Consider the following 72,089-nt stretch of genomic DNA (forward strand, 5'->3'; position numbering starts at 1 on the left):
ATAGTTTAAACTTTAGTTCAAATCTTTATTGCCCAAGGTTAATAAACATTTGTTTCTTTTCTGTGTTCTTCTAATTTCTTATTCTCATTCCTTTATCACACCGAAAGGTGCTTTTTAGAATCTGAGTGTACTCTCCTTTGCCTATGTTCTGTCTTTGACTCTGTCTTTGTTTATCTCTGCAGTTGTTTCTCAGAGCTTGGTTCTGCCTGTCAACAATACAGGGACAATTTAGGCTCCTTTTGGACTCAGTTTCTGAAAATGGATTTCCCCACAGTGACTCAGCATAATGCTTCTTCAGTACCTATATTAAACCCCTCATCGTGCAGACTTCTCTATGTCAGCTCTTAGAATGTATTTCCCATAAATGTGCAGACTACAGAATGAGTAGATACTGATATAGGATTATGGAAGACCCAGTTGTATGTTCAGTCTGCTTTTATTTGTAGTAAGCTTTGCGCTAATCTATTCATACTCATAATACCAACTTTGCTAAAGTTCAAAAGAATATTAACCACTGAAAATGAAGTTTAAAAACATAAAGCAACATTTTTTAAAAAAAAACTTACATTTGCCTATCTGCTTTGTCTAATTTTTTCTTAGTTTTTGTTTTTTGATGTCTTCACTATATGTATATGTAGAGACGAAACATAAATGTAGAGATTACAATTTGCTCCATAATAATTGCAAGAATGGCCACCTTCCTTTATTCTTCTATGTAAACAGAAATCACTATTTGCCAAGATTAAAGAGACTCCTGCTATCCTTTGTTCTTTAGGGATTCCCCTTCTTCTCTCCACATAAGTCACGTAAGAGGACTTATGCCTCATGTGTTTATTGTTAAAGGAAAACCTCACTGGGAGGATGAACAAACAAAACTTGATGTTATTCCTTACTATTGCTGGAAATAGGGGAGAAAGCACAGACCAAGTCTAGATGCTTAGTTCCCCTGAAACAAGGGATAGGGGAGATTTTAGCAGCTAGAGTAGGGGTGGGGTCTTATATCATCTGTGTTTGTTAATTGGCTTTACCTTAAAAAAAGCAAACTTTCTCCTATCTTCGTGACAAGTAGTAGTCTTACAATCTGGAGCAGGACTCCTGATAAAGTTAGGCTCCCACCTTACGTATTAGATCATTCTTGCATAGCTATAAAGCAATGCCTGAGACAGAGTAATTAATAAAGAAAAGAGTTTTAATAGGTTCATAATTAGTTATGCTAGCTGTACAGGAAGCATGGCGCTGGCATCTGCTTGTCTTCTGGGGAAGCCTCAGGAAGCTTCTAATCATGGCAGAAGGCAAAGGGTGAGCAAGCATCTCACATGAAGAAAACTGGAGAAAGAGAGAAAAGGAGGTGTCCTACACTTCTAAACAGCCAGATCTGATGAGAACTCATTCACTATAGTGAGGACAGCACCAAGAGGATGACGCTAAACCATTCATATAATCCATGATCTAATCACTTCCCTCTCCAGAGACTGGGAGATAAGGGCATCATCAATCTTGATTATTATATTTAAAAAGGATGGCTCCAAGGTGTTTCAGAAAGACAGTCCTGGGTTGCAAAACTGGCAAAAGGTTTTTAAAAATTTACATCTCAAAGGGGCAGAAAAGGAATTTACAATGGCAAGTGCCTGAAGTAAATGCTCTAAGAAAAGGGAGGGAGAGACCTCTGGGGTTAGGGCAACTGGATTATGTAAGGGCAGGTGAGAGAGAGGGCGGGTTCCTAGAAGTAGGGAGAAGCCCCTCTGGGATGTAGTCAAGCTGAGGAGAACATGAAGGTTGTCCTGATTAGTAGCTATAAGAAACTGTTCTCTGTATACTTGCCCCTCTGCTGTTCTTTCAGCAGTCTTTTCTGCTGCTGGAAAAAATGGGGCCCTCCATCTCTGCTGTGGTCTAAATGTTTTTGTACCCCCAAAGTATATATGTTGAAATTAAATACCTAATGTATTGGTATTAAGAGATGGGATCTTTGGGAAGTGACCAGGTCATGAAGGTGGAGCCCTTGTAAATGAGGTTAGTGTCCTTATGAAAGAAGTCTGAAGTGGCATCCCAGCCCTTTCCACCATGTGAGCATGCACAGAAGGTGCCATCTAGGAGGAATAGACTCTCACAAGACACTGAATCTGCTGGTGCTTTTATCTTAGACTTCCCAGTCTCCAGAACTGTGAGCAATACATTTCTCACACTTATAAATTACCCAGTCTAAGGTATTTTGATATAACAGCACAAATGGACTGCTTTCTTTTCCCAGCATCCTGCCCTTTCTGAGAAAGTCCTGACTTCCTGGACATCTCAGAGGCTCAGAGGACTATTTCCCTGGCAATCATCCTCCAAGCCCATGCCAGATCCTACCAGAATTTTGAGTCACCCAGGACTGAACGGCTTATCTAACTTTGTGAAGGAGGAGAAAGAATTAATCTTTCATATTGGCTGATAAATGTAGAGTAACACATAAAGGGTATTACCAATGAATTCCTCAAAGGTTCCCTTGTTACAGAACTTAATGTATGTGTGACAGCTTGGAGGGCAAGTGCTTGTACTTACAATCTCCCTAGAGTTCACCAGACTCTCTAAAGAATGCATTTCTGAGAAGCAGCAGGAATTCTTAGCTTGTCCTGGCTTCTCCCTCCAGGTCACACTTCTGCTCCCTCCACAGTGAGTCACACACTTTCCTGATTTAGGCAGATTATGGTCACTTCATTTCCAGACTCCCCGGAATTCATCTGCTGGGTACAGACACTGGCTTTTCCTCTTAAGAGCAGCCTTAAAAAGCAAGAAGTGCCCAGGAACTCTTTCCAGTGCTGCTGTGGATAAAATATAACCCCGTCCCTGGAAGTTGCCATCTTGCATTGTCATTGCTGGGTTGTTTTCTCTCTTGTTCAGGAAGGCCATGCACTTGATCCACGGGGTGTTCACTGTCCTTTCTGGTCTTAGGCTTTTAAAGATTCTTTAGTTTAGATTTAATAATAAATCTCAATTCACATTAATTCATGTTTGTGTTCTTACCACACACAGACAGCAATAACAACCCCTACCAAGTCAACCAAACAACAAAAACAAGAAACACCCTTAAAAGAACACAAGGGAATTATAGGAGGTGATAAATATGTTCAGGAACATGGTTGTGGTGATGGTTTCATAGGTGCATGCTTATATCCAAACTCATTAAACAGAATACATAGAATATGTGCAACTTCTTATATATCAGTTATACATCATTAACACTTTAAAAACAATCAGACCATTCCCTTATCAAGCAGGTGGAGGGAGAAGAGGGATGAGTAACCTGGCTGTCAAGGAGCTATACAAAAAAACTACCTACATTGGAACCATCCAAAGGGAAGAAGTTGTTTTTCTGAAGACAGATTTTCACAGATTACATTCCTTTCTGGTTGAATCAAAACACTGTCATTATTTTTATGAAAACATCCATACCTTATTTTTAAGCAGAAAAACAAATTTAAAGCAGATAAAAAGCTCAAGCACAACATTTTTAAATTAAAATTTGAAGATGCTATTTTGGGTTGAAAGCAAGTGAAGAAATTTGCTTTTAAATTCTTTCCACCAGGCACAATCTAGTCAACATGTTTGTCCCTTTCACAGACTTCAAATTGCACAATATTTTTAGGGCTGCTGCTAAAAGGAGAAAGGACAAGTTTTTCCCACCAGTTAATGATAATTTTGATTACCTTGATCTCCTACATTCTGTGCTGTGCATGCTAAATATTTTTGTTATTGTTTAAGTTAATGGGCAGGAAAACGAAAGTCTATATCCAATATTCCGTGTATGCCCTAATGAAGGTGAATAGTTTCAATTAGTTTGATGGTAGAATAAAAAAATGTATTTTAAAAAGGGGAGGGACAGTGGGGTTGGGAAGGTGGGGAGAGATAGCATGGGGAGAAATGCCAGATATAGGTGAAGGGGAGGAAGGCAGCAAATCACACTGCCACGTGTGTACCTATGCAACAATTTTGCATGTTCTTCACATGTACCCCAAAACCTAAAATACGATAAAAAAATTATTTTAATTATAAAACACCGAATATCTGTTATACTTGTTAACTCAGTATCTCTATTTAATTGTAGGCTTAATTGCTGAATTTGTATGTCCCTTAGTTTGAAATGCAGGGACCAGACCTTGAAGTGTGTTAATTAATAGTAGAGCTCAACTAAACTTCTAATATATTTAATCTGGTGGTAATAATGGAGTCAGGGTGAAGGAGGGTGATACACCAAAATGTCTTTAATCGAAGTGGATTAGAAGGTGTTACTAGAGTTAGCAACTTTAGGTAACAGTTGATAATGGCCTTGGATTTCAGTCTGAAAATGTTGCTGGTCAGCATGATATCACAGGTCAGTATGGTGACACAAGACAGTGTTGTGGCCTTGTGACAGCTCTCCAGAAAGGCTAATCAGGTTCTCAACATAATTGTATTGAGGCAAGTACACATGAAAACAGTGTTGAAAAGAATAGCAGGGCCCTGGGTATCTGGAAATGCTGCAGCAGAGGCTGCAGGGGGCAGAAGGTGGAGTCTCAAACCCCTGGACAATTTGCATTTGCTGAAGATCAGCAAGGATGTTTTGATGTAAAGCTTCAATGGTATTTTTTTTTTTTTAAGTATATATGGTTGTGCCCTCAATGGTAATTTAAACAACATGTTTTGTGGGTCATCTTTTGATTAAAAAGTAGTATGTGTTTATTATTGGGTATGTGGAAAATACACAAAACATATTATTTTAATTTAAAAATTAAATCATAACTAAGGCCTGAAATACAGCAAGGTTTGGGGCTTTATGTTGAACTCTTTTTTTTCTTAGTTCTTTTCCATCTCCATATTACCTCTGGTATAAATTTCTCTATGCAGTGGTGGGGGTGAAACAACTCCCCAGCTGGAGAGAAGTCCACAGTCAGCATTGCAGGCTTAGCTTTTCTCCACAGCATGGGGCTTTTTCTCTGCCTTTTCTTTTTGCTTCACAGGGCCACTTCCAAACCATATTCTTTCTCTTTCTTGAAGCTCATAACTTCATGTTATGAGGCTTACCAGGCACCTTCCCTCCTTATAGCGATCTCTTTTAAACCAAGATCACTCCCCTGATTCTTGGAAGATTTAGTTCCTGTCTCACTGTCATTCTTCCAAATCCAAGCCTGTTCTTGGCGATTTCAATAGTCATGCAATATGTCCTTTTTGGCCTCCTCTCTTTTAAGAAGCGAATACTTTTCACTTCTCAGTATCTTATTCCCATAATTATACCGTAGAAACCTTGTCATTGCCTAGAGCTTTATCCCATACTATAATCATCCCCTCCGTTTTTCCCCATTCTATCCCTCTAATACCTCGATGTCAACAATTCTTAGCTCCACAGTGGGTGCTACAAGTCATTAAGCCTTTCACTGTTTCACCTTCCTTCATCCCTATCATGTCTTACTCCTCACTCAGCTAAAATTCCATCCATCTGTCCTTTAATTCATTTGTTCATTTCCTCAACAAATATCATTGCTTCATTAAGTAGCCATGTAGACCAAAGATGGAATGTGGAGGGGAAACTAGTGTAAAGAACAATGTCAATGAAAGACTAATATCAATACTCGGATTGAGCTTACATTCAACATAAACAGCTAACAAGATAAATAAGACAAGTAAGTGAAACTGATGCTCAGGTGGTGAGGCTAACAGGAAGACTAAAGCAGACACGTGGGATACCAGGTGGAGTGGATTTTCTATAAAGTGGCCAGGAAAGGCCTCAGCAGCATGTAACATTTGTATGACAACTTAAAGAAAGAAAAGTACAAGGACGGGGCCAGAGAGATATCAGGCAAGGGGAAGAATGAGTGCAACAGCCCTGAGCTGGGAACAGGCCTGGAGGCCAGTGTGTCTGCAGTGAACTGAGCAAGAGGGAGAAGGGAAGATTTGGAAGGGGTCATACTGGACATGGGGTAGGGTAGGGCTAAAAGTGATGCAGAGTCAAGTTTTATAATCAAGACTTTGAATTCCTACTCAGCTCCTTGCCTCCCTTTCTTCCCATCCTGCTTGACTCACCCCTGGCCCTGGTTAGATATAACTCTTTGTCTACACTCCATGCAATTGTGCAGCTAAACTCTACTAGAATAGTGTGTTCCTTCATAGTGACTGGGATCACTTTAACTTCATGATGACTCACCTCAAATGAGCTCTCACGTAGTCAATCACTCCCTTCCTCTCCCCACACAGCACCACATGCCACACCCACACAAACACACATATATACCACACACCACACATAAACATACTATCTACCACACACACACATGCAAACACATACACCAACCACACACAGACGTACTCACACCAATCAGTCCAATTCAGAGGCTAGGCAGTATCTTCTCTCTCCTTAGCCAAACATTTCTGCTCAAACAGAAAAAGGTGAATTCTGGGTCCAAGTGCATGTGGGCAAGTCGACATGGTGGCAGCTGCTTGTGGAGTTTTCTGTCTGATTTCTTCACTATATTCAGTCAACTAAAAGGCAAGGTTGTCATCGAGAACAAAAATGGGAAAGCAGAAGAGAGAGATGAGGAAGAACAGCACCAGAAGTTGCATTGCTCTGAGTTTTACAATCCCTATGAGCACAGTCATTTCTCTTTCCTCTTCTTCAGGAAAAGAGCATAATTGCTTACCAGAAAGCACCTAGCTTTAGAAATGGAATGTTCCTTAGCCCCACGGATAATATGGAAGAAAATAACCAGTTTCCATTGATTCAGGTTGATTCACTTCCTCAGTAAGAGACGGTGTGATGAGAGACTGTTCATGGAGGTTTTCTACAGATGGAAAAGTCTCTGGACTTTCGATCCAATCCGTACAGAATTTTAATCCTGGCCCTCTCACGTCAAACTGAGTAACCTAGGACAAATCTCATAACCCCTCTGAGACTCATTAATCTCATCTGAAAAATGGAGATAATCTTGGATTATTTTTCTAAGGACTAAGTGACTAACACATGTAAATATGCTACTATGGTTCGACGCACAGAGGAAACATGTAATAAATGGATCTTAGCAGGAACATATTCCCCTAAGTACATACACAGCATGACATTTGAAAAACATAAACTGAACTGTCTGTGTAATACAGTTTCTGCTTCAAGGTTCCATTTGCCTCATGGCAGAAAATGTAGCTTTTATCAATCTAGGGTACACATCAATTTGGGGAGCAACAGATTTCCCTATCCTCTTTCTCCCTGGAGTGATGGCTTAATCTGTTAGGCTTAGATAGGAGCATCACAGGGGAAGGAGACCCTGACCTGTCCACACTGGCAGGATATGAAATGCAACAGCTTCTAGCCTGGTCCACACACCACAGACATTTCTCCACACTAGCATCTGCTGGGGTCTCTGCCCACCTGCTCATTCTCCAGTCAGATGGTCCATCCTTTTCTTGTCTGAGGAATTCTTGAACCAAGAATCTAGATGTTTTCTTAGTGCTTCTTCCTTTCCCCATAAATCGATCACTACACCCACTCAACTGCCTTCAAAGCGATGCTGAAAATGCATCTACTTTTATACACTTCCCCTCGCGCCACCCTAATAATACAAGTCATTATCACCTCCTTGAATTTCTACAGCATCCTCCTGCTTGGCTGTGCTCATTTCATTATCCTTGTGTATCTTTCCTGTTCACCACTGTGCAGTCACAGTAATCTTTTAAAAAGCATAAATTAAGTATGTTATTCTCCTGCTTTAAAACCTCCCAATTTCATCTCATTTCATCTAGTATCTAATATTCTTTCTTTTCCTAGGGTAGATAGCCTTACCTGACCTGGATTCTGCATAAGCTCTTTGGCTTCATTAAGTATCAATCAACCTATCATGCACATTTGCTTTCTTGTTCTTAATACACTAAGCTTTTCCATAATGTATGCACGCCATCAGCAGTCTCTGAGTGGAAGGTTCTTACTTTGATCTTTCCGAAGCTGCACTTTCAGCCAACTTCTTCATTCAACTTTAGCCTAAATGCCACTTCAGAGAGGCTGTTATCCACTATCCATTCTAAGGTAGCTGCTCTCATCACCTTTCTATCATTTCTCAATATTTTACTACTCTGTACACATATTTTCTCATTGATTGATGTTCATCAGTTTAGTGTCAGTCTCACTATATAATGTATACAGCATATGATGTATGCTATAGTTTAGTGCAGGGACATTTTCAGTTTCATTATTAAATTTCCATCATCTAAATGGTGCTTCTGAGACTTAAATGTTTAATAAACATGTGGTGGAAGGATGAACAGAATTTTTTCCCCAATAAGCAACAGGAAATTAATCAAGCACAGATAATATATGTGTAAAATATTTGTCCATTTGATTTGCTACAATTGATAAAAATAATTTATAGAGTTATTGTCAATTTGGCAAAGACAGTAGTAGACTAATATGCATTTCTTTTATTAGTTATCTAATTTTGTCTGTATTTTTATAGATATTTGTATCTACTCCTTTGTGAATTATCCATTTTTCCCTTTCACAATTCTTCTACCGTGAAGCTAATAATTTTTAATTATAAGTTTAAACCTATAACTCGTTTCTTATGTTTGTGTGTTTCAATTATCTTTTCTTAATTGTTACGATGTTTGACATAAAATTTTGAGATTTTAGAAATTGTTTAAAAATTGTCTTTTCTCTACAATATTAGTTTATTACTGTTCAATTCCCCCATGCCCCTATGGTTCAATTCCCTCATACCTCTGTAGGAGAATTGAACCTATGGGGTATGGAGGAATTGAACAGTCAGCAGAATTGCTGAAAAGTTGACATTTGAGTTAAATTAAGAATGAGGCAGCCATGGCCAGGTTTGGTGGCTCACACCTGTAATTACAGCACTTTGGGAGGGCAAAGTAGGTTGATTGCTTGCATCCAGGACTTTGAGACTAGTCTGGGCAACACAGCAAGATCCCCATCTTTACAAAAAATAAAAAATTACCCAGGCATGGTGGCACATGCCTGTAGTCCCAGCTACTTGGGAGGCTGAGGTAGAAAAGTGGCTACTTGAGCCTGAGAGGTGGAGGCTACAGTGAGCTGTGATCGTGCTACTGCTCTTAGCCAGGGAAACAGAGTGAGACCCTGTCTCAAAAAAAAAAAAAAAAAAAAATGAAAAGAATGAGGCAGCCATGTGCATTGGCATAGCATTCTGAAAAAGAAAAAGCAAATGTATGTATAAAAGCTTGACATATTTGAGTAATAAGACTAATGTGTGCAACTGGTTGTGAACCAACATGTACTAATTGTTCTAGGATTATTTATTACATAATTGATCTTTTTTAAATACCCATTTGACAACTTTATTAGCAGTTAAATTTTCATATGTATTTGGGTGCACTTTGACCTTTCTTTTCTGTCTCATTTTTTTTTTTTTTTGTCTATTCAAAGACCAATAGTAAACTTTCACTTACGGTAAAATTTTAATATTTGCATTATCTGTGAAAATTCTTAATAATTGAAATTTTACAAAATGTTCTTGGTTATTCATCTTAATTTATTTTTTAAGTTAAGTTTTCAAACCATCTAGTAGTTTGTCAAAAAGAACTCCACTATATTTTTTAATAGTGTACTTTATCGGATACATTCCCTTGAAAAAGCCACATATTTGCAATTTTTTTCTTTCCGTAAGAAATCTGGTTTGTTTCTTCAAGTCTTTTTAAATGTCCCTCCAAAATACTTTTGGTCCAATTCACATAGGTCTCCACACTTAATTTTTATTCATTTTTTCTCATTCCCAGCTTGTTGATGTTAATATTATATAATAAAACAGCTTTGTACAAAAACACTCTTGGATATCATAAGAGACAAACTAAAAAGGTCTCTTAGCATTTTATAAAGTCTTAGCATGTGAGGTGGTTCAAAGACAAAGTACATTTTTGTCATAAACTACCATCAGAGATTAGTACAAACACCTCTATGCACCATTTTTTAAATTAATTTTTGTTGGGATTTCCCTGCAGAGCTGCTGCACATTGTTGGGAGTAAATGCCCCAGACATTCCGACGAGGCCCCTGGTCACCCAGGTGCATGTTTAACTGGGAGGAGCGAATGTCCTTTCTTTTCGGAGCTGAGAAAACTCAGTCTCTCATTTACCTATGAAAAAAACATTTCAGTTCCTCACACAAATGTGCACAAACTGAATTGAGATTAATTTTGGGAGAAAAAACAATACAGAAGACTCTTCAGAATGTGTCTCCAAACTGGAAGATTCAGACCCTTAAACAACAACTTCCTAAAAGAGAAAACAAGACAAAAAAAATAGCCAAGACCACTTACCATAAATTGTACTAAGCCACTTATAACTTTGTAGCTCTCATCTGCCATTATACATGCCGAGGTCAAATCCTCTCACAGGGCAAAATTGTCTCTGGTACCCCCAAAGCTAAAAAGGTCAGATCATGCAACATGAGAAATACTTCTTAGACCTAAGAAGAATCTGCCCCTGGCTCTTGAAACTCCACAAAGAAAACGAAATGTCCCAAAATAGGTGAGTGGTACCTTTGATCTGAATTCTTTAAAGAGGCTCAAGTCATTAGATACCTTCTCTAGATATTTTTTTTGGTACTGCAAATGTCAAAGGGAGAAGGAGGTATTGGGTGGAAGAAAAGTAAATGAAATAACTTTTTTTTTTTTTTAATACAGGTAGCAAACACAGAAACTAAGCACATGATTTTTTGGTATTTTTCTTTTTCTTTCTTCTTTGGCAGCTGTGAAAAATTTTGGCCAGATTAGAGAGGCTTTGCTACCCATAATTTGAAATTCTCACTCAGATCTAACCAAGTCAGATAGAGTTGGTCAAATCTGATGGGAGAGAGACAAAACAAACAGGAAGAACAACAGAAACCCCAACACTGTGATCACTGAATACTCTACTGGTAAAGAGAAATTAAGATTGTTAAGTGTTAGCCAAGACAAAACACCAATTCAGTTACTTATCTAGGAATGGGTCTCAGGCTGAAGACTGCTTTCTATCATCCTAGAAGCAGGAAAAAACTCAAATGGATCTTTCCTGCTGGGAGCAAGCTCAAACTTCAGAAAGGAGTCACCTGCCTTCCATCATCATGGAAACAGGAAATCGTGCCTTCCTGGTTGGAAGCAAGTAAAACTTCAAAAGAAAAAGGAGTTCCCAGATGAAGATTGCTAGGACAATCATCTTTCCCTGAGAGTTGGGGGTGGAGCAGTCAGAGAAATATATCATGTGCTCTCTACCCCAAATGATCTATTCAAGAATCAGCAGTCCTTTTCTCAAGAGTCTGTATTGAAGGTGATGAATGAGTTTGAGGAAGAAATCAAGTAGACTATGTCACGAAATAAACATTCAAAATTAAAAAAAGAAAGAGAGAAAGAAAATGTGGTACATAGACACCATGGGGTACTATGCAGCCATAAAAAGGAATGAAGTCATGTCCTTTGCTGCAACATCAATGTAACTGGAGGCCATATCTTAAGCAAATTCATGCAGGAACAGAAAACCAAATACTGCATGTTCTCACTTATAAATGGGAGCTAAATATTAGATGCTCATGGACATAAAGATGGGAATAACAGACGTTGAAGTCTACTGAGAGGGGAGAAGGGGAGAGGGACAAGGGCTGAAAAACTCCCTATTGGGTACTATGTTCAGTACTTGGGTGATGGGATCATTAATACCCCACACCTCAGTGTCACACAATAGACCCATACAACAAAACTGCACATGTACCCCTGAATCTAAAATAAAAGTTGAAATTATTATTTGTTTTAAGAAAAAAAACAAAAAACAAAAAGGAGTTGTACAGTAAAATACACTTTAGATCTTGACCAAATTTGGGGAGATCAGGGATTCTCTGGAAGGGATGCTCCCAGACTTCAACAAGTTCTCCTATTGGTTTGAGCCATAAAGTTAGCTCATGCTGATACCAAGCGCCGATAGGCGATTTGTCAAAGGTCATAAGCATCTCCACTCAGAATCCCTTCATAGTTACCAAAATGTAAACCCCAAAAATATGAGACACATCTCAGTTAATTTAGAAAGTTTATTTTGCCAAGGTTGAGGATTACGCCCATGACACAGCCTCAGGAGGTCCTGACGACAGGTGCTCAAGGTGGTCAGAGCACAGCGTGGTTTTATGCATTTTAGGGAGACAGGAGACATCAATCAACACACGTAAAGTGCACATTGGTTCAGTCTGGAAAAGTGGGACAACTCAAAGCAAAAGCAAGAGAACCCAAAGCAGGGAGAAGGCTTCCAGTCCACAGGGAGCTGAGGGACAAATGTTTGTGTTTCTTATTAGCCTTTCCATGGGAGGCAATCAGACATGCCATTTATCTCAGTGAGCAGAAGGGCGACTTAGAATACAATGGAAAGCAGGTTTGAATTCTTTCCCAGCTTGAATTCTCCTTTTAGGTTACTGATGTTGTGGGGGCAAGATATTTTCCTTTCACAGTATAATAGTATATGCTTTGATACCAGTTCCCTACAATGGTTTTCAGGAAATGTCACCAGCAGCCGTGTGACTAGGGCAATGCATTTACCTTTACTCGAAGCTTGTTTTCTTCCAAGCAAAATGAACATTATTGTGTGCCTGATAGTGTTGTTGTAAATTAAGTGGAGTAATGTGTACTAAGAAAGTTGTATGGGACCCAGCACAGAGTAAGCACTAAACAAGTGTTAGTTCCTAATACGGGAAAGCTTCTCTGGGACATAGGGAAAAAAAGAGCTGGAATATTGAAAAACCTAATTTTTCTCTAGATACATAATTTTTTTCTCCTTGTCTTTAACATTGCATCTTCAAAAGACTATATTTTGTTTGTTTCTTTGTTTTTGAGACAGAGATTTGCTCTTGTTGCCCAGGCTGGAGTGGAGTACAATGGCATGATCTCTGCCACTGCAACCTCTGCCTCCTAGGCTCAAGCAATTCTCCTGCCTCAGCCTCCCAAGTAGCTGGGATTACAGGCATGTGCCACCATGCCCAGCTAACTTTTGTATTTTTCATAGATATGGAGTTTCACCATGTTGTCCAGGCTGGTCTCAAACTCCTGACCTCAGATGATTCACCTGCCTCGGCCTCCCAAAGTGCTGGGATTACAGGCATGAGCCACCACAGCTGGGAAAAAAACTACATTTTGAAGCATTCCTCATTTTAAAATGGTACTTTATTATTTTATTAGTTTCATTTGGTTGCTATAAGAAATTATCACGAACTTGGTGGCTTAAAACAAAGAATTTTGTTTTTTCACATATGTGGAGAATGGAAGTACAAAATCAGCATCACTGAGCAAAATCAAAGTATCAGAAGGGCTATACTCCCTCTGGAGGCTCTAGGGCAGCAGTCCCCAACCTTTTTTGGCACCAGTGACTAGTTTTGAGGAAGACAGTTTTTTCCAGGGACGAGTGGTTGGGGGTGGGGGTGGTTTCAGGATGATTCAAGCAAGTTACATTTATTGTGCACTTTATTTCTATTATTTTTATGGTGTAATAAATAATGAAATAATTATAACTCATTATAATGTAGAATAACTGGGAGCCCTGAGCTTGTTTTCCTGCAACTAGACAGTCCCATCTGGGGGCCATGGGAGACAGTGACAGATCATCAAGCATTAGATTCTCATAAGGAGCATGTAACCTAGATCCCTTACCTGCGCAGTTCACAAAAGTGTTTGTGCTCCTGTGAGAATCTAATGCTGCTGCTGATCTGATGGGAGGTAGGTCTCAGGCAGTAATGCGAGCAGTAGGGAGCATCTGTAAATACAGATGAAGCTTCACTCATTCACCCACCACTCACCTCCTGCTGTGCAGCCCGGTTCCTAACAGGCCAGGGACTGGTACAGGTTCATGGCCCAGAGTTTGGGGACCTTTGCTGTGGGGGATAGTCTGTTTCTAGCTCCTTCCAGCTTCAGGTGGTCATGGCATTCTTTGGCTTACAGCCACATCACTTCAATCTTTGAGGCCAGCATACAAAATCTCTCTCTTCTATTTTTACATTCCTCTTCATGTGTGATCAAATCTCCCTCTGAGGGAGATTTACCTGACAGGTAAGGATACCTGTGATTACCTTTAAGCCTCAACTCGATAATCCAGGATCGTCTTCCAATGTGAAGACTGTTGACGTATTTGCAAAGTCTTTGACATATAGGGAAATATTGATGGGATCCAGGGATTAGGAACTTTCAGCCTGGGGGTCATTATTCAAACTACCACAATCATGTTCTGCTAAAGTTAATTCAAAACAATACAGAAATAGTGTTTTAAATTTAAAATAAAATTGGAAAAGTCCTTGTCAAAAATAGAAATAACTTTTTTTCATAGGTGATATGTTTTTCCCATTTCAGACAAATCCTTATAAAGTTTAAGGAAATTGCGGAACAACTTTGTCATTCTGGCTGCTTCTTGAGGGGGTTGTTATAGGGCAAGAATCTTTAATACTCTGGGGCAGATAGATGCTGTGAACAAAGAAAATCAAAACCTGCTACCTCAGGAGTCCATGTTTTAATTTTTTTCAACTCCAGAGACTCTGAAACGATCTATTCAGAACCTTTGAAACGCAGCACAATGGAGTCAGCAGAAGGGAGACACAGTGTGAAGCGTGACTGATGTCCAAGGCTTAGCCTAGATTTATGATTATTCTACCACCTGAAGCTTCTAACTTAATAGGACGTATAGAAAAATGGCTTCTTGCTGGTTTCCTTTGTGATACTGGAAATAACAGAACAGCCTAAGCTTCCGTGTTATTGAATAACTTCTGGAGACTTCGGACCCATGATGGGAGGATTGTGCAGTGTGGAAGGCAAGTTAGGAAACAGCTTCATGTTTTATGCCCACTGAGGGACATTAGCAAGGATGGTCCCAGAAAGGTGAAGGCTCCAGGGCTGTAGAAGGCGAAGTGACAAGACCCCTCGAAAAGAGAGGTACAGAGATAAACCTGACTTTTGGTATTTTTGTACAAAGAATGGTAAAAATAATAATGGTTTTTAAAAATAATGATATACCATGTCCCTCTTGCATGCAGCACTCTTGCTTATGGGGTTGAATGAGTTTGGGGAAGCCTGTGGCTCTAAATTCTCTTCACTGGTGAAGGAACTGCTGTTGGAAGGCTGAGTGCCCAGGGGTCAAGGAAGGTGGGATGCCTGGTGCTGCTGACAACTATGTTCTCAGCACGATGCCCACCGCCGTGGACACAGGGCAAAGCCTCCCACCACCTTCACATCTATAATCCTCTAGGGTTCTCAGACAATGCAGGGAAAGGAGGGAACCTCCCCTTGCCAAACGTGATTGGGATTGAACAATTTTCTAACCCTAGTGAGGCTTTGGTTTTATTTAAAACAGCAGCAACAACGATGTGATGTAACTTTATTGGAACGTCAGTATTATGGCTTAAGCTTTTACACATTATATAGACATATAATAAAAGTTACAGAAATGGGACCAAGAATGATTATATTTAAAAAACACAGCTTCTGTATAAAAGAAAGAACCTATAACTTTGTATTAAATAAGTTTTAGTAAAATTAAAACTCTAAAAGATAACTTCTTAACTAAAACAAACAGAACAGTTTGTAAAAAATGATCCTATTTGTGTGAAATAGGAAGAAATATTTATATACATTACCTCAAGTGTGGACAAAATATCTGTTGAAGGACACTTCCATTGCCTTTATAACACTGGTTTCTCCCAGGGAGGGAATCTTGGTGACTGAGGCAGGGCCGGGAGGGAGACTTTCCTGGCCTGTGTGCGCTAATGGTGGCAGTTGGATATTGCTGAAGAAGACACAGAGGACCTCAATGACAGTGCTTAGTCACTTTCAATTTATCGAAGGAAAAGGATTCAATTTCACTAAAAAATTAAGGAAAAGACATTATAGTCAGAGGATGCCACAGAGTAAGGAGATGGCAGAGGGCGGGTTTGAGTTCCAGCTGGCCTCCCTCTGTGGGACCATATTGGACCCATTTTTCTTTCTTGAATTAGGAGCCACTTATATGCACAGAAAAAAGCAGAACTAGGCTTGGTGCGGTGGCTCATGCTTGTAATCCTAGTACTTTGGGAGGCCAAGGCGGGTTGATCACAAGGTCAAGAGATCGAGACCATTTTGGCCAACACGGTGAAACCCCATGTCTACTAAAAATACAAAAATTAGCCGGGCATGGTGGCGCGCACCTGTAGTCCTAGCTACTCAGGAGGCTGATGCAGGAGAATTACTTGAACCTGGGAGGTAGAGGTTGAATGAGCTGAGATGGCGCCATTGCACTCCAGCCTGGTGACAGAGCAAGATTCTGTCAGGAAAGAAAGAAAGTAAGAGAGAGAGAGACAGAAAGAAAGAGAGAGAAACAGAGAGAGAAAGAAGCAGAGCTTGGGAGCCCAGGGGTCTTAGGTGAGGCTTCTTACATGTTGCTTGTCATATAGGAAAATTGTTTCTGTGTGACCAGCCCCAGTGATGCAGCTGGACTGAGGAATCTGGGTCCTGATTGAAAATCTAGGGGTGATTTTTCATGTCTGACCGTGAGTGATTGTGAATGCTTTCCCTGGCTGTCCTCACAATAGGAGCTGCCCTTCCCACACGAGGCTTGGTGTAGCCAGGGCACTGCAGTCTGTGAGGGAAGTTACATCCCAGGACTCAGGCCCCTGGCTTGTCGTGCTCTCACACCCCTGGCTCCACCCCACAGTAAGTTCAGGTGTGCACAGCAGGTTTCTCTCCCTGCCTCTGCATCCCTTTGCTGGTATGTTCTGTTATATATCCAGTGGCATGTTTTAAACCTAGAAATTACAAAGCTGGCATTTTTGTTGTTCTCTGGGAACCAATCACTCCCAGTCCACAGGTGCAGAGGATGGTGGCCCAGCAGCTCACAGTTTAGTTGTAGAAGTTGTGAAACAGTTGGTTTATTTCCCAGTCATTCCAGCACAGTGTTTGCCTCCTTGTCCCTACACCTTATTCCTAGGTCTCTCAATCTGAGGCCTGGGGCAGAGGCCTTCTTCAGGTGCCTCTGCTGAAACCGACCCTGTTTCCCATGATTCAGTGCTTTTCCAATTCCAGTCCTTTCCCCTTACTCCCCACCATACGCTTCTGGGTCCATAAACCCACCAGAACCTTTTGTTCGGGCTCCCTCAACAATGAGATGACCACCTGTCTGCACCGGGTCTGCCCGACCCTTGGTCAGTGCCTCTCCACTTGTTCCCTTTTCCCCCCATTTCCCCCATGGTTCTATGGGGGAAATAGAACAGGGGGAGAGGGTGCTGTCTTTGGTTTCAGACTCTTGCTTATGCCATTGCAGTAAGTGATTAAAGATGATTAAAGGATTAACTCTTCAACTTTCATCCCGTTGATTTAATTGGTTACTCTGATACCTGGCAGGCCAGCTTTCTCTCTTTCTCTCCCCCAGATCAGCTGAGCTCTTGACATCCACTGGAGGTCTCACTGAGCCCAGGTATGTGTCATTAACCCACTGCCATCAAGAAACAATGCTGATGAGCCAGTGCAAAACGCCCAGACCTCCTTCTCTGTCCCATGATTTCAGCACAACACTCTCACAGGGTAGCATTCTGCAGGTACTTCCACAAAACAGCTCTGGCCAATTCCAGGCCTGTTCCAATAAATCTTCATATTACAATGCACTGTGGTGACTTTCGAAGTTTGACGTATAAGACCATAAAAATTAGGGTGCAATCAAGGGAGCAGATCACTATGATTATTATGCAATAATAACCTACACAATTGTGCAAGTATTTGGAAAAAAGAGAAGGGTCTAGACAGAGAAGACGGTGGAGCAGAGAAGAGCATGGAGCACGGGAGGATGGACACAATGCGGTGGAAAGCCAGGCAGGCGTGCCCCACTGCCGGAGCAGAACTGCAAGGGACTGCTGCAGACACACATGGAAAACCACTGCATCCAGGCCTTTGCATCTGCAGTTCCCTCTGCCTGGAACAGCTTTCTCTGCAGACATCCATATGCCTTGCTCCTGCCTTCCTGTTTCACCCAGGTAGAACCTTCTGAGGGTACTTATTTAAAACGGTGACCCAATCCTTCTACTTCTTTTGTACTTAGTTTTTCTTTATGACACATATTCTAAAATACTCTCTATTTTGCCTATTTATTTTATTTTCTATTATGATAACAGGATTCCTGTTTTCTTTCTGCTATGCCTAGAGCAGTCTCTGAGATACAAGACTGCTCAGGAAGTGTGTGCTGACTGTGTAAACAATGAAGTTATGCAAATGACTCTTGGGTAGTTGATATTCCTAAAGAGAGAGAAGTGTCTATTTCCATATCCTTCTAAGGAAAATAGAGCATGAGTACTTCTGATAAACTCTCTAGTTTGTACGCAAAGGTACATAATTTGCCCCAGATAGAATTAACAATTATTTTAATCAGCCTGCAACTTTGTTACATTTATCGTCATCCTTAGAAAGTTCCAGAGACTTTGTCATTATATTTTGAGTTATGATGAGTACACGTTTAAGACAACCCCTAGGAAGATAAAATGATTATACATGACCCACGTCTCATTTTTTTCTTACTCTCAGCTTTAAGGTTCTGAGAAAATAGAAGAGAAACTGTCAGAAGGAAGAGAAGCTCGACTTCTGTGTGGTTCAGTCTGCATAACTGAATTGTGTCTGAGTAGGATAAAGTGTCTCTTCTACAAGTGAGGATGTAGGCACAAGGGGATCGATTGGTAATTTAGCAATGGACTGGGAAGGTACTCAAATGTTGCTGGCTTGTGTTTTCATTTTTTTTCCACAATACTTGTTACTTTGAATAGATTTAATCTTGAATTTTATCATATGGCTTGTCATAATATTCGTTACATTGGATAGATTTAACCTTAAATTTTATCATAATACATTTTCATAGTAACAAACCTGGGTAGGCAGAGGGCAGTTTGTACAAGCGAATCCAATTTCCTTGCTGTGGGCTCAGGCAAAAGTCTCTCCAACGTCATCTTCTCATTTCTTGTTTGTCCTCCTGCCGTCCCTGCTGCAACGCCCGCTGGCTTCACCCCGCAGTAAGCTCAAGAGGACACAGTGGGTTTCTCTCCCTGCATCTGCTTTCCTTTGCTGGTATGTTCTGTTGTATATCCAGTGGCATGTTTTGAACCTAGAAATTACAAAGCTGGCATTTTTGTTGTCCTCTGGGAACCATCACTCCCAGTCCACAGGTGCAGATGATGGTGGCCCAGCAGCTCACAGTTTAGCTGGAGGAAGTTGTGAAACAATTGGTTTATTTCTGTCATTCCAGCACAGTGTTTAGGGCTTTTATCTCCCCTCCCCAAATCACTTTTTTCGCAGGGATGCCAGCCAACTTTAGAATGCTTAGAATCACCTTAGGCTTTTCCACAGCGCCTGAGCTCCACACTAAATACTACATAACTTTGTGGTGATTGTCAATCCAGAATGGGGCAGCCAGAAATTAAACCCCCAGAAATTGTATGGATTATGAAAATATAATGTATTTCTTCCTCAAATCTTATTTTCTCAGCTGACTTGGAATTTTTGTGGCTGCTTTACATAGAGGAAATAGTGGAATCTGTTGTGTCAACATCTAAAATTGTGGCGATAGCTTTAAATTGGAAAGATCTGTAACTAATTGACTCTATGTCTGATTTTGTGGTTGACAGAATAATGAGGTTAGAGAATTTTGTCATCAAATCCCTACTGTTTTTCTCACTGGCATTGTGAGCATGTCCAGAAATGCTTTCAACTGCACAATAGGGATAATATTTCCATTTTGGAGTATTGTTGAAATCACATGAGCTACTACATACAAACCATTTAGAACAGAATGATTTAGTAGAGAAATAGTCTGTGAGCTCAGGCCATATGTTGTTAAAAATATTCAAATGAATATTCAAACAATGATTTGAATAGTTTAAAACTCATTTGTTTCTGAAAGCATGAGAAATGAGAAAGAGATGCTAAAAACAAGCTAACAAACTACCACCACCAACAACAGCAAGTGGGCAAAGCAAGGAAAGAGAGTAAAACAGGTTATTTTCTAGGTATGAGGTGAAAGGGTAAATTAGATTTGTTTGTACATTGGTGGTTATTCTTGTTCTATAGAGCCATTTCTAATAGGCAGGATTTTTAATATTATTAAAAATAATATTAAATATTCAATAATATTTTAAAGTAATTTTCTTTTAAAAAATTACATTTTAAGCTCTGCTATACTTTAATTTTACAGAGCAAAATTCATAAATATATTATTATATTCCTCTTGGCTATTGTGAGGATAATTTTGAAGATCAGCTTTCTTTCTGAAATATTGTATGTATATATTAAAAACCAGGATTGTTCAAATCATTAAGAAGAAATGAGAAGCAAGCTAGAAAGACACAGGAGAATGAAATGTTTGCTTCCTGAGTTATCTCATTACTTTGGCAAACATTTAGGTGAGAAATGTAATAACATGTACCCAATATAACCAGCAGGCACATTAAAATTATAAGAGGCTTTCATAAATTTCCTATATACAAGAGACTCACAATTTCCCTTGAAAGGAATCAGAGCCAAAAGATACACCAACACCTCCCTCCTCCCTCTCATTCTTAAGCCCTTTATGTAACTTACATGCCCTCATTTGGAGTCAATTTGTTTCAGTGCACTTTCCTTAGGTAGCGTACTGTCACTTTCAGTTCATGGTTTTTGTTCTGCGTTAAAATGATCATCTCTGTGTTCTCCACCCATTGCATGTATCTTAGAAATTATGAAAAGGTCAAGATTTACTTTGTGGTAAACTCCATGTGTCTGTTCACTATCCAGTGTCTAGAACTCTACATGAAGGGCTTTAGTGAGTCCATGTGGCCCTTCCATGGTTCCTAAGGATGATTCTTCCTCTCTAAGCAGTGTATCATGGGTTCACCTGCACTGTGTCTTGGTTAAATTCAATGATTTTTCAGGCATAATGATACATATATCTTTCCCTGGTTTCTTAGAGATGTGATTTCTCCCCACTCCCCCTGATGTAATACTTTAGTAATTTCGATGGATATTTGAATGATGGATAGGGTTTCAAAATATAGGCTCAGATCAGCAGATTAGATTCATATCCAGAAATTAACATTTAAAAGATAGTTACCTTCTTTTTAAAAGTGTTAATGCATATGACAGGGCTTCTCTGAGGAAGCTTAACTGAGTCTCTTCCACTCAATCTTTTTGTTTTAAATTTGTGTAAATATATGGGTTACAAGTGCAATCTTGTAATGTGGGTATATTGCAAAGTGGTGAAGTTTGGTCTTTGAGTGTGAACATCACCTGATTAGTGTACATTGGACCCATTAAGTCATGTCTCATCTCCCACCTCCTTCCAACCTCTCATCCTTCCCAGTCTTCAGTGGCTATCAGACCATCCTCTAAGTTCATGTGTACATGTTATTTAACTCCCACTTGTAAGTGAGGACATGTGGCATTTGACTTTCTGTTTCTGATTTGTTTCACTTAAGATAATGGTCATCACTTTCATCCAGGTTGCTGCAAAATAGATGATTTTATATTTTTTAATGGCAATAGTAGTCCATGGTATATACATTTATATTACATTTTCTTTATTCAGTTGTCTGTTGATGGATATTTAATTCTGTCTCTTTGCTCTTGTGAATAGTGCTGTAATAAACATACAAGTGTGGGTATCTTTTTAACATAATGATTTCTTTTTTTCTTTTTAGGTAGATACCTAGTAGTGGTAGCTACCTGGTAGGTGATTGAAGGGTAGCTCTATTTTTAGTTCTTTGAGAAATCCTCATATTGTTTTCCATGGAGGCTGTACTAATTCACATTCCCACCAGCAGTGTGTAAGTGCTCCCTTTTCTCGATGTCCCTGCAAACATCTGTTGTTTTTTGACTTTTTAAGATAATCATTCTGACTGACATAAGACAGTATCTCATTGCAGTTTTAATTTGAATTTCTCTGATGATTAGTAATGCTGAGCAATTTTTTCAGATGCTTTTTGGCCATTTGTATGTCTTCTTTTGAAAAATATCTATTTATGTATTTTTCCCACATTTTAAGTTTTTTGAGTTGTTTTATTTCCTTGTGAATTCTAAATATCAGTCCTCTGTCAGATGCATAGTTTTCAAATATTTTCTCCCATCCTCAGGTTATCTGTCTACTCTGTTGATTATTTCTTTTGCTCCTTCTACTCAATCTTTTGTCCTTGTTTTGATACATTTTTATAGTGATATGCTTAAAAACATAGGAACTCTGTTTATTTAAGGGCAAATAATATAATATCAGCAATAGATTAATACCTGGAATTACAGAAGAAAATATGGACAATATTTCTAAATTCTTATATTAAAAATAAACCACCTATCCATATTGCCTTTCTGACCAATAAAAGCATGACATTTTAAATTATTTCAATACAAAAATTAAACACCTTTGATTTTCCTTTTTTTATTTTTAAGATACAGTCAGTCACTGTGTTGGATTGTCACAGTAAAGGCCCCCAGTAGTTCAGTAGTTCTTGCTTTCCTGTATTCCCACACAAGTGTAGTTTGCCCTCATTGACTCTGGGCTTGTCCATGTGTCTTACTTTGGTTAGTGAAACATCAGCAAATGCAAAACAAGAAGAAACTTGAAGAGCATTTGCTCATTGGAGCTTGATTACTTGAAATACCTTTTGGAGAAGCCAGGTATTCCAAGAGAGACACTCCAGACATTGGTGTGAGGCACCACAGACCATAGAGCTCCACTTGAGTCATCAAAAAACTGCAGCCATGTGGTTGCCCCAAGTAAGAGCAACAGAAAACCACCCAGCTGAGCACAGCCAGATTTTCTAAGCCACAGATTTGAAAGTAAATAAGATGATTGTCATTAAACTAATACATTTTGGGTTATTTGTTATATGAGTTTATATAATGAATACAGTCTTTAAGGTAAATACTTGTCAAGGGAAACTTTTCACTTTTGAATGGATACATGCCTTTAATAATTAACATGCTATTATGAGATATAATTCTCTGATTCCTATTGTGGCAGTAATGAGAACGTGCTGCCTATATATCTTTTAAGAAAGAATTTACTGCAATGAAAAAAATAGAACTTTCAATTTCCAGCTGTTACAAGTTCAGGATGCACCTTAAATTTCTTGCAGCTCTATCTGAATTACTCTCAGCTGATGACTGAGCACAATGTGATTACCGGAGCCAGAGCATTGCTTCTCTAATGGGCATTCATCCCTCTAATGAACATTCATCACTCTAAGACTCCTCATTTGCCTGGGGGATAATTTCTCTGAGCTGTACTAATTATGCACCATCACTCTTCATATGTCTCTCATTTTACTGATTTAAATACTGTACATGGTGATTTGAAAGCTCTCCTTGTTTGACCTTTATATTTTTCTTTATGTACCCCCAAAATGGTGTTCCACTCTCTTCTGTTGTTCTTGACTTCTGATAGAGACTCCATTGTCATTTGAATTTGGAATTGTTCTTTCTTTGTGTAAAATGTTTCGTTTTACTCTGGCTTATTTCATGACTTTCTCTTTAGCTACTTTCTTAATTTTATCTTTACTTTTCTGCAGTTTGCTTATATGTCCCTCCTCTAGTTATATTTTCCTTAGAATACATTCTGCCTCACTAAACTTCGTTTGTTACAGTTTTTATATTTTCTCACAGGTCCTTGTGACTCTGTTCATTTTGTAAAATTTACCTCTGTATTCTTCAGATTTGATTTTTAAAATCCATCTTCAAGTTCACCAGCTCTCCTCTGTCATAATCATTCAGCTCTTAATCTCATGTACTAAATTATTTTATTTCAGACATTTTTCAGTTATCAAATTACAATTGGGTTCTTTAAATTTTTTTCTATTTGTTGAGGTTTCCTATTTTTTAAATTAATTACAGTCATTTTTGCCATTACCTCCCGAAATATAATCATAATAACTCATAAATGGTCCATTTCACATATTTCAAAATTCAGGGTAATCTTAAGGTTAGGCCCAGTTTATTGTCTTTTCTCTTGATAATCATCCATACATTTTGTCCCTCACATTGTGTAAACTTGGTTTGTATTATAAACATTGCAAATACTATGTTGTGGGGACTCTAGATTCTCAGACTCATCCAAAAAGTGATACTGGTATTTTTTACTTTAGTGCACAGTAAGTTTGGTTAGACACAAAGTCCTCATTCTCTCTTGCATGTGGAGATAACAGCTCAAATATTATTGAAAATGGCTTCTAATCTACTTGATACACATGTAGTTCAAGGACTTGGTTAGAGTATATGCACAAAGTTTCTGGTTTTCCTTAGCTGGGTCTCTACTTTCTATTTTTCTTTTACTTTCTGTTGGTCCTAGTTACTTTGGTTTTGAAATCCTGATTTCAATGTTTTTAAATATATACCCAGGAGTGGGATTATCAAATCATATGATAGTTCTATTTTTAATTTTTTGAGAAACTATACTGTTTTTCATAATGGCTGTAACAATTTACATTATCACCAATAGTATGTGCAAGGGTCACCTTTTCTTCACATTCTCACCAACAAATGTCGTATTTCATCTTTTTGGTAATAGACATACTGACAAGTGTGAGGTGATATCTCATAATGGTTTTGATTTGCATTTCCTGGATCATTAGTGAGGCTGAGCACCTTTGCATATACCTGTTAGTCATACGTATGTCTTCTTTTGGAAAAAAATTCTTTTCAAGTCCTTTTCCCATTTTTTAGCCAGATTATTAGTTTTGCTTTTGTTTTGTTTTCCTATTGAGTTATATGAGTTCCTTGTTTAAAAGTAAATAAACTTTAAAGCACTTCATTGCTGTTTACCTCAATGTTTTTCATTTTCCTCCAACCTCTCACGTATTTTACTACTATCTTCACAATGCATAACTATGCTTACATTATTTTGCTGTGGCTAAAAATGTAATTATTCTTCTTTATCCATAAAATATTTTTTTTTTTCTCTCACATGGCATTCAAAGCTAGTCACACTTTGGAACCATCTTCCATTTCCCTAGATTTCTTTCTTTCACAAATCTCTATAACTTAATGTATTTTTTTCAACATTCTTACTTACATAACATTATTTTATAAAGCTGATAATAGAAAAAAGCACAAATATACTGCAATTAATGCAGGATCAAATGAAAATCAAAGAAATAAAAAGGAAACAAAAGAAATGAAGAAAAAGCTATGACAAAGAAATTAGGGCTGAGGATAGGTAACATAGTAGAATCCAAAACATAACTCAGTTTTCTATCAAACATGGTAACAAAGGAAATAATGATAGATCATGTAGAAGTCTTATTGGTTAATAGTTGAAAGATTAAACTTTACATATACAAGGATTACTTTTTTCTCAAAACACTCTTTTTTCTTTCTTGAATTTGATTTTCTGAACTTCTACTTCAAATCTCTTTCTCTCTCTTAAATCACTATTTACCAAGAACTAATCAGTTGAGAATCTGTTGAAAATAGATCTTCTCCATGAAGCTTTACCCAAGCTCTTCTCTCGTCCCCATCAGGATAAATCTCTTCTTTCTTTTTCCCATTGTGTTTGTTTTTGCACTTATTTGTCTGTTGCCATTTTTGGTAGTGCATAGTGAATGCTTTTTTTTGTCTTTGTTATCGTCCTTTGTAGGGATCATCCTAGGGACAATCATAATTCTTTAGATTATATTGTTTTAATTGAATTAGCTTCCTTTAAATGTTAAAATCCTAACCAGATTCAAAACAATTAATATATAATTTACTTAAATTTTCCAAATCTTCAGGACTAGAGAAAATTAGAAAGAAGTTTTCAAATAAGTAAAATAGTGTGCAAAGACATTTCAGGGAAATTTCATGTTCCTGAGATGTGATGTTATCTCTCTGAAGAATCGTCTCCCACTAACCTGCAGATTCCTCTGTGGTGGTAGGGTGGAGGTGGAAGACAATGGATGTTATAATCAGTACTGCCTAAAAATGGACATATTTTGTGAAGGTCTAGTGAAAAGTAATCCAAGATAATCATGCCACCAATATTTTAAACGACTGGTTTTCAGCTAGAGAGGACTAGTGAGTATTATGAGGTTGCCTACACAAGATGCTAAAAAAGGATATCTACCTGGAATAACTTATATTTTCAAATCTACCTATGAAATTTTTCTATTCAAAGCCAAAACTTCAGTGTCTGGGAAGGTAATGATTCATTGTTAGAAAATCTGCAGAGCTTCTTGAGACAACAGCCTCCTCATCACTAGCTGATGTCTGACAGGGACTATTTTCAATTCCTGCCAATCTCCTACTCTGTTCTGTTTCATTCTTGGGAGAGTAGATGCTGACTTAAAAAGATTGCGTAGAAACTCCTCCTCTTCATCTACAGGGCTCCCTCCTATACACTGCCACCAATGTCATTTTCCTTACCTATGTATTAAGTATCTGCAATATGTAGGGCCCTTGGAAATTCAAGAAACACTAATTGGTAATATACCAATAGGGAAGTCATCAATCATTATACCACTTAATATTACAAGTAATAATTTATTCAAGAGTTTAGAGAGAGTAGGTCTTAGCTAGGTAGAAGGAAAACATTCTAAGACTGAAAAAAGGAATAAATGATTAAGTCAATATGCTGAACCCCATTTCATAGAATTAAATTGTCCATCTAGAGAAGTAAGGGAAGACATCAATTAAAAAAAATTAAAGGCAATATTTTACATAAACTCGGATTTTAGGTAAAGAGGTATAGATTTTATTCTGCAACAGGGGAATTATTAAGTATTTGCAGAAAGAGGTATATATAGAGTTGAAGTTAAAAATAAGGGAGGCCACAAATGTATTTATTTACCATGTATTGAACATAAACATGGCACTAAACTTCTAGAGATAGAAAGGGGAGAAGATTCACTGCCTTCTATATGAACTTGGCATGGAAGAGTGATAAATTGTCACAAAATAGCTATAACACAGCATGTTTAGTGACACAGAAAAAAATATGAATATCTTTTTCTCAGTTCAGAAAAGTAGGAATGATTTATCCTACTCTAAGGAAAGCATATCAGGCAAGGCAATTATTAGTAGGATTTCTTTAGCCCTACCAAAAAGAGGATAAAGGCAATTTCCAGTGCAAAGAAAAGTGAGCTTAATGACACAGAATCCTAAATGGTTAGAAAATACTTAGTAGGATAAGGCTGGGCAGAGTGGCTCATGCCTGTAATCCCAGCCTTTTGAGAAGCCGAGACAGGTGAGGTCAGGAGTTTGAGACCAGCCTGACCAACATGGCGAAACCCCATCTCTATAAATAAACAAGAAAATACTGAGTAGGATGATATGATTGGAGCTGTATAAAAAGAGTTGAAACTCCCAGCACTAAAGCCCAGTTTTGCCATGTGTTGAAGGAGTTGAGGAGTTGAAGGACTTGAAATTTTACATATAAAGTAATCGATTGCCGAGATTAAAAAAGGTGATCGTATCAACTCTACTCAAGTATAGAGTACAGTTAACCTACATACGTGTACAACTATGGTTGAATTAAGCCTAATAGAAATAAGAGTTATTGTTAGTTGTATGCTCTGTATGTGTCTGGCTCCTTGCTGAGCCCTTCAGAATTATTTGCATTCTGGACTAGCCAGTAGACTGAAAGCTACTTCATTCTGTTTACAAAGATGTGTTGAGGACTTGCTGTATGCTAGTCTGTCTTAGAAAAACGGCATCACAGGAAGAAAAAATCCCTTTCACAAGCGATGCCTCCATACTTGATGGTACCATCTCCCTCATTCTCAGGACTACACACAGGGCTTAGTGCAGGACAGCCAGCCATGCACCTCTAGCCAAAGACCACCTGGAATACATCTGGAGTCAACAAGATGGGTTTCTTATTCCTGCAGTGAGAAAGGCTGCACATCATGGAAAACCTTGGGGCATCTCAGTAAGAGTGAGTCTTACTAAAAAAGGAGTTACTATCAGATTGGCCCCTGGGATTCAGATTGGAGTTTGTTGGGTCATCTTGAGGGAAAGTTCAAGAAACCAAGAATTTGTTTTAGATTAGATGCTGTCAGAAAATGGACAATTCTATGGAGGAACATCTCAGTAAATCTTACCTAGAAGGACAGACTACAACAAGGCTGTAGCATAGTCGTAAAGAGACAGCAGTTCCTCATATTGGCTGGGAGAGATTGATACTTGGTATTTTGGTGGTTTGTACCATTAAGAAACCTGATTTTTATTTTTACTCAGAAAAAAATTATGATGGGATCTTGTTTTGTGTCTCATGATCATTGCAGAGTGACCTTGTCTGATGTTGTTGTTTTGTGAATTTATTTATCTTCAAAAAGAGAACAACATGATATAGCTGTTAGCACCTGGCCAGCTCCTAACACCAAGACTTAGTTTTTCCTGGATGTCAGAGGCTGCTCTTCTCTTTCTCAGAATTTACTGTCAAGTGAAGATCTAATGTAATCATTCCCAAACTCCTGTCCCCTGATCACACTGGATATAGCTCTCTTTTCTAACCCTGTTTAATTTCAGGCCTGGTATTCCTATTTTTCTGCATCACACTCTCTCTAGACTCCGTGATGGATTTCAATGGTATTGGCTGCCTTCTAGATGTATATTTATATGGTTTGGATCTTCACCCAAATCTCATGTTGATATGTAACCCCCAGTGTTGGAGGAGGGACCTGGTGGGACATGATTGGCTCATGGGGCAGGCGTCTCATAAATGGTTTAGCTCTATTCTTTTGATACTGTTCTCATGATAGTGAGTGAGTTCTCACAAGATCTGGTGTTTAAAAGTGTGTGGCACCTCCCGTTCTCTCCTTCTGCTCTGGCCATGTAAGACATGCCTGCTGCCCTTTAGACTTCTGCCATGATTGTAAGTTTCCTGAGGCTGCCCAAGAAGCTGAGCAAATGCTACCACATTTCCTGTATAGCCTAGGAATGTGTGAGCCAATTAAACCTCTTTTCTTTATAAATTACCCAGTCTCAGGTATTTCTTTATAGCTATGTAAGAATAGACTAATATATATATATATATATATCAACAAAAAGAGTAATAGTAATAAGGGTATTAGTATTCATTCTTATTTGGCTGACCACAAGATTTTTCTGATTATTCTAGAAAAATTTGTCTTCTTTATAGTTTCGATTCCTCTCCATTGATAATTGAAACTATTGTTATTTTATTTTCAGGCATTGCCTTTGCAATTTCTTACTTGTGATTTCTCCCCCTAAGAAGATATTTGTTTCATCCTTAATGGCAAAAAGCATGTATTTTTAGATGGATTTTTCTTCCTGCATTAGTCCTGTTCGGCTCATGCTGAAATCACACAAACCTCTGCAGCTCCAAGGCTACACTCTCACCTGGACTGTTGGTGATATGAGGTTTGGGACCTCCTGCTGTGTGAGATCTCTGCACTAAACTGATTATGCTGCCACACAGAGTCCTCTCACTCCTTTACGCACCCCCAAGCTCTGCTGGCAAAAACACAGAGCACACGTTCAACCAGCAGAGCTTCCCATTCGGCTGCTGCCTATCCCTCCAGCTTTTTTCTTTCTACTTACCTTTCTTTTCCAGGACCCACACTGGAAAAAGCCATGGGTCCTGACGTTTTTTTTCTGAGAAGAAAAATTCATATTCTGGGCATGCTTATAAGATTGTCTTAAAGAGCTGACTCTTTTTTTAGCATTTATATTTCTGATTTTTTTTTCAGAATTATCTAGTTTTCACACACTTATAGGTGCTGTATTACTACAACATACTGTTGCATTCTTAGCAGATAACCCCTTCTAACAATCTGCACATTCCTGAAGACTTTCTTGCCCAAATACATGCCAGTTTATATTTGAATTTGCTGCACTGAGTGATAGCAGTTGAATTGGTGTATATTGGTTTTGGTGGAGGTAATTTTTTGGGGGTGGGGTGGGGTTTTTTTTGTTTTTTTTTTTTTGTTCTGGAGAGACAGGGTTTTGCATGTTCCCCAGGCTGATCTCGAACTCCTGGGCTCAAGTAATCCACCCACTTCTGCTTCCCAAAGTGCTGAGATTACACAATGAGCCACTGTGCCCAGCCCCAAGTATTTTTTAAATAGAAAAAGCCAAATAAGCTTGTGTTTAGGTATTTTGTAGAATATTGGAGCATGTGCACACACAGACACAGAGAGAGATTGAGAGAGAGAGAGAGAGAGAGAGAGAGTCCCAGAAGTTACATGGCAATAACCCAATATTAAGTGTGATTTTTAATTGTGGTGCTAGCTTACTGTTTCTTTCTGATGCCAGGCAGACCATGTGCATGATCTCAGTGAGTCTCAAAGTCCTTAATTACTTGAGGCATGTAGAAACGATTAAAAATCGTGTGATGTTTCTAAAGACACCTGTGATATTTGTCACAGGTTCTCACCTTGCTCGCACAGGTTCTCACCTTGCTTGTACTGTGACTAGCTGTTTCAGTACACACTGTTTCAGTTCTTTTTAATCATCCTTTTTTTCCTTCTGCCTGATGTGTATTGTGTAGTAAATGAGTATATGTGTTATTTTAAAGGATACCGATTTGCAGTTGTGAACACAAGTGCTCTAGAGATTAGCTGGTGCTATGTTTGCAGAAAAAAAAGTACAAAAGAAAAATCATACTGCTAAAAATATTAAAAAGCCTCAGTTCATGTTTGATTTTGTTTGTTTTGCCCACTTTTCTGTTTGCTTAATTTTCTATAACTATCTATTAACACCACTCCCCTGGAACAAGCGTGTTGGCTGTTTTGTTACAGATGAGCACTACGATCCCTGAGGATTTATTAACCATAAGACGAAATAAAAAGAAAACATGCTGCCTCGAAGAGAGACTGCTAAATTGGCTATAAGAACTATTCAGAAAAACCCAATCTAACACCAGGGGCTCAGAAAACACAAACAGGAAGCTCAGGGTTCTACCTCCCTGTCTCAATTCACATTGAAAATTGCTTCATAAAAGACATAGGTAGCAGGTTAGGAATGTAAAAAATGTTTTTTTATGTCTTTTGAGACCAAAGATAATCTTGTCTTATTTCATGACTTATGTTTCTGTTTTCTTAATTCTGCCTTATAAAAGATGCTGAACACCAGAAAAATGGAAATAATTAATCCCAGCATATAATACTTATAATGTCCCTACTGAGCTGTACCTCCATACTGAGTGCAGTATTACAGTGTAGTCAAGGGTGTGCAGTATATATTTTAGCTTAAGTGTAACATACACCAGTGGACAGAAACTGGAAAGGAAACCAAATTATCATGGTGATTTAAGGTGGAAAAGGCTTTCTGTGGCACAAGGAAATATCAAAATCAAACAGTAATTAATTATATGAAAAAAAAAAACAACTCATGTTCCAAAGTTCTGTGGTTCACTGGTCACAAAATGCTCTTTCTGTATACATCAATGAGAAATACAGTTTTTTCTTTTTCCATTCACTTGCATCAATCCAAATAGGTCTCAGGGAACTTACTTAAATTAAAATAATCATACAGCTTTAAGGAGCTATGTATAGCATTTTAGAGATCCAATGTACTCAGCAGAGTTTTTATAAATTAAAGAAATTGTATAGCTTTAAGGAACCATGTGTAGCACTTTAGGGATTCAATGTACTTAACAGAGTTTTAAAAGTCTTAATATACCCTGGTATGAAGTAGTCAATAATCTGACAGCATCTTCCATATTCTTTTGTGGTGACAACCTAGAAGGCTGTGGGTACTGTCCATGGATAGGTAATGTTAAGGTTATTCAACCTCTCTTCTTTCATAAAGCCAGACTCTAGAATGTGAAAATTCATTCTACATCCAGATTTCCCTGGTCCTATGAGATATCCTGATTGTTAAAGATAAGCAAAGATTGACAGAGTCAATTTTAAGACCTCAAGAAATTGTCACTCATACTGTAAAGTCTACAGCAAGTGTGGTCTCCATTACAAAGAAAATAAATTAAAATTTATATTTATAAATCACATCTCTGTCAAGATATTGTGTATCAGTTTTCCAAGGACTGATCAAGCATTCAATCTAGAATAAAGACATAAGCCAGGAGAGGTGCTAAACCAACCCTAAGGAGAAATGACAGTTTTCAGCATCTAATAAGAAATGCTAATTAATTATTAATTATATTTTGAAGAAAACTGATTTAAATAGTACTAAAATTATCATTTATGTAACCATAGATAGTAGATGAGTAGCTAATTGATAGGTAAATAGATGACAGATAGGAAAGTTTAATAGTAAATGTGTGTTTATATTTCTTACAATTTTTCTCCCCTTGCAAATGCTATAAGATATGGAACATTTTTCATCAAGCCTGATACTGGGAAGCTGGACCTTTGCCTAAGAAATGATGAAATACAAGAATAAAGATGTTAGGAGACTCTCTCACAAAGCAGTCCATGGAGTAACACAAAGAAAACCAGGTCTTCAGATTCCTCTCCAGGGTTAGTGAGAGTTGCCTGGTTTTATTTTTCACCATGCAATCATCTTTTATGTCTGAAGCGCTGGAATGCCAGAGCTTAATTTAAGGCTCTAATTTCTCGGCTTGAAATCAAAGCCAGCTCCACCATTCATTCACTGTAATATCTTTTTAAAGTTACTTAATAAGCCCATTCCTCATTTTCTGCACTTGCAAAGTATGTTAGTAGTATCTACCTCATTCGGCAGTTGTATTAACTGAGTTAGTACAGTGTAAATTTTATATTCCTGACACAAAACAAGTATTATATTGGTTAAAGTAATGCTATTAATAGAAGATTTACTATTGACTATTGACTATGCCCTATCAATACTATTGACTATTGATTATGCTCAGGCCAGGTTATAATTCCCTAAAGGTCATCTATAAATATATAACATAGTTTAGAGAACTTCTTTATTGTGGCTTTATTGTAACTTTCATCCTAGTTTTAGTTAAATTACTAATTTTAAAATTTTTCTCAGTTGCTTCAGATGCTATATAAGTTTCAACAGGGTAATGAGTGTGTGTGTGTGTGTGTGCGCGCGCGCGCACATGTGCATGCTCATAGCAATACACCAACAGTGACTAGTATAGTAATTGAATAAAATAGATGCTTAATAAATCTTTGTGCTTAATAATTTATAGTTGAGAAATTGCAGGTGAAATGAGCTAAGTGACATCCCTAAAGTTAGAGTTAATGATAAGTAAAGCTACATTTAGAAGCCAGGGCAAAGTTACAACAGACACTATCATCAGGGCTGATTTTATGTTTCTGTAGCTTGTGTAGTTGTACAGAGCCCCACACTCAGAAGGCGCCTGCACTTGGCTTAAAGCTCAACTGTTGCTGCCTTGAAATTCCTAATACAGTAATTTTTGAATAAAGGACCCTATATTTTTGTTTTGCCCTGGGCCTTGTAAATTAGGTAGCTGGTCTTGACCATCATGCAGTCTCATGACTCAACCTTCAAAACAGATTTGAGGATACTGGATTGAGAAATGGCTGCTTAGATTAATGCAGACTTTGGCTTACTCCACAAAATCAGCAAGACAAAAGGCTTTCTCTCCCTCCTGTCAGCTCTTCCCAGGGCCAGGAGCATTCCTCTTTATAGAGCTGGCAGGAAAAAATTAGGCAGAATGACAATTGCATTGTACTTGAAGGAATTACATTAGCAACCCCACCTCCAATGTGAATTGACAGCACAATTGCTGTCATCAGACACCTGAGGTCTTATGTGAAATTCTAACAGTCAGATAGTAAACAACATCATCCTGCATATAAAACTCAGAGCAACCTTCAGAAATTGTGGCACCTTCCAGTCTCTAAGTCTCTCTCCCAGCTAGCATAAAAATGCCCTCTGGTTTCCTAGTGCCTCCTTCTGGAAAACTTCACCAGGATTTGTCCATTTTGGAGAGTACCGCACACTCCAGGTCTCTGCTAGCTCCCTCCCACTGGTCCATCAAAATATTCTCCAACTGCTACTGAAAGGCTGAGAGTTACTGAGTAACTGAGAAGAGTAACTGATAGACTAGGTAAAATTCAAGTGTTAATAGCTGGAGACAAACCTGGCCTTGAAAGAGAAGCACAAATAACTAACTGGCTGCATCTGCTTCTATTTCTGCCCATGTGCTGTGTCAATTCCTGGACCACACTCTACTTGACACACCGCCACCCCAAATTTCTCTCTCAGAGGCTGATTGACTCTGATATTTTCACATCCGGAAGTCTTTACAGGGCTCATAATATGAACCCCTAGCAAAATACAAATTATCAGAGCAAAAGAGCGGCTAAGTTATGCACCACAGCAGTCTCTTGCACTCCAGTGTAAGTTTATCAGATGTTTTCTGTAATCTAAATTTTGTAATGATTGCAGTGCTATAAGGAGCAGAGGCAAAAAGGACAGGAAGGAAGAATTGAGCTCGCAATGCTCCCCTAGCAATTTAATTAGGTCTTTTCAGTTAGATCATTCTTCTTCTCTGAATATCTATTGCAAATTTCCTATAATTTCTTTGCATCACCCACCCCTTCACCATGGCTTCCTCTCCTTCATTTTCAGCAGAAGATCATGGGATTTTTTTCCCAGAGAAAAGATAAGCAAACAGGCAGATCTTCCTGTTACCAAACATACAGACCTAACTTCAACTTCATCCTCCCATTCCAACGAAGACTCCATCTAATGTCTCCTCTGTATGAGTGGATGCTTCCTCCCTGGAACCTTGATATAGGCAATTAAACATTTTGAGCTTTTCATTTTTAAAACCAAGCACTCATGGTGGCAACCATTCCCCCACCTCATAATATGTGGTCCTAATGCCACTCTGTCTTTCACAATTAAGCGCTATATGGATATATTTCCACCCACTTTGTCCACTTTATGCCTTCCCACTGACCAGGTCTGTTTGAACCTCCACCACTGGCTCTGTTCCGTCCTCCATAGAGGGCTCCACTAAGGTGGCCTCCGTGAGAGTCCACATGATAGACTCTTACCATTTGCATTTAACCTGACTTCTGGGCGCATTTTGACACTGACTAGCAGACTTCACTTCTTGACATACTTTCTTCTTTTTTTTCCCTTAATTTACTCTGACCAGTGTATGAACCCCTTTTTCTAATTCTACCTCCTTTACACTAAAGTGTTTGGAATTTTTCACGGCTCAGCCCTAACAGTTGTTCTCTTCTTATTTTATTTTTTCTAAGTAACTTTAGCACATACACTCCTATGATTTTATTTGCCATCTTTATGTTGTTAAATACTTCTTTTTTTTTTTTTTTTTTTTGAGGCAGAGTCTCACTTTTTTGCCCAGGTGGGAGTGCAGTGACAGCATCAATCTCAGCTCAGTGCAACCTCCACCTCCTGGGTTCAAGCGATTCTCCTGCCTCACCCTCCCGAGTATCTGGGATTATAGATGCCCACTACCATGCCCAGCTAATTTTCATATTTTTAGGAGAGTGGGGTTTCACCATGTTGAACCAGGCTGGCCTCGAACTCCTGACCTCAGGTGATCCACTCGCATCTGCCTCCATCTCCCAAAGTGCTGGGATTATAGGTGTGAGCCACTGCATCTGGCCCAAATATTTCTTTTCAGAACAAACCTATCTTCTACATTCTAGGCTCATATGTAACCTTATTGATGTGCTCACTGAGAAGTCTCCAGAAACCTGAAACTCACTGTGTCTAAAACTAAGGTCTTTCTCCAAATATTTGTTCTTCTTTTCCCTGCAAAATCACTTATTTTAGTAAATAATGCCATCATTCACTTCATGGTTCATGCCAGAAATATAAAAGTGATTTTTAACTCTTCCCACTCCTTCAACCCTCACTTTTAATCTATCACTAAATCATGGTGACTCTACCTTCCAAATAATTCTCAAAGAAATCTATACCATTTCTGTATTCACTGTCACCACCTTACACTGTGCCACCATCATTTTGACTTTGTCTACTGCAATAGCCTCTAACCAACATCACACCCCTAAGATTCTATCCCTCCAACCCAATCTTTACTTACAAGTCAGGCACATGCTTTCCAAATGCTAATCTCCAACACTTCTCTATTTAGAACCTAACCTAATTTAGCAGTATTCTGTTACTTCTGTTTTTTTCTGAGATGGAGTCTCACTCTTGTTGCCCAGGCTGGAGTGCAGTGACAAGATCTCGGCTCACTGCAACATCTGCCTCCCAGGTTCAAGCGATTCTCTTGCTTCGGCCTCCCGAGTAGCTAGGACTACAACCACATGCCACCATGCCCAGCTAATTTTTGTATTTTTAGTGGAGATGGGATTTCTCCATGTTGGTCAGGCTGGTCTCGAACTCCCCACCTCAGGTGATCCACCCGCCTCGGCCTCCCAAAGCGCTGGGATTATAGGTATGAGCCACTGCACCCAGCCCTGTTACTTTTGATAATGGTCTGAAACCATAATCCAGGCAGTAACTCCTTGCATAATACAGACTCAGTGTCTGCCTGAACTTGTGCCATTCTGGCCCTCAATGCTCCAGAGAGTGGGACCTTGCATATCACCTGTGCTCTTCACCACAGAGACTTTGCCATGCTCTTCTATTTGCTTAAAAAAACCTCTTCATCCCAATCTTTACCTGGCCACATCCTATACATCCTAAAGAATGCCAATTAAATATCACATCTAATAAGGCTACCTAGTTCACCCTGTCAGACCCATGCTACCTATTTTTACAGTACCTTGTACTTCTTGCCACAGTTTTAATCATTTGCATAACATTTACCCCACCCACTGTCCTTAAACAAAAGCTCCAAGAGACAAAGATTATGTCCATCTCTTTTAATTCTGTGAAACTTTTACTTAGCCTTACATCATACACAAGGAAGACATTTACTAAATGTGTGTTAAGTGAATGAACGGATAAATGGAAACTGCAGTTACTAAAATCCTAGTCTTGCCCACGCACAGTGGCTCACCTCTGTAATCCTAGCACTCTGGAAGGCCAAGATAGGTGGATCACCTGAGGTCGGGAGTCCAAGACCAGCCTGGCCAACATGGTGAAACTCTGTCTCTACTAAAAATACAAAAATTAGCTAGGCGTGGTGGTGCATGCCTGTAATCCCAGCTACTCGGGAGGCCGAGGCAGGAGAATCCCTTGAACCCAGGAGGCGGAGGTTGAGATCACACTGCTGTACTCCAGCCTGGGCGACAGAGTGAGATCTTGTCTCAAAAAATAAAATCAATAAAATAAAATTCTACTTTTGAATTTTGTAAGGTAATACCACATAGCTGGGTTCAGACTGAGAGTTGAGCTCCTGGAAATAGCAGAGGGGGGATTACATATACCTAAGAAAAATAAAATATCTGGTGTCATAAAATTCTGTCAGCTTAGGAATGGCCCTAGTTTCACACTTTAATGTACAAAGCTGTGCTGAGAGACCTCTCCAAAGACATGACTGTAATAAGTCTATGTGGCTCAGACAGCCTCTGTGATGGCAAGTGTTTCGTTTCTAGGATGAATGGGTTTGTATTACATTTATGCATGCCATGAAATTAAATCCCAAGGCCTCACAAGCTCAGAATTCACCCTGTCAAATCACACACACATATGAGGAGGCTGAGTTTTCTTATCCAAATGCTTTCACTTATGATACATATTACAGTTGGTTATATAAATGGCTTTTCCATTGATTTGCTGTTACATTTCTTTTCTCTGTTTTTTTTTTTTTTTGCTCTTTTCCTTTGAAATTGGAGACAACAGTATTGTCACTTCCAAAATGTACTAATAATAACAGAGCTATTCTTTTAAAAAGTAGAAATATTTCATTTCATGAGAATAGATGTTTATACCCTTGACTTCTCCTTTACATTTATTGGACTATTTTCCTTCAGATCTTTCTTAGAGGATTAATTTTACATGGTGTGGGGCATTTGCAAGTTTAACTGCATCAACCTGTTTTCTGTGGTGTAATGATGGCAAAAAATGATAGGGATATACAATATTTTCTAGTATTGCTTTACTCTAAAAATGGAGAAGTATATGCAACATATTTCTTGGTCCTATATATATAAAATGTCTCTGTTCCCAAATAAGTAAACCATAAATTAATGAAAATATGGGCTAAATTATGTGTGTTCATTAATTTAGATAACAATTTTGCTTGTGGCTAGGAAAATGCTAATAAATATTCTTGACAGACATAAATACTCAGATTATTGTCATGGAACAGAACGCAGCTACATAGCTTATTAACACCATTTTCCCTTTTTTTTTCCCTATATCCTTGCTTGTTTCTCCTTTTATTTAGTGGAGTTTTGCTTGTTTATGGTCATTTGCTTGATGATAACTGTTGTTTGTTTTACAGTTGTTCCTATAAAAACTCAGGCAAAAATATCCCTTTCTCTGGTTATTTGTATCAGTGTTTCTGATTTTTTTAGAAACACTTTTAAAAATTAGTGTTGACATTGACCCATTGAAGATCTATAATACTCTCTTGCTTTTTTCTCATTTCTAGGAAGAATTGAGAAGTCACACATAGTCTCAACTATGCAGACATCTGTCTGCTTCCTCTAAGGAATATTGAGACATCTTAAGATAATTTTCTACACGCTGAAAGCACTTAGCATTTAATTGTGTATTCTGTTGCATTTTTCTTTGACTTCATAGATAGCATAAAATTGAACTATAGACAAGAGAAGGCAACTTATAAAAGGAACACATAAAAAAGTTGTATATATGGAATTGATGACTTCCCCAGTAATGAATTACTAAGATAAATGTTAATCATTTTAAGCTATTATATTGACAAATCTTAATGCAAATTATAAGGAAAGAACTTAGATAAAAGACAAGGATTCTGGAAACATTTGGAGAAAGCATAATACTTTATTTCATTATAAACAAGAATATCTCTGGCTCACCTGTCCAAATGGCTGAGAAAGGCAGTAGATTCCCAGATCAGAGAGAAGTCTTTAGCTCTGTGGGTTGAGGAATCCTTAAGAAGAAACTTGTGAAGGGCTTTCCCTCCATGGGCTTGTGAGATCATCGTTAAGGGAGCCTGTGAAAAAATACTGTGGGAATATTGGAAAGGACTTGGTCTGTAGAAATATGTGAACTGCTGGGGAATTGGGAGAATATTGAACCTGAATGTGTGTGTGTGTGTGTGTGCGTGCATGGGCCTTGTTTCCTTGGCCTTCAAAATAAAAGACAGAGCAGAAAGGTTGAATTGAGTTATCCCTACTTCGGAGGCTAAGAGAATAAGAGAAAACCAGGTTATAGTTAGAAAGTTTCCTCCTGTCCTCCTACTGTTGTAAGGTTTAGCCACAGAAGATTGTCATTTAACTTCCATTTCCTCTGAGAGTTCTTCCACTTAGGATGCTTCAGCAACCAAAGTTGATCCCAAGAGATCACAGGAACCCATCGTAATTACACATACTTTGCATCTAAGTAGCCAGCAAAGGGAGGTTAAATAGAGCCATCACTAGGCAAAACCCAACCAACCAACTCACCAACCAACAATCTCTGATGGAGACAATTGAGGTTACAAACAGCAATATATGACAACAACATGGTAAAAACAAAAAACAAACAAACAAATAAAAACCAAAAACCATTGCAATGATTGCAGCTCAGTACAAAATAAGACTTTCTAGAATAAAAATTTAATTTTTAAAAAATTTATTTTTATTCATTTAGGGGTACAAGTACAGTTGTGTTACATGAATATACTGCATAGTGGTGAAGTGTGGGCCTTTAATACACCCATCACCGGAAGCACATCCATTACACCCAATAGGTGGAAGATTCAGTAGGTGAGTTGAAATATGGAATGATTATTGTTAAGACTAAAACTAGTGGCCTGAAAGAGCGAATGAAAGAATATTATCTCAAAGTACAGACCAAAAATATGAAAAAAGAGACAATTTGAAGTGAAAGATATTAAATCTGGAGGACCCATTTCAGAAACTTAGCATCTAAGTCACAAGAGTTTTAGAAGGTGAAAAGGAAACTTTTTACACAAAGTAAACTGTGTGATGGGAAATACATAATAACTATTTAATGACTGAAGAATGTGTCCATAATCTGGAGAAAGACTGGCTTCTACAGAATGAAAAGCTGCATTAAGCTTCTTGAAGTAATAATGAGAAAAATATATGCTAACAAGATTCCTGACCTCTTAAGGATAAAAAGAAAAATATGTGGAAACTTTCAGATAGAAAATGTGAAGCTCCTAAAAATAATTTGAATGGAATCAGACATGTTTTCTGAAATATTGAAAAGTAAATGACAGTAAATTCCACTTGCAGATTACTGAGAGAAAAGGATAGTATCCCCAAAAAATTGTATATCTATTAAAAGAGAGATAGGTATGTGTAGTTAGATGTTGATTTCAACTAAACCACCTGAGAAAAATACTTGAGAAAGTACATTAGTGAAAAGACAAGTAATTCACAGCTGAGAATTCAAGCTGATAATCCATTACAATGGATTATAATGAAAGGGAGATTATTATGATAGTCTAGACCAAATTGAACTATTTTGGGGAGACATAGGAGTTGGAATAGGTGGAGGAGAAGATAGAAAATACTTCACAGATCTCATCAACAGTAGAGAAGATGAAGAGAATATTGTAAGGCATCATCTTATTGTATGAGGTTAAACTGTAGTTTACAAAAAGCATCTTGGTGGTGCTCCGTTACACAGATAAGCAGCATTGTATTTTCACATAATGACAGAGAACTGTGTGTGTGATTACAAATGATAGGGAAAGTAATTTCACTACTAAAGGAATAAAATAATAGAAGAGAACATACTAATTAAAAAGGGGGAAATAGAGTGATTGGCAACCACTAGAATGTAAGTTCTGTAAGGGCAGATATTTTTGCCTCATTTGTACTCTGATATAAAGATTCTGGAAAATCTTGGCACATAGAGGAGACTCAATACACATTTTTTTTAAAATGAAAACAGGAAACTACAAACTAAAATAACCCATGAAATAAGATCAAATAAATAAAATTAAGCACACTATTTATTAAATTCCAATGCTATATATATATATGTATACACACACACATATATAATACATACATACACACACATACAAACACACACATATATATATAATGACAAATGGATTAACTAACTGTTAACCCAGAATTCTATACCCAGGAGAAATGAAACTATTTTTATATAATACAAGGTAAAATATAATATTTTCAGATAAAATAACACTAAGGAAACTTTTCCTGAGATATGCATTACAAGAAGTGCCAAAGTAAGTTCTTTAGAGTGAAGGAAAATATTGCCAAATGAAAACTCGGATCTTCACGAAGTAATTAAAATTACATATCTGGCATAAATTATTATAGGCATCATTACTATTTAGGTAGGCAAATTGATTAGTCTTTCCTTTACTACACTTATATCTTAAATTTTTGTGTCAATTTTGGTAAGTTGTGTTTTTCAGGGAGTTTGTCTCTTTTTTTTTTTTCTTTTTTTTAGGTCAGTGCAAAAGTAAAAGGAGTTTATCTCTTTCATCTACATTGTTGAATTTGTTCACATACATTTGTTTTATAATATTTCTTTATTAACCTTTTATAATGCATGTAGTTATGTCTCTCTTTAGTATTGTTAATCTGTGCTTTTTGTCTTTTTATTGATGTTTGGATCGAAATTTATCAATTTTATGAATTTATGTAAGAACCTACATTTAGTTTTGTTCATCTTGCTATTATTTGTCTGTTTTCTGTTTAATTTTATTTGTTCTTATTTTTTAATTTGTCTTTGAATCTGATCTTTCTTCTTCTTGAGGTAGAAACTTAGATAAATGATTTTAAACATTTTCCTTTCTTAAATATGTGTATTTAAATGTCCGTATTTGTTTGAAAACACTAATTTAACTTAATCCCACAAATTCTAAAGTGGTTTGCCTTTTATATTTTTCAGTTCAAAATATTTAATAATTTTCATTGTGATTAAAACAATAGCTTTATTAAGATATATTTAACTCATGACAAAGTTAATCCTTTTTAGTATAAAATACACAGAAATACAACAATTATTAATCTAATTTTAGAATATTTTCATCACTCCCAAAAAGAAATCTTTTCCAAATTAGCAGTCATTTCCTATTCCTTCTTTCCTGCAAACTCTGGCAACTGCTAATCTCTTTCTGTTTCTGTGGATTTGCCTATTCTGGACATTTCATATAAATACAATCATACAATATGCACCCTTTTTTGACTGGCTTCTTTCACTTAGCACAATGTTTGTGAGATTCATTCATGTTGTAGTATCAATCAGTACTCCATTTTTATTACCAGATGATATTCCATTGCATATGGATAACTCACATCTTCTTTATCTATTCTTCAGTTGTCAGACATTTGGGTTGTTTCCCTTCTTGTCCACTAAAAATAATGCTGCTTTGAACATTCATACACAGGTTTTTGTGTGTTGGTCCATAGGGTTTTAGAAGTGTGTCACCTAATTTACAAACATCTGGGAATTTTTTGATTATCTTTTAGCTATTGATTTCTAGTTTAATTTCATTGTAATCAGAGATCAGATTCTAGAAAACTTAAGTATTTAAAATTTACTAAGTCTTAGCTTATTTTTTTATTACTCCATGTTTGCCTGGAATTCCTGTTTATTCTGTTATCTTTGTGAGTAGGTTTCTGTACACATTAGTTAGTCCAAACTGGCTAATAGAGATGTTCAAATCTTTTACATATTTATATATTTTTTGTCTACTTGTAGCAATTACTCAAACAGAATCAACATTTTTCTTCAATTATTATTAGAGATTTATTTATATGCTTTTCTGTTTTTCTCAGTCAATTTTTTGTTTTAGTATTTTTAGGGTATGCCACTAAACGTATAAGAACTTTTATTATCATGTCTCCTTTGTAGATTGACCTTTTTGATATTATAAAATGATCAATTTGAGTAATAGTCTGTATCCTGAAGTCTACTTCATCTGTTACTAACATAGTCACACTGGCTTTCTTATTATTAGATTTCCCGTGACTAGTTTCCACGGTTTTTTTTCATCTTTTTACTTTCAACATATATCCCTCCTTCTAGTTAAAGTGCATGTCATTAACTTTTTTAAAAAAAAATACAACCTGACAAATCTCTGCCTTTTAACCGAAATGTTTATCCATGTACACGTTAGTAAAATATTGCTGACTAACAAATTGCTATTTCCTTGAATTCTTTTTTTCAAAATTATTTATGCTAGCTATTAAAATACATATCCTCTGTGGCTAGCAGCAGAGCTCACCAATTCAGACCTGGACTCCAGCTGTCTTTTTTGGGTTGGAGTCCATACCTTTTTGGTGTGTTTCAGTGGAAAATATAAAGCAAGTATCTTGATTTCTAAACCCAGGAATTTTAGAATTGGCCCCTATGAGTGAAGACTTTTGGAGCTTTATAAGATCTTTGGCAATAGTGATCGCAAACCAATTATGAGCTCCAAACTTCCTTCTCAGATAACTGTTGGGAGCAATGGCATCTCAATTTGTCCCTGGAATGGATGGAAAGGGTATAATCTTGTGAATAGATCACTTTAAAAAATTCTACTATTTGCTTATTAACCTTGTATCTCTTTAAATTTTGTTGTGTTTATAATGATGTGCTTTATTGGCAACAAATTATTAACTTGGTGTTTACCAACAGTAGCTTTAGTAGATTATTTTGCAATCTATCAGTCAATTATATGTTGTAAATATATATTATATAGAGAGAATCCTGAATTCATCACAGTCTACCTTGAATTAATAGTTTGCCATTTTACAAATAATGTAAGAATTGAACAAAAGTCATCCACCATTTAAACAGATTGGGATCTATTTTTCTTCTAGTTATAAGCAATATAATATTTTCCAACTGCATTTTCTTTAAAGAATCAGTCATCTCTTAAGGAAATTCTTAGAAAGCATTTTTACATGTATTTATTACTACTTTGGCTCTTCATTTCTTCTTTCAAAATTAGTCTTCTGGAATTATTTCTCTTCAGAAGAAAGAACTTCATTTAGTATTTACTATAGTGCAAATTTCATGATGATGAATTATTTCACCTTTTTCTTAAATATATTTTTTCACTTTTATTTTTAGAAGATAATTTCTCTAGTTATATGCTTCCTTTTCAGCACTTTAAAAACTTTATGTTATTGTCTCCTAGGTTCTGCTATTTCTGATGATAAATATTCTTATTTTTGTTTCATTGAATGAAATTACCCTACTGTATCTGGCTAGTTTAAATATGTTGTCTTTATCTTTGGTTTTCAGCAGCTTGCCTACAATGTAGTAAATTGTAGGGTTTTAAAGTATTTGTTTGTTCTCCTTGTCTCTTTGTCCTGATGTATTTTGTCAATTTTGTGAAATCCTCAGCTATTATCTCCTAAATATTGCCTCCAGACTATCTTTTTTTCCTCCCGTTTTGGAACTCCCATAGAGTACATACTAAATCACTTGATATTATTTAACAAACTTCAGACTGTTTCTGTTTTTCCGTTTTCTATTTTTTTTCCCATTGTGTTTGAGAATGGATAATTTGTGCTATGCTTTATTTAAATTCACTGACTCTTTCCTCTGTTGATGCAATGTTTTCAAACCCACTGACTGAATTGTTGCTCTCTGGTTTATGATTTTTAAAAATTTCTATTTGGTTCATTTTTCTGTTACTTCTCTCTGCTGAAAGTCCTCTGTTCACACTTGTTATCTAACTTTTTGATGGGTTATTTTAAAGTTCTTTTCTGGTACTTTCAATAGCTGAGCCTTCTGTACATTTCCCTATATGGGTGGTTTCTTTTTACGACAATAGGTTACATTTCCTTCCTCGCTCACCTGCCTCATACACATTTTATTGTATGGCAGATATTACACATTTTAAAAACCATTAGAGACTGAAATAAATATCTTTTTACCCCCATAGGCCCCTGTATTGAGGAACTTTCCTTTTGAATCTTAGCTGGAGTTGAGCTGTGTGGGAACTGGGACATAGCTTTAATATTTTCTCTTTTCCTCTGGTTACAGCTATCATGACTGTGAGGTCAGGACCCTTTCACCGAAAGAGTTCTTCCTCCCATGCTCCATCAAAATACAAGATGTCTTTCTGCCTTCTGGCCTCATCACTAGCAGCCACTTACTCTAGTGTGTAGAATTAACTTTGCTTATGGGATGTATTAGCCCACACAGTACTTTAAAGTTTGACTATACATATACATATATTTCTTGTCTTGGAAAAGTCTCTCTAACTATGGCAGCTGACTTTTTTGTTTTTGTTGTTTTTATGGTGGTCTTTTTTTTTTTTTTTTTTTTTTTTCAATGTTTTGCTCTGTTGCCAGGCTGGAGTGCAGTGGAATGATCTGGGCTCACTGCAACCTCCAAATCCCTGCTTCAAGCGATTCTCCTGCCTCGGCCTCCTGAGTAGCTGGGATTACAAGCACGTGCCACCATGCCCAACTAATTTTTGTATTTTTAGTAAAGATGGGGTTTCACCATTTTGGCCAGCGTGATCTTGATCTCCTGACCTAGTGATCTGCTCTCCTCAGCCTCCCAAAGTACTGGGATTACAGGCGTGAGCCACCACGCCCAACCAGTAGCTGGTTTTATACCAAGATTGAACCACTTCTCCATGGTACAAAAATTGCTATTGGTATTTACTTACCTAGAAGTACACATCTTACTCATCTATCTTTATCCTTGCACTGATGCCATATTGCTCAATGATTGTGGTTTTAGGATTGCTTTAAATAATTAGTATGCCATATTCCTTCTTTTTAAGATTATTTATATTAGTTTCATAGCCTACTTTTTTGGGGAGGTGGGCAGGAAAACTCTCGATTATCTTATTCATATCATATTAAGCATATAATGATATAAAATGGCATTCTAATAATATTGAGTTATTCTGTCTAGGAATACAGCATTTTGTATTTGAACATTTTTAATTTCCAGTATAGCAAAACACTACATGATTTTTGCGGCTGTACCGGTACTTGATGAGAATTACTACAGCGCAATGGTAAAGGATGCAGACTGGAATAAGACTGAAGGGATCACACCCTGCCTCTACTTTCTCGCCACTCAATTTTGGATCATAGTAAGTCCTTCCTTCACATCACTGATAGTTTCTTGGAAACTGTGACTTTAACCAAACAACGTACAGCCCATCCTCAAATAACATTGTTTCCTTTCATGTTTTTTGTTATTACATTGAAGAGAAAAATTATTGGTTGCATTATACCTCATTTCACCTAAAGTTGCAGTTTCTAAGAGCCTATTAATGACATTAAGGGAGGTCTTACTGTAGTTAACAAATTCTAAGTTTCCTCAAGTGTAAAATGTGCAGAATAATAGCACTCACTTCATACGCAGCCTGACTGTGAAGATTGAGTTAATGCAGCAACAGCAAATGGTCCGACAGACTATTTTTTTTTTTTTACATTATTACACTCTTTTTTCCAATGTATTATCATGAAAAAAATGAATCTTTTTAGGTAGCTTTTGAGGAAAAGAAACGAACCTTCACTTACAAAGTCCTCAGCTGATGTGTATTGGGTCTCATTGGCCCAAATTGATTTATATATTTTCCCCTGAGTGTGATAAGGTATGTTGGTTATGGTCTGATCTTTCTCATACCTGGAGTGAATAGTGGAGTTAGTTTAACTACAAGTTTCCTCAATTTTGCCCCAGGAAAATATTTACAGTTATGCTTGTATTTATATCGTCTACCTAAAACATGCATATGTTTTTATATTTTCTTTTATTTATTTATTTATTTTATTTTATTGCATTTTAGGTTTTGGGGTACATGTGAAGAACATGCAAGATTGTTGCATAGGTACACACGTGGCAGTGTGATTTGCTGCCTTCCTCCCCATCACCTATATCTGGCATTTCTCCCCATGCTGTCTCTCCCCAACTTCCCATCTCACGCTGTCCCTCCCCTATTTCCTCCCAACAGGCCTGGAAACCATCATTCTCAGCAAACTGACACAAGAACAGAAAATCAAACACCACATGTTCTCACTCATAGGTGGGTGTTTTTATATTTTCTTAGTTGATTTTTTTTTTCTTTGAAAGGGAGTCTGGCTCTGTCGCCCAGGCTGGAGTGCAATGGCACCACCTCAGCTCACTGCAAACTCTGCCTGCCAGGCTCAAGGGAGTCTCCTGCCTCAGCCTCCTGAGTAGCTGGGATTACAGGTGCCTGCCACCACGCCTGGCTAATTTTTGTAGTTTTAATAGAGATTAGTAGAAATGGAGTTTTACCATGTTGGCCAGGCTGATCCCAAACTCCTGACCTCAGGTGATCCGCTGGGCTTGGCCTCCCAAAGTGCTGAGATTACAGGCGTGAGCCACCATGCCTGGCTTTTATCTTTATTTTTTTGACAGCTATTGATATCATCTTATTTTCAGAGCTATATTCTGAAGACCTCATATACATAAAATGAGGAGGCCTTGTAATCTGACATTCTGAATTACTAAAATACTTAAAATATTAACAATTAAATTTCTTTTGAGATAATATTATTATTTACTGAGTTATTTTCAGTGACTGTCTTATCCAGATACTGACAGTGATCTTGCTGCCTCATGTTTTCTCCTTATAGACTAAAACTGGATTCATAAAAATGCATGTTCCCTACACAACAGAAATATATAGGTTATGTTTTCAAACATACTACTACTAATTATAATTATTTATTTGAATGTCGATATAAAGTGCTATAATAAATCTTTTAAATAATGCTTTTTAAAGATATTTTATTTTTAATTAAAAATAATTATATATATTTATGGGATGCAGTGTTAGGTATGATATGCTTTACATTGTACAGTGATTGAATCAGGCTAATCAACATGTCTATTACCTCACATAATTATCATTTTTTTGTGTTCAGAACACTTAAAATTTACTTTTACTAATTTTGAAATATATATCCAATAGTGTTTCTAATTTTATAGAAGGACCACTCATCTGTCCTTTGTACATTGATGAATTATATGAAAAGCCATGAAGTAATCTAGAGATGATGAGATTGGGAATAAGAATGATGGAGTTTATATCTTTAGTTATTTTTCTTCATCAAGCTGCTATGGTATCAAAACTCAATTCACAGCAGAGGTCATAGTGTAAAATTAGTTTATTGGACTGAATTTGAAGAAGCCAATTCCAACCAACATTTTAAGTTTATTTTACATCCAAGTTAATGGTCACTTCATTTTCTTAAATGGTGATCTTGTTCTATTTCTCTTAGTCTTACTGATGTGAACTGATGTTTGCTGTAACAACTCGCTGACTACTCTTCCTTCTTTGAATCACTTTATTATTCTATCCCAATACTCTTCCTTAGAACTTAGTATACTAGAGTACATGAGCAAACTGTCAAAATGTAGTGAAAGTGGACAGGACTTGAGCTTCTTTTTTGAAGCAATTCAGCTGTTGACTCATCCTGCAGTAAGAGGCAGAGTGTCAGAATATTACCTAGAAAGTGACAATAAAATTTACTTTTCTGAAGTATTGTAAGGTGGCATTCTCCCTCTCTCTCTCTCTCTCTCTCTCTCTGTGTGTGTGTGTGTGTGTGTGTGTGTGTGTTTGAAAATTACAGATAGTTTCTAGATTTAAAAAAGCAAGAGGCTTCCAGAACACTGTCACTGAGAATTCGTCTTTTTCATAGTGTATGTTATAGTGAAAATGACTAGAAATTAAAAACCTTTGTAGGCTGCAATTATAATTCAGAATGTCAGTAAGAAATAAAACACATTTTTATTGATTGAAACTTTTCATAACACAAGATGTATTTCTGATGTAGCATTTAAGTAAGAAAAGCAAAATATTTTAGTGTCATCCCTCCAATGAAAGACACAAATTACACTCAAGAAGACATGGAATTTTTAAAAGTAATTAAGTGGCTGTTTGTCTTTATGAATTGCAAACATTAGTAAATAGAACTGTGCCTCCATTCATACTACTGCATATCTTTTATCAAAGCAGCAGTTTAAAATTTTTAGTTTTATATTTTTTAAATGTTTTTCAATCAAACAAACTAATTATCAATTTGTGTATTCTATTTTTTCTTCATTATTCTGGCTAAACATGCATCAATTTTATTGATATTGTCAAAGAACCAACTTTTAAAAGAAATTTTGCTACTGATTTAATGTGTTTAATTTCATTGATTCCTGTCTTAATTCTTACTCTTCCTTTTCTTCCGTTTGGTTTCAGCTTATATCGCCCTTCATTCTCTAGTTTTCTAAGGTGAGCATTAGACTATTGGCTTTGGGTTTTTCTTATTTTCTAGCATATGCATTCAATGCTGTAAATGTTACGTAAGCACTGCTGCTCACAATGTGAAATCACGTGATATCTATGTGTGGCATGTCTATTTGTTCTGATTCACAAATTGATGTTTTCCAAATTGAAGCAATCTCCTGTTATGCAATGAGTCGATCACTTGTTAAAATCCTTAGGCCCCACATTCATCATTTGGAATCATAAAACCTTAGAGATATAAAGATCCAATCTTTCCTATAAATGTATTCCAATGATTAATACCCAGAGTAGTAAAATGACTTGCAGGAAGTTATCCAGTAGCTCCATCCCCTCTTACAGCTACTTCTATTGAGGACAACTGACCCATAATCATCCAGTAGATAACGAGCTTCATTTAGAACCAGTCTACATGTTGCCAACTTCATAGTACCCAGAAGTTGTATGAAGCTTAGTTACAATTTTAAAATGCATGGCGCTCAGGTAACGACAAAATGCCAGCCAAGCCAGTGATAAAAGTGAGGATGAAGACAACTATATTGAATGAAAGATTGAATTTTTCTAACTCATCATTCCGATGCCATTTCTTCATAGCAGAGCATAAAATATATACAAATACATTAAATTGTACAGTGGACTAATGGATGCAGTGAGTTTCTTTTCACCTTATCAGCTGGAGCTTACCTCCATACATGTACTAATTAAATGTCCTAACCAAGAGCAGGAGTTCTAAGATCTACCATGAAAGTGTTGCCAAAAAGACGACTAGGTGCTTGGGACCCTGGAGACAGCTGAAAAGACAAGTCAAGGAAACTGGACAGCAGAGGGGGAATACTGAAAGCGAATTTCTTCTAACTGAATTGAATGAAACACTTCTATTACTTTTATCTATTATCTGCATAGAAACTTGATAAAGGATAGGATGATGAAACATTTTTGTGAACTATGATATTTAAACACTTATTCATATAACTTTCTAAAGTGCTATATTTTCATTTACAGATCACAATTTCACAAGTAAATGTGTTATTCATTTGCTAACAACAGTAATTAAAGTATATCATATCACACTGATCAAACTTGAAAATGCCTCATCTAATAGGACATTTTATAAAATGTCTCATCTCATTTCATGGGTGGAAAAATTCTTCAAGAATGTATAAAATGTATACTTTTATCCTAATGCATTAAACAATTAAATGAAAGGAAATAAAATATCTCTTAACAGTTTAACTTTTTCACATATATATTTTTCAACTCCTGTGTAGAAATTAAATCACTATCTTAAGGGAACACTGTGTAGTATTTATGTGGATTATTTCAGCTACTTATGACTTGCAAGCAAAAAGAGAATCTCAAACTATAGAAAAGATGGTTTTGAAAGTATAACAATGATAAGAACGGTAAGATCACTGGTACTGTAAATGCAACCACAATTCTTTTTTTCCACAGGACTATTTTCATAATAATAGAATATCAAGTACTCTCTATTAGGTTCCAAAAGGATTAGAGAAACAAATGTTTGTTACAAAATGAGAATATTTTAAAATATGTTTTACATCATAGTCAGCAAAAATATAATGTTAGTGTAAAATTAATATAATGGCGACGTTACCCCTTATGTTAAAAGTGAGCAGTTGCCTCTAATTCTGCTTCCACTTTCCATAAATTGTAACCTCCATCAACCCGACAGAAATACTACTTAACAAAGAGTTTAATTCCTTCTTCTTTCCCTCTCTGTGTGGATTTGGGAAATCAGTCTTATTTTCCTGCATATCACCCCTCCCTTTATAAAATGATAACAATAATAGTTTCTTTGTGAGGATTGTTAGAGACAGTGTCAATGCAGCACTTAACATAAGACCTGGTACTTTGCAAGTGATAAAAAATTGGTGGCCATGATAATTAATGCCATCATTTTATGCACACATGGAGAAGGGGCAAGAACAAGGGGGTCAGAAATAGACACAACTGGCTTTAAATTCTTCTTTGTCTCCTACTATCTTTTTGGTCAAGTGAAAGTCAGTTAATTTCTCTCAATCTACATTTTCTTATTAATAAAAGATGGGCTAATGACCCCCTCTTACTGCTGGGTGATGGGTGAGGGTTAAATGAGATTAAAAGTGCAGATCACCTAGTAACAATTAAGTTGATAGGAGAAACTAATACATGCTTCATGTCTTTATTTTCCCCAGAACTCCTTAACTATATATGTACTGATCCATTGTGAAATTAATAAGGAAAAAACATTGAAATAGGTGGCATTGTTGTCAAAGATAGATATGGATGGATAGATGGATAGATAGGTAAGTAGATAGATAGATAGATAGATTTCACTATTTGCATACAATTGCACCTTGCTTTTAGGACAAACTGTTACAGGAAAACATATTTTTATAAAAGTCCAAAAATGACAAAATTATCAAAGAACTATTTTGCAACAAGAATAAAAACTATGAATATACCCCCTGCTAGATGTTCAACAGCTCCTACTACACATTTTAAGGTCAAAGATGGCATGTGCTTTCCTATCTGAAACTGACAGTCACCCTGTTTTCCTTCATTTATCTCTTTTCATAATATAAGGTTGATCCCTTTAAATAGACCACAAGCACTTATCCAGTTCACTTCATAGACAGGTAGCAACAAGAGGAACATTATATTTAACCTTTGCTGCTCAGTAAACTTTGAAATTTTATTTTATCTTGAAGACAATATCTAATAAAGTGGGTGGTGTTATCAGTGCCAACATTTCTTTTTTTTAACACTCATTACTCTCACTTTAAATACTTTTATGCCACATTTATATTTTTATGTTGTAATCTGCTATGGAAAATGCCTTCACTGAGGTATTTTTATATATTTACAACTTACAAGGTAGAATATGATTTTAAAGAGAGCAAAATACAGTGTTGTGAATGGCAGAAAAATCAATATTTTTTGTTTTGTACTTTTGAAGTCTCAGTGCTCAATGCCAACTGTAGACATAGCTAGCATCCTTTGACCCCAGATTTCTGGCCAAAAAATGTGGTCAAGTTGTGCTTGGCAAAGCATTTTAAACCCATCTTCCACCTCTCTTGCCTAGCCAGAGGTCTCTCAAGAACCACTCAAATGGTTCTTTAGGGACATGGGAAGAATGTGAGATGGCAAATGCAATATTACTTAGATCAAATAAATACCAAGATTAGTGATCTGTACTAGTAATGATCTGGATCACTGGAGAACTCGTTTGCAGCCTAAGAAGCAAGCCAATTAGAAGAATAATTAGCTTCCTATCCCACTACCAGTTAGGAAGTCTCCACAGTCTGCAGAATTAAGGGGCAAAGACAATGAGGAGGCAGTGGGTTGTCACTGAGCTCACAACCCACACCCACTTACAAAGTCACCAGAAAGAGCTTCAACATCACTATCACATATGTTGACAGCCATGAACAAGAAATAGATTATTCAAAAAAAATGTAAAAGGTCATTTTTTATCTACCCAGGAGTTAACCCAGATTGCACTATAAATTCATCCCACAAATAAGCTTGCTTACATGCATGCATGCAAATTTTAAGTGTAAAGTTCATTGAAACTTTGTTGACAATTATAAGTTAGTCAAACACTTTTAATAATACCAATATAGGTAACTAGTGAAATTAGAATACACTCATAAATAGAATGCTATGTGGCTATTAAAAGATCTTCACATACATATGTGAAGTGTGTATACAAATATAATATAGATATAATGTATATATAATAGATCAAATAAATATTATACATTACATATAATATTTGTATACACACTTGGTGTGTGTGTGTATACAAATATATAATATATATATTATATATATAATATATATAATATTTTATATATAAAAATAAATATTTACCAATAGAAACATTAACAAATAGTCTCTACTTGTATTATCTTTTTTCTCCTCCCCCTCCCCCTCCCCTTCACTCCCTCCCCTTCCCCCTCCCCCTCCCCCTCACTCCCTCCTCCTCCTCCTCCTCCTCCTTCTCCTCCTTCTCCTCCTCCTTGTCCTTCTCTTGTTTAAACCTCATTTAAAATTAGCTATTTAATTGTAGTGTGTGGAATAGTTACACAATCTTCTTTAGAAAAGAGAAAATTAAGTAAAACAGTTAGTAAATGCCCATCAAGGATAGAAACAAAATTTGAGAGAAAGTTTTCAAATAATTATTAAGATGGCTAAATTTGAGGTCATTTGCTTGTACTGCCAAAAGAATTCTTTAGTATGCTGACAAATAAACTCTGCAAAATTCAACTAAATTACTAGTGTTAAGAAGCCCTCACAGAGTTCCTCTCATTAAAATTGCATCAGAGTGTAAAAGCATCTTCAGAAAATTCTGCACTTTATCAGTTCTTCTGGGAGAATCTGCAAGAAAAAAGCTGTTTTATGAGGCAGGATGATGCATTACGGTAGTTAGCAGTGTGATCTCTAGAGTTATACTTCCTGGGTTCAAGTTCCAGCACAGCCACTTCTCTCTATAGAGAGCTTTGGGAATTTCTCAAATGTTCTGCACCTGTTTCCTCATCTGTTACAGTCAGATAATAATAGCAGACTCCTTGCAGAGTTTTGAGGATCAAATGATTAATATAGCTAATGCACCTAAAACCATGCCTACAAGATAGTGTTTTGTTAAGCATTGATTATTCATGTACTGGTATTGTTATTATTTGCCAATAAAAATACTTACTGAATTATCATGTATATATCATTCTAACATGCAGACGTGGCAAATAAAAAACCATCGATTTATGGTCATTAAACCTGTGTTTTATTCTGACTCTATCACTAATTGGGTATGTGACCTTGGGTGTGTTACTACGTGTCTCCTGGGGTGACTAAGACACTAAATCTGACTTCTCCAGACTTAGTGGGGTTAACTCACCCCATTGTCTTGGGGTTAACTCATCTGATTTTAAAAATGGGGCTAACTCACCTGATTGTCTTGAAAATCAAATGCACTTTTATGAGAAAGTAAGTATCAATGTTGAAACGTTATATACATATGAAAATAGTAATGATAGGAGAAAGTATAACAGTATAAATAAAAATAAGAGTAAGAACAGTAATTTATGTTATAGAAAAAAGGAATACACAGAAACAATAAGAGAAAAATAATATTTCAAAAATCATAATGTTCACATTGAGCCCTATTTTTGCAAGTATTTTAAAACCTTGCATATGCTTTATATCATGTATTTTGAATAACTGTATAAATGATATCTTGCTATACATAATCTTTTGCAAGCTTCTTTCAATCCTTGAGGCTTATTAACTTAATACACATAGGACTAGTTACTTTATTTTAAATTGCAAATAAAATTCCATTATATTAGAAAAATTCTATTCCTGAACTTGCTGAGGGACAGATTTTATTTTGCTGTTACAAATTGTACTGCAATGAATATAGTCATACAAATATCTTTTGAACATGCGTATGAATTTTATCATGAATACATTCCAAGAAATGGACTTGCTGGATTTCATGGCATATGTATGTACACTTTTGTTAAATTTTGTCAGATTTCTCTCTGAAGTGGTCATCTGTCTTATTGAGTATAGCAAGCAGAAATATTTTAAAACTCAATATTTTCCCTTGTATATTTATCCTTAAATGGGAGGTCACTATCAAGGGCACAGAGTAGTATATTGTGCCTAGCACCCTTCACTATTCATTTGAATTTTGGCAAATTTATCTTTTAGACTTACATTCTGAGTATATGTTGACTGTCATAGACTCAAGCCCGATTTACACCTTCGACATCTCTCAAAATGCTTACTGAACTAACATTTTATTAAAGATAAATCAACAATACTGAATATAAATTCACTGAATTTATATCTTAGTAGTCTAAGCCAGCATTTCTTGAATCTTTTGACCTCAAGACATGTTTACGCTTTAATATTTACTGAAGACCCCAAGGAGTTTTTATTTATGTAGTATATTTCTTTCAATATTCTTTTTTTAATTGCATTTTAGGTTTTGGGGTACATGTGAAGAACATGCAAGATTGTTGCATAGGTGCATACGTGGCAGTGTGATTTGCTGCCTTCCTCCCCTTCACCTATATCTGGCATTTCTCCCCATGCTATCTCTCCCCAACTCCTCACCGCCTGCTGTCCCTCCCCTATTTCCCCCCAACAGACCCCAGTGTGTAGTGCTCCCCTCCCTGTGTCCATGTGTTCTCATTGTTCAACACTCGCCTATGAGTGAGAACATGCAGTGTTTGATTTTGTGTTCTTGTGTCAGTTTGCTGAGAATGATGATTTCCAGCTTCATCCATGTCCCTACAAAGGACGCGAACTCATCGTTTTTGATGGCTGCATAGTATTCCATGGTGTATATGTGCCACATTTTCCTTGTCCAGTCTATCATCAATGGGCATTTGGGTTGGTTCCAGGTCTTTGCTATTGTAAACAGTGCTGATTGTATTATGTTATTGGAAATTAAAGCAGAAATTTTAAAAAATATGTGTTTCTATTATAAGGACACATGAACATGAATGTTCATTGCGGCACTGTTTACAATAGCAAAGACTTGGAACCAACCCAAATGCCCATCGATGATAGAATGGATAGGGAAAATATGGCACATATACACCATGGAATACTATGCAGCCATAACAAACGATGAGTTCGTGTCCTTTGTAGGGACATGGATGAACCTGGAAACCATCATTCTCAGCAAACTGACACAAGAACAGAAAATCAAACACCATATGTTCTCACTCATAGGTGGGTGTTGAACAATGAGAACACATGGACACAAGAAGGGGAGCATCACACTGGGGTCTGTTGGGGGGAACTAGAGGAGGGACAGTGGGAGGTGAGGAGTTGGGGAGGGATAACATGGGGAGAAATGCCAGATGGGGAGGAAGGCAGCAAACCACACTGCCATGTGTGAACCTATGCAACAATCCTACATGTTCTTCACATGTACCCCAAAACCTAAGATGCAATTAAAATATATGTGCTTCAATTCATTCTTAAACAGGAAAGATAAATCAATTATACGCTAACATGAATAATATACTTTTATAGATAAAATAATTATATTTTCCAAAACAAGATTTAATGAGAAGCATGGTTTTCTCTTTTTGCAAATGCCTTCCATGTCTGTCTCAACAGAAGAAAGTTAGATTCTCATATCTCCTTCTGAATTTAATTCATTATGCTATGTTGTTTTGATTGAAGTGTATGAAGGAAATCTGGCCTCACAAAGATGTCTAATTGGAAAAAGATGAAGTATTTTAATAGTTTTTACAAATAATTGTAGATACTCTTCCTTGAAACTACCTAAAAACTCAACAAGCATGTTTTCTTAAAGTTTAACTTCAAAATGGAGCCTGAAACCCTATCATAAATTGTACATCATGTGTTATATTAAAATCTATTGTCTATCTTGTATTTGGAATGGATTTTTCACCCATTTATTATTGTGTAGCACTATTATGCAGTAAGGAGTTAATGCAGCAGACTTGAGTTGCTCCCATTAAAAAGGCTTAATTTCAGGGATGGGCCTTGGTTGGCATCTGGGAACTTGGGTTTTGGAATGTTCCCTATATTAATAAAACTGTGTTGCCCACCTAGGGCACTGAACACCTGCTTTTCTTTGGGGAGTCTGGAATTTTAGTAGCAGTAGCTGGTCATTGTGCCTATGTGCCCAGCCTCCAATGAAAACCCTGAACTCCGAGTCTCAATTCAGCTTCCCTGTGCAGAAACACTGCTCATATTTTGCTGCATTTCAGTGCTAGAGGAAGAAGTGAGCTCTCTGTACTCTCCTAGAAGAATGAGAACTTCTGAAGCCTGTTCTTGGATTACTCCAAACTCCACCCAATGTGTTTTATTGTCTTTGCTGATTGCTATTATAAGCTACAGTCTGCCTTTCAGTTCTGCAAGTCCCCAAAACAATGATGCATCAGTCATTTGGAAATATCGATTTAGTGAGATATTCAGCTCTTCTTAAAGTTGGCATGTTTCATCAGAGAATATAAAAAAATCACTATTGTTAACATCTCCATCAGTCTCTTCAGAAAACTGTTCATGTATGAGAAGCCATCAGTTTCACAGTTGCCAATAAACGTTTTACAAGGTTCTGAGTTTTACAGGAAAGTTCAAATTTTCCATTGGCAATAAATAGTATCATATTTTTCCTTGACAGTTATGTTTGGTTTGTTTTCTAGTAGATTTCTGCTGGATATCCAAACCTGAATAAACCTAGTTTGTCTCTGTGTTTTTTTGTTTTTTTTTCAGGTGAAAATCATGTTCCATGAAAGAAGGGTTAGTTCAGCTTGCAACGCAAACAAGTATAGGTATTCTTCATGGGATGACCGTCATATTTGGATTGTAATAAAAATGCTTCAGACAAACTTCTCATTTCATCCTTAGAGTATTAAAAATATGTATGTTTAAAGCTTGAGATTTAACACTGTATTTTTACTGTTTCAATAAGGTAATTCTTAAGCAAAATTGGCATTTTTTTAAAGTTTCTAAAGTTAGGTCAGTTTTTAAAAAACTAGCCATTAAACACCACCTTGACTAAGATTTCAGTTTCAATAAAGTGACATTATTATTCAAATGGTTTTGATGTCATGGATCCTGGAAGCCTTTCAGAAACCCCCAGTGGTGGATCACACTTTCGGAACCACTGTTCTAAGCCCTATTTTGTTTTGCGCTATTTACTCACTGAAATGTACTGATGGGGGTGGGATGGTGATTGGGGTTACAGCATTAATGCAACACACCTCAAAAAGCAACTTTTACAGAACAAAAAATAAACCCTCAATTTGCTGGCTGTTTCAGATCTTGCAACTCTAAGTTAGGATCAGATGATGAAATAAATGAATACATTTTTATTCTTGCTTCTCAGGGTGTCAAATAACTTCAAAAGGGATGGAAAACTCAAAAATAAGCTGGGGATGATAGCTCACACCTTTAATCCCAGTAATTTGGGAGGCTGAGACAGGAAGATTGCTTGAGCCCAGGAGTTCAAGATCAGCCTGGACAACATGGGGAGACCCCTGTCTCTACAAATATATATATTATTACATATATAAATATATATATATTTTAAATTAACTAGTTACACTATTGTGCTCCTGTGGTCACAGCGACTCAGGAAGCTGAGGTTGGAGGATCGCCTAAGCCAGGGAGGTCAAGGTTGCAATGAGCTGTGATTACCCCACTGTACACTAGCCTGGGTGACAAAGTCAGACCTTGTCTAAAATATACTGAAAAAAAAAAAAATATATATATATATGATATATATAATCTTGATTGTGTTTCTCCTCCTAGATCCATCAACAATAAGTAGAAATAGGCCCAGTGTCTGAAATATGGTTGTTTTAATCCTTTGTCTGAAGTGTGTATTTTTGCCTTTTTTGGATATAATTAATAATATATAAATAAGATAGAGAAAGAGTATGTGTAAAGGCCTATGTTTGTTAGTGATCTTCTTTAAAGTGTGAATAGCATTAGCAGTAGAAATATGCACAATGTTTAGAATATTTTTTAACTTCAGGTAAGATTTTATTGCTTAATTTTTTATAAAACAGCCTGAAAATGGTCATACTACCCAAAGTCAATCATAGATTTGATGCTATCACCATCAAGCTACCATTGATTTGTTCACAGAATTGGGAAAAAACCTTAAATTTCACGTGAAACCAGAAATGAGCCTGCATAGCCAAGACAATCCTAAGCAAAAAAACATAAAACTGAAGGCATCACTCTACCTGACTTCAAACTAAACAACAAGCCTGCAGTAATCAAAACAGCATGGCACTGGTACCAAAACAGAGATGTAGACCAATGGAACAGAACAGAGGCCTCAGAAATAATGCCACACATCTACAACCATCTGATCTTTGACAAACCTGTCAAAAACAAGCAATGGGGAGAGAATTCCCTGTTTAATAAATGGTGTTGGGAAAAATGGCTAGGCATATACAGAAAGCTGAAACAGAATCCCTTCCTTACACTTTATGCAAAAATTAACTCCAGAGGGATTAAAGATTTAAACATAAGACCTAACACCATAAAAACCCTAGAAGAAAACCTAGGCAATACCATTCAGGACATAGGCATGGGCAAGGACTGCCATGATTAAAACAACAAAAGCAATGGCAACAAAAGCCAAAACAGACAAATGGGATCTAATTAAACTTAAGAGCTTCTGCACAGCAGAAGAAACTATCATTAGAGTGAACTGGCAACCAACAGAATGGGAAAAAATGTTTGCAATCTACCCATCTGACAAAGGACTGATATCCAGAATCTACAAAGAACTGAAACAAATTTACAAGAAAAAAAACAAACAACCCCATCAAAAAGTGGACAAAGGATATGAACAGACACTTCTCAAAAGAAAACATTTATGCGGCCAACAAACATATGAACAAAAGCTCATTATCACTGGTCATTAGAGAAATGCAAATCAAAAACCACAATGAGATACCATCTCACACCAGTTAGAATGGCGATCATTAAAAAAATCAGGAGACAACAGATGCTGCAGAAGATGTGGAGATGAGGAATGCTTTTACACTGTTGGTGAAAGTGTAAACTAGTTCAACCATTGTGGGAGACAGTGTGGTGATTCCTCAAGGATCTAGAAATAGAAATACCATTTGATCCAGAAATCCCATTACTGGGTATACACCCAAAGGATTATCAATTGTTCTATTACAAAGACACGTGCACACGTATGTTTACTGCAGCACTGTTCACGTTAGCAGACTTGGAACCAACCCAAATGTCCATCAGTGAAAGAGTGGAAAAAGAAAATGTGGCACATATACACCATGGAATACTCTGCAGCCATAAAAAAAGGAAGGCCTCAATATACTTCTAAAAATGTTCCTTTTTGAAATATAAATATTTGCCAAATGATCCTCAGCTATGTAAAAAAATATATAAAGACTGTCTGATTAAACAAACACTCTTAACAATGACCACTTTAAAATATCCTACTTATTTGGTAAAGTGCACACAAGATACAGAAGGAAGTAACACTATCGGAGAATGGAAAGCAAGATCCAACTGGTCCTACTCTCCCAAAGTCATTATAACAAAAACTAGACCATTTTATTGCCTTTAGCTTATTTAAAATTCATCATACTTTGGTAAGCTAGGAATTAATTATTAGTTTTAGTTATTTGATCTTGGTAGAAATATTTAGTAATATTGAACATAGCTGTAGCCAGATCTTGCTAAGATCACTCAGTTTTATCTAACTCATTCATAATCCAAGCCAAAACTTACTTGAGAACTGAACTTAAACATATTTACGTGACCTTCATCATATATGTATAAAATTTGACATAAAATTAACAGTGCAATATTTTTAAAAATAAAGGCATACAATTACTTTCAGTGTGGTTGAACTAAGAAAAGAGCAAATGTGTCATTTGATGTTAAGGTTATGTATGTTTCTTGAAATATATCCTTCAAATACCATTTATATTTAAATACTTATTTAATACTACTTATTCTTAAGTAGAAAATGTAAATTGGTCCAGCCTTTCAAGAGAATAATTAAATATTTTTTATATAATGTCATAAAATAGGCATTACCTCTAACCAACTATTTTCACTTCCAGGGATTATCCTAAGAAAATAATTAGACTTTTTAACTAAGTTTTATGATCAGATTTGTTAATGTGCAGAGAAAAATGGATGGGAAGAAGTTATTATAGAAATAATACAAGAGAATTTTCAACAGCTGAAAGTAATCTAAAGTGGTCAAATTGAAAGGAATGCTGAACCGGATGAACGACAAAGACCCTGACCCACACCAAAACATGATTAATTTTCACAGCTTCATGAATAAAAATGAAAACAAAAGTTTTCAAAGAGGAAAAAAGTGCTGTCACCCATAGAAGAATGAGAGTCAGATTAAGTTCACACATCTCACTAGAAAGCACCAAAATGTTTTAAAAGAATGAATGGGGCCAGGCAAGGTGGCTCATGCCTGTAATCCCAGTATGCTGGGAGGCCAAGGTGGGCAGATCATGACGTCAGAAGTTCAAGACCAGCCTGGCCAAGATGGTGAAACACTGTCTCAAATAAAAATACAAAAATTAGCCAGGTACAATGGCGGGCACCTGTAATCCCAGCTACTCTGGAGGCTGAGGCAGGAGAATTGCTTGAACCCAGGATGTGAAAGTTGCAGTGAGCCGAAATCTGCCATTGCACTCGAGCCTGGGTGGCAGAGTCTCAAAAAAAAAGAATGAATGGGTAATTTGGAAAGTATAGGGAAAGTAACTCTGAACCTATTATTATATAGAATAACCTAAGGTTTGAAGTAATAGTATAATTGGATGAGAGGTTGGGAAATGCCTTCTCTCTGCTTTCTGACACTCAGAACCTTGAATATCACTACAGGGAGGAAAAAAATAGAAATCATGCTTTGACTTTGGACTGGAAATGAGTAAGAAATTCAGAAGTGTCTGAGTTTATTTGGAAATGAGATCAGTCTGTCATCATGTATAATAGAATTTAAAAAGGAAGTTAAAAACCGTAAAATGTTTTGTTTTATTTTTGTACCCCTGAGTATTAATTTTCACAGCCTGAGTATGTAGCTAGGGACATTCATAGCTATTATTATGACCATTACTAACAGCAGTTATTTCTGAATGCTTACTATCTACTAGCTACTTTGCTTTATCCTGTACATATTAAATCATATTGAGTACTCATAAATTGGATAGGATGTGGGTATTATTATCTTCGGTTTTTCAATGACAAACTAAGTCCTGGGAACTATCAGTAACTCCCAAAGTCATACAATTTGTAAGTGGTAAAGTTAAATTACAACCAGATTTTTGTGACTCACTTAAACCCATTATCTTAAATATTGTTTTAAAATCTGTCAACAATCCAACTAAATATCCTTAACAAAAACACACAGACCTTCCTTGACCTCTCAACAATTCAGTGCTTGCTTTACTGTTAACATTCTTTTGTTGACAGAAATAATTAAAATATTTTCAATCCTGTGTCTCCAGGACTTTCTTGGTATTATCCTTTTACATTCTATCCCTGAAGCTACATGACTCATCTCTTCAAAATCTGCTCTTCTATGAAACCTAGAGTAGAGAAAGCCCATTTTCAATTAGTCCTAGCATTCCCTGCTCTCTGCTGATAAGACTGCACTGAATAAGTACCTGTGTAGGGGCATTCAGCGTTGGCTTAATTCACACCCAAGGGCACCTTACACTGCCAAAAGCTTCCAAAAAATTCTAGAAAAGTACTTGAAGGAAAATTTTAAGTACTAGTGGAAAAATGACAAAAGGATAGTTCAAGGAAAGAGAAATATTGTTATTTTCTACTATAAAAGTAAACACTGAACTTCATGGAGTTCAACATGTGTCTAAAATTGGTTAGACAATTTGTGGGCCACTCTTGGCTTTCATCTTGATGAACCATTTATCTTCTGTGAGAATTTACAATACTTTCCCTTCCCACTTTTATTCACCTCCCTGCACTCCAACCGCATCTTCAGCACGGTATCCTAAACTCTAGCAGGATTCTAGAGCCTGTAAGAATGTTCTTTAATGCTGGGTGAGGTGGCTCGTGCTTGTAATCCCAGCACTTTGGGAGGCCGAGGCAGGCGGATCACATGGTCAAGAGTTGGAGACCATCCTGGCCAACATGGTGAAATTCTATCTCTACTAAAAATATACAGAAATTAGCTGGGCATGGTGGCATATGCCTGTAGTCCCAGCTACTCAAGAGGCTGAGGCAGGAGAATCACTTGAACCTGGGTGGTGAAGGCTGCAGTAAGCTCAGATTGCACCTCTGCACTAGCAAGACTCTGTGTCAAAAAAAAAAAAAATTAAGCTTACAGAAGTCATGAGGGAATGCATTCTCTTCCCAGGTCCACAAGGGGGCGGAGTTTCAAAGGCAAGAACTTCCCAGCGCCGTACCTCCACCTACCTCTCCATCAGGATCTTAGAGGTCTGTGTTTTACGTAGAGAGCCAGAGTAGCCCACTCCCTCTGGGGGGATCAGCAGCAAGGCTGCTGTGAACTTTGGGTAAACTTCAGAGAAGAGAAACCATAATAGGGGAATATGTATGTCTCAGAGAAGAGCAGAGAAGCCTAGAAAAAGATAACCAGCTCTCACTGACCTTGCTGCAAGATAATTGTTAGCTGAAGTATGTTAAGTGTGAGAATTATAATCACAGGCTGTTCTATGTAACTGCACCCTCCCTCTGCTATGTACTTTGTAAACATATAAAATAAAGTACTCTGAGACAGGTCAGGGCCAAAAAGACTGACATCATCAGCTTTTCGGACCACCTGGCCCAGCTCTCTCTGTTTGTCTGTGTGTCTTTCTTTATCCCCTGACGTTCCCTCTTAGGTCTTTGAACCCCTGTGCAGCGCGGGACGCAGCACGTGCCAGAGTTTAACTTTTGCACGCATGGGAAAAATTCAAAGATCAATCACTCCAGCAGAAGTTTAAAGGAACTCTTTTCATAGGCCAAAAAACTTAAATGGGGCAGGAGTTTCTCCCAGGTTAAGAGTCCCCATTCCCCACATCTGGGCGGACTCCATATCTGGATCCCTTCTCACGACGCGTGAGAGCTGCTCTCTCTCTATTTCTTTCTCCTTTTTCTCTCTCTGCCTAAATAAATCACTTTCTGCAAAACTCTGGGGTCTGATATTTACTTGTGAGTGCACCACACCCGGTGGTCTGATATTTACTTGTGAGTGCACCACACCCGGTGGTCTGATATTTACTTGTGAGTGCACCACACCCGGTGGTCTGATATTTACTTGTGAGTGCACCACACCCGGTGGGGTCCTCTCTTCCGTTCTTGAGTGAGGGACCAAGAGCCTGGAAGAAAACAGCCCACCAGGAAGCGAGCTGAGCCTCCCTCACGTCCCGGAACCTGGTCTCAGTCATATGCCAGAAGTATTTTGAAGCTCGATGTTATTGTTCATTTTAATGTAGTCTGGATGTTTCAGTACTAAGTCTACTGCTGAAGATTGCTTGTTCATTGTCCATCTTATCTATTTTTAATATAGGAGCTGTAAAGATTTTTCCTGTGCATAAATAAGCTAATATTATAAACAAATGCAAATACTTGTAATTGTATGTAACTGATATGGTAGTTAAAAAGAAATTATTTAGGCAGATAGTGAGGGTCAGGAAGTCCTCAGTAAGGTTTTCCTTTTAAGGAAGAGCAGCCCCCAAATCATTTTCTTTTCTAACAAAGAGCAGCCTGTAAAATCAAGTTGCAAACATAGATAAGCGAACTGGAAGCTTGCACGGGTGAATGTCGGCAGCTGTGTCAGTAGGAAAGGGGCTACCTGGAAGCTAGGCATGTTCAACATGGTAGCTCCATCTTCACTTCTCTTGGCCAAACCACATGTACAGTAAGGAAAAGACAACAGGACACTGGCCAAGTAAAGATTTCATTTGCATAATAGAAGATTAGTGTGGGGCGGCCAGCTTCCTCATACATTATGTAAACGTCACACCTAATCCGACCAATCCCTGGGCCCTATGTAAATCAGACACTGCCTCCTCAAACCAGTCTATAAGATCCAGTGCACTTTGCTGTGGGCCAGGAGTCCAACTCAGGTGCCCCCCACTCCTCTCACAGGAGAGAGAGCTAGTCTTTGTCATTTTACCTATTAAACCTCCGCTCCTAAATTCACTTCTAGTGTGTCCACATACTTGATTTCCTTGGCACAAGATGACGAACCTCAGGTATTTACCCCAGACAATGACACCACTTCATAACAAAGAAAGAACCAGTAATTTTTTTTTTTTGAGGTGGAGTGTCACTCTGTCACCCAGGCTGGAGTGCAATGGTGCAATCTCGGCTCACTGCAACCTTCACCTCCCACAGAACCAGCAATTTTTATAGTTTACTTAATTCTATATTTAACTTTCAAAGCATATGTCAAACACAATCATGTTGACATTTTGGTGGCCCTCCATTTCTTTTCTTCAGTTATGAAGACCAAGGAACACCTTACAATGTTTACTGCTTCTGTTTTGTTTACTTTTTTTTTTTTTTTTGACAGAGCCTCTCTCTGTCATCCAGGCTGGAGTGTAATGGCATGATCTTGGCTCACTGCAACCTCTGCCACCCAGGTTCAAGCAATTCTCCTGTCTCAGCCTCCCGAGTAGCTGGGACTACAGGCACATGCCACCATGCCTGGCTAATTTTGGAATTTTTAGAAGAGATGGGGTTTTACCATATTGGTCAGGCTGGTCTTGAACTCCTGGTCTCAGGTGATCCACCCACCTCGGCCTCCCAAAGTGCTGTTTTGTTTACTTTTATATTTTCTATAATGTTTATAGTCACTAAATAGGAAACTTTCTTTCACTTGGGCAGAAAAGGTTTGATCCAAGACATTTTCTTGTCTGATTTTGTCAGAAATAATGTCAACTTTGTCAGAAATAATGTCAACTTTGTTTCTAGCTTAACTTCTGAAGTATCTTGCAATCATCTGCTGAAATACCTGCATATCTCTTCCAAAACAATGTCTAGAATATCATGGAAGTCTCTCATGTATGCTCTGAAATGAGGCCAGTAAGCTCTCTTCTCCTCATTCCTTGTTCCTCTGGCCTTCATCCAGGTTTTCCAGCCTGGTTATCTCTGTAGAGCACCACTGTGGCCTTCAGGAGCTTCCCAGTCATCCAGTAGCCTTACCTCTGCTTAAAGGATCACCGTTTTTGATGACTTGTTAATTTGCAAATTTTTATGGAGGACCTACCAAGTGTCTAGTATGAGACACCAAACAAGAGGTAAGTTTGCCTGGTATACAAATTGGAGATAATAGCAAATACCCTCACCTTAGTGGAGTTTACATTTTAGTGAAACAATGTTTGGGACATATAATTATAAACAAACCCATCATCTCCCCCAGAATATCTCTCCACAAGAGTAGAAGAGAAACAAAACAGTTTTATTATTGGAGAAGCATTAAACCAAAGTGTGATGAACATCACAGCCAATCTGTTAAGAGATTGCAAAGAAAGAAAAAAATAATTCTTTTAGGCAGGTAAGCAGATACAGTCACTTACATGCATGATATCAAGGCTAACAATAACTAGTTCCCAAGTAAGAGGACTTGGCAGCATCATTTGTTGGATATAGTTTAACCTAAATTTACTTGGCAATTGGGGTTACCTGTGTTTGTAATTGTATTTAAAATAAAATAATTATTTTCTCATGTCTCTGTAACCTGTGGTAGGTTTGCAACTTGGAGCCAACCCCCAGCTGGAGTTAGAATCTTCTTTTCCCAGAAAGTTGGGAAATAAGTGCACTCTCTTCCTTGATGATTATGTTTCAAAGAGATGGCTTCCAAATCTTAAGAAACATTATCCTGGTGTCACTGGCAAGGGGTTTATTAAGCTTTTTAAAAGATTTACATGCATTTTAGGAGGCGGAGAGTTTCCAGTTTCCTCATCAGTAACAGAACAAGGCTTAATGGAGATCGAGTGTGTTCTAATAACAGAAGCAGGCTTCAAAAGGTGGGTGATAAGAAACTTCTATGAATTAAAAGAACTTGTTCTAACCCAATGCAAAGAAACTAAGAACCTTGAAAAAAGGTTTGACGAAATGTTAACGAGAATGGACAATTTAGAGAGGAATATAAGTGAATTGATGGAGCTGAAAAACACAACAGTTGCAAGTATTCTAAAGTAAGTGCTTTAAGAAAAGGAGGAGGAGAAGTATCATCTCATTTTCAACAAAGAGAACTAAGCCTTTTATCTTAAATTTGTCGCTTGTCTTTAAAAGGACACAGGCCATCAACAAGTAGGTAAGAAATAAATAAATAAACCTATTTTATAATAAGAAAAATTCAAAACAGAATGTTCTATAAGGAAAATAAAATAAGTTAATGCATTCAGGGAGTACTTTAGGTAGAATATGAAGTGTACACTTTCTAAGGAAGTGATGTTTGACTTAAGATTTGAGAAGACAATGTGAAAATTCCAAGCAGGAAAGGAGTGAGTACCAAAGCCTCGTAAGAGGAACAAGACTGAGTTGTTCAACAGGCATAAACAGGCAGAAATACCTGCGGTATAATGAAACTTGGGGGAATAGAGAAAGATGGAGGTGAAGAGGAAAATTGTTAGATCGTTAAAGCTTTGTAGGCTGGAGAATGGAGTTTATATTTTATTCCGGTTTCATGGAAGTATTTCAAGAAGTGAAATAACATAATCTAATTTGTGCATTAGAAAGATGCTCAGCTTCTGTGTGGCTGATGAACTATTTAAAATTGGTGATGATCACTGCGGAAGAAAATTGGGCAACGTACAGAGGTAGAAAAACAAGTTAAGAAGCTGGTATGAGACGCCAAACGAGGTAAGTTTGCTAGGACTAGGGTTGCAGTAGTAGAGGCTCTGAGCAGTGTAACAGGTTTGCAATATAATTAGAATAAAAGAAAACTCATTGAGGAATGGGATGTATCCTGCATCATGTGGAATATAAGGGTAAGAATGGAATTAAGCATGATTTCAAAATTTCTGGTCTTAGAAAGATGGTAGTGGTGCCATCTCTTAAAATGATACAGACTTGTAAAGCAAATTTGGGAGAAGGGAAGAATCATGGCTGGGCTATTGGGCATTCAAACAGCAATATTTAGTGGCAAATAGTCTGAAGCTATGGGGGAGTTTACGTCTGCACTTCCTGTTCCACGTTATCTGTGGTTTAATAGTCCCACTGAGCACTGCTGACTCCATTGGGCAGCTGTGCACTCTCGGTACCAGGGTGACAGGATAGTCCATTGCCTGGTGGACAGTGAAAAACTTTTCTATTTTTGCTCTTACCTTTTACTTATAAGGTTCCAAAGCAGTGTTTTTATGTGCCCCATCGTATCCATACATCTTAACTACAACATGTAAACCAAGTTCAGTCTCACCCCTCCTGATCACTGAGCTTCTGCCAGGATCAAGCTCATGTTATCATGTTTTTTAAATTGCTTCTTTCACATTGGTTTTTATACCAGTTATAGCCTGGCTCAGCTTGATCTCTGCCTTGGAGATCCACAGGGCAGAAAGCAAGATGTGGGCAGGACTGTGATTCTTTACGGAAGTTCTGGGGATGAATTTGTTTCCAAGGATTTGTATCATTCAAGTTGCTGGCAGAATTCAGTCCTATGGGGTTGTAGGACTGAAGTCAGTTTCCTTGCTGGCTGTCAACTTAGAGGCATTCTCAGCTTCTAGAGGCAGTTCACATTTCTCAGCTCGTGGTTCCCTTTCTCCATCTTCAAAGCCAGTAATTGTTACAGTAAGTAATCAGTCAGAGACGAGCAGGGCAGGAGAAGGCCCCTGCCAACAGGAGTGTCAGGCAACCATTAGATGATGGGCAAGCGGTTGGTAAACTGTCTCTCTAAAATAATAATTGTCACAGCCAGTGTCAGGGAAAGGCGATCTCCCAATAGAGAGACAAAACCTGAATCTGGTAATCGGCAGCTTCCCGATAAGACGTCAGGAGTTGGGTAAATGGGTTTGAGCATGCACACTAAGAGAAAACTGGTAGAGTTTAACTGGTAAAAAATTACCTTCCTCTAGGAAAGGAAAAACACATCGAACATGTGCACAACTCCAGTAAACGCACTGTGCATGAGGCCCCTCCAAGGTGCTGCCAGGCTACTGCACATGCGGAGAGGGAAGAATCAGGGGAGGAGAGAGGCAAGTCCCCAGGAGCATGGAAACATGTAAGACACCAAGTCAAAGGTCAAACGGGGCACTGGACTCTCTCAAGTCTCCCTCTTGGCTCTCTTTCAAGTGTACCTTCCTTTAATTTCTGCTCTAAAACTTTTAAATAAACTTTCACTTCTACTCTGAAGCTTGCCTTGGTCTCTCATTCTGCCTTGGTTGACTTCTCATCTCTTTTTGAGGAGGCAAGTATTGAAGTTGCTGCAGACCCTTATGGATTCACTGCTGCTAATGTAAAGAGTCCTCTTCCTGCTTCTGAGATCTCTGATACCTCCTTTGGCTTTACCTTTCCTCTGCTTGTCTCTTCTGACTTCTTGCTCTTCAACCAGCTAGAGGGCATCCTCCGCTTTTAAGGTAGCCTGTGATTAGATTAGGTGCACCTGGATAATCCAAGCTACTCTTCCTGCTTTAAGAACTCTTATATAGTAACCCAAATTCCTGCATAATCCTTTCAAGGGGACTAGATTCATATTTAATTGCATAACTAGAGGATGTAAATCTCAGGGGAAAATCTTTAGAATGTTGCTTACCCAGTTCCTCAGTCTTAAAGAACCTTTTTTTGAGCTGACATACCAGTTCGTTAGTATTATACAGATGAGTTTTAATCCCAGTAGCTGACAGCTTAACCCCAAATTAGTAAACCTGCTATAATAAGATTTATATGTTTATTTAACAACTACATATTGAGCTCATTATATTTTGAGCACTAGAGATACATCAGGAAAAAAGTTCAACAGAGCTTCTTATGGCACATACATGCCGAAGATGCATGCTGATGAATGTTATTTTGATGTCTTAATGAAACTGGTAGTCTAAAAATTGGGAAACTTTCAGCATGCAAAATTCCAGCTTACTTTTAGATCATTAGTCTGAACATGATCAAATGAATGTGTTGGCCACTCTTACCTCTCATCTCCCCTTGTTATTATCTCATCAGTAACAGAAGAAACAAAAATCTTCCTCTCTACAATCTTCTTTTTTTTTTTTACAATTAAAGTCTACAACATAGAGTTTATTCATCTGCAGAATGACTAAGAGTAGAAAATACTATATATTCCAAAGGAATTTGGCCCTTCAGATATCCAACAGGCACCTAGAAGACTTCTTCTGCAAATAGCAATTACATCTAAGAGTCTCAGAGATATAGATAAGTAGATTCAGAATGGAATTATTGGTCTGTGGGGTCATACTTGGACTATAGAGAAATCTGAAAGAACCAACTTTTTGAAGAGCTAAGAGCCACTTAGGGAGGAGTAAGTAAAGAAAGAAATTATGTTCTGACTTGCTTGGTTGTGAGGGTCCTGGTTTGAATCTGGAATTAGAGCACATTTCCTGATGTGCCTATTCTTAGTTCATCGCATTCCCCATTTGACCCGCAACTGTTATCATTTTGTATCTAAGTAGTGCCACAAGCCACTCAAAAGACTGACATGTAAACGAAAAATGTGTAAGTAAATCCATTATCCTATCCCAAAGGCAAACATGCTAAGAACAAATGGAGACCTACTTCACTGCCTACAGCCTCAGTAAGGTTGCCTATATAATTTATTTTGTTAAGAATTTTATTTTGTTGAGTTCCATAAAATCACTCACTTTACCAGTAACAATTATATGGAAGGGAGCCCAATAAGTCATGAGAACAGATTGATGAATCTGATTTAGATTGGTTGAGTAGTTTTCTGTAGTTGTTGTTAATGCTGCAAATACTAAGCATAATAATAATTTAATTTATTGTAAAGAGGAGAGGAAAGCGGAGGAATGGGTGCTAAAGAGGTGAAATGTCTTGAGGTTCTGGAGGCATATTGTTTCAACAATGAATGCCTGGGATGTCTTTGCTGACTCTCTGAAAGGTAAAGTTTGGCAGAGTATCATAATTTCATCATTTCTAACTGTGCAGTCATCTTTTGAAATGAAGGGCTGTTGACAACATAGTTAGAAATCCCAAATAACCTTCCTACCTCCTTTCACCGTAGTCCTTCAAAATCTTTTTGAAATGAAGACAAGTACCAAAGTCTGACAAAAGAAACTGTCAACTCATTTGAGCAAACATTTATCCTGTCTCTATTAAATCCCAAGTACTAATGCAAAATTATATTAAAGCCCCAGATCACTTCAGGGAGTTAGGGCGAGAGTCCGCACTGAAAAACAGAAATAATACCTAATGACAACTGCCCCATTTCTGGATGTTCACATCAACACTGCCTCTTCTTCCATGTTTCTTTAGAAGCCAAGCAATCCCTCTAGAAATACCAGCAGTATCCAGATTTTACAAAAGGCAAGAAGATTTGAGGGGTAAACATGATGTTAACAGTTGTTAATGGTGGACCTGCATGTTGGCTTATTGTATTTTCATTTCTTAAATACATGGGTTTATTTTTAAATAGGTGGAAGAGAGGTATGCTGTTCTTCATCATAAACATTCAATAGACTATGCAATTACTAGTTCGAGTTCTCTTCCTACCCCTACTCCATGATAAAAGTTTGCAGTCATTCATATGCTATTGATTCACAATCCAAGCTCAAGGAGAGACATGTGTTCCCAGGATAAATTTGAATCACACACACAGACACACACAAACACACACAATGATTTGTCTACTTCCATTTCTCACTCTTTTTCTTTTGTTTCACTATTTATGCAAGTCAATAAAGAGAAGCTAGTCCAATTACTCCATGAGAAGTAGCCAGGAATAAAAAGACAAATACTCTATGATCTTACTTTATGTGGAATCTAAGAAAGTGGAGCTCATAGAAGCAGAGTAGAATGGTGGTTTCCAGGAGATGGGGATGGGGGAATTGGGGGTATGTTGCTCAGAGGTTACAAAGTTTCATTTAGATAATGAACAAAGTCTAGAGTTGTATTGTGCAAGAAGACTACAGTTAATAATAACATATTGCATACTCAAAAATTGCTAAGAGTAGATTTTTGATATTCTTACCACACATAGAAAGGATAACTATTTTAGATGATTAATTTGCTAATTAGCTTGATTGTGGTACTAATTTCACAATGCATATATAGATCAAGACATTGCATTGTATACTGCAAATTCATGCAATTTTATTTGAAATATACCTTAATAAATCTAGGTAACAAAAGAAAGCAGGTTCAGAGTGTTAAGTAAGTGTGACTCTATAACATATACAAATATAGTGGAGGTTGTTCCCCGGGGATTTTACTTAGACTGCATTGAGATGAGTTCATAACTTCTTTGGGAAGAGATTAACAAGCAAAACAGGAGCAAGAAGGAAGGTCTGCTTGTTTAGAGTGTGGGGTGTG

At 37.2% G+C, this 72,089-nt stretch overlaps 2 long non-coding RNA genes across 2 annotated transcripts; both read left to right on the forward strand.

Moving 5' to 3' along the window:
- Positions 1-34,445: 34,445 nt before the first annotated feature.
- On the forward strand, positions 34,446-57,688 carry LOC135273637 (uncharacterized). Its single transcript, XR_010341390.1, has 3 exons — positions 34,446-34,592; positions 51,302-51,412; positions 57,375-57,688. It is a non-coding gene; the product is annotated as an uncharacterized LOC135273637 (long non-coding RNA).
- Positions 46,670-50,323, forward strand: LOC135273636 (uncharacterized). The gene is made up of 2 exons (XR_010341389.1): positions 46,670-46,871; positions 49,062-50,323. It is a non-coding gene; the product is annotated as an uncharacterized LOC135273636 (long non-coding RNA).
- Positions 57,689-72,089: the final 14,401 nt, after the last annotated feature.

The sequence above is a fragment of the Aotus nancymaae genome, unplaced genomic scaffold, assembly GCF_030222135.1.
Source record: "Aotus nancymaae isolate 86718 unplaced genomic scaffold, 86718_ANA_hifiasm-v0.15.2.pri h1tg000008l, whole genome shotgun sequence".
NCBI lineage: Eukaryota > Metazoa > Chordata > Mammalia > Primates > Aotidae > Aotus > Aotus nancymaae.